The sequence below is a fragment of the Pseudonaja textilis genome, chromosome Z (genome assembly GCF_049901715.1).
Source record: "Pseudonaja textilis isolate UNSWEBS1 chromosome Z, rPseTex1.2, whole genome shotgun sequence".
In the NCBI taxonomy this organism is placed as follows: Eukaryota; Metazoa; Chordata; class Lepidosauria; order Squamata; family Elapidae; genus Pseudonaja; species Pseudonaja textilis.
The window spans coordinates 135,140,865-135,202,140 of NC_142008.1; the positions used below are offsets into that span (position 1 = coordinate 135,140,865).

The window sequence follows — 61,276 nt, forward strand, 5'->3', positions numbered from 1 at the left end:
CCCATCAAAGTGGTCCCTATTTTTCTACTTGCATTTTTACATGCTTTCGAACTGCTAGGTTGGCAGAAGCTGAGACAAGTAATGGGAGCTCACTCCATTACACGGTGCTAGGGATTCAAACCGCCAAACTGCCAACCTTTCTGATTGATAAGCTCAGCGTCTTAGCTACTGAGCCACCACCTCCCTGGCTCAGGCCTTAATGGCCAATGAACAAAGGTGGTAGGGCTGAGTTTCTGCCTCTGAGGTTCTATGTCTCTTTTAGGGGAAATATTCGGCCTTTTTAGTATATCCTAAAATATTTCATTTTCCTAAGAAAGGGATGGGTTCTAACCTCCAACAAAACAAAAGACAATCTTCTGTGGCATCTAAACAACTTATTCTACACAGAACAAAATCAGCATAGTTATGAGAGGGTTAGCACCTTGCTTACTGAAACAGATTTTGAATACAACAAATGTTTAATACTCCTCTGCACATTATACATTTCATAGAGACAATATATCCTCTGGGTTTCAGCATATTAATCCTATTAAACACATTATTTGCAAATATATATAGGAATCTTGTGTTGCAATTGGATTGCATTTAAAGCATGCTTTATTGGAGTTAACTGAATATTGCAATTTAATAACCAATTTATAATCTCATGTTTAATTGGCAAGGTTCTCTAGAATGCCAGCTAGCTAAGTCTGTACTAACCCACTACTGTACATGTAACTTTGGTTCTGGAACATTATACTCATTTATTTCTATGTATTATAAATAGTTGCAGCTGGAGCTCATTGTGCAATGTTTAATTTCCATCTTTGTACATTCAAATTAAAGACATTAAACATAACAGTATAGGCAGGGGTGGGATATGACTCCTCGGAATTTACAAGCTTCCCTGCCCTGTGAGCCACTTGCCTATCAATTGTCATTAGCACGTCATTAGCAAGCTGGCGCTGCTGCTGCGGAGAAGCAGCCTTTGAAACAGCTATCTGTTCTTGTTTTTTTAACTGCAGCTATGGCTCATTTGGCAGCTGAAGTTGAAAAATCTGGAAATAAAGATCAGGTAACAGCCCAGGTGGGTGGGTGGGCAAAAACATCAGCAGACATAGAACCGGTTCTATGTCTGCTGCTCTTCAGAGCTACCGGTTCTACAGAGCTGGACAGAACCGGTAGAAACCAACCCGAGTATAGGCCAAATCAATAGAAAAATGGAGGAGAGGGCAGGAATTCCAGATAGTAAACTGTAGCATCAGTTAATAAATGATTCTGAATGTCAGGTACTTCTGCTCATTACAGGTAGCCTTCAGTTATGACCACAATTAAGGCCATTTTTTTTGTTGCTAAGCAAGACAATTGTTAAATATGTTTAGCTCCATTTTGCAACCTTCCTTGCCATAGTTGTGAATCATTACAGTTGTTAAGTTAGTAACATGATTGTTAACTGAACTGTTTCCTGGAGCTTAAAAAGGGGGGGAGCACTACTATACAGTAAACAGACAACTGCAAATCATAACTAGTTCTGAGAATGGACAAAAGAATGGGGATGCTACTACCAAAGGAAATACATTTTCTGGAAACTAAATACTCATTTTGGAGAGCAAATGAAGGGTGGTTACCTTAGAAACTTCAATGTCAGTTTGAACACAGTGTCTTGCAGAAAGATTGGATTGTATCTGAGAATTCAGTCCTTCATATTAGAAAAATTTAGCCCAACTCTATCCTTATTAATCACAAGAATCCAGCAACCAGTTGGAGAACATTTATTTACCATTTAGCTGGCATAGTCTCTCTTGTAATTTCTGCCTGTAATTCCAATCTCTATTTCTAATTTTGGTCTCAGTCATTTCAAATAATCGCAGAAGTCCACAAATGTAAAGTTACCAACTTTTATCATACTATGACATAGGATAATCATTTAGCAAAATTAACAGTTTTCCAAGGCCTGGCTTACTGATTAATTTCAAGAAGAAATAGATCATACAATATTATCTTTTCCATGAGCATCTGATTTCTAACATGTTCACTTGTGAATAAAACATAGCATCTCTTTGTCCTCTCTCTTGAATCCACTTATGTAGAAAGGCATCTTCTGAACTGCTTCCATTTCACTTTGTTCTGCATTAGAAGTAATTATACCTCTGAGAGTTCTATAACATGATTCCATGTTATTCTACAGCAAGTGTGTTTTCTCCCTTTGCCAAATCCTATATAGAGGAAAAATCACAACCTCAGCTCGACTGGGTTAAAACGATCTAATTTCCTAAATCAGAATGTTCCGGAAATTAAGCCAAGAGGATAAATCCCTAGCAGCTTCTGGTGCTCCTTTTTTCTTGTGCTTGGAGTCAGCCAATACTAAAAACACGCAGGAGTTTCCCTTCCTTACAAATGGGTATCATCCCACTCAAGAACAAAGGTGTCGTATGCCAAAACAACTGTTGATCCTTCTGGAAAACAGACTTCAAGGAAGGTGACAGAAATAGTTGTGGACAGGAATGGCAATAGCCCCTGAGAGCGAGATGCCCAAAGTGTCAGCTATGCAAGCTACTCCCATGGCAAATTCTCGATGTTCTGGCTTGCTCTGCGTGGAAGAAAAGAGGGGTGGAGGGAAATAATATTTCTCTTAATGACACTGGATGTGGGTTTCTGGTCTCTCTACAAAATGCAATACACAGCTTCCTGCTGGCCCTTTTACACGTGGCACATTACTGTTCTTACATGGTGTTTGGCTAGGGATGTGAACCAGGCCATTGTAGCTTAAACTATTTTTAACAAGCCATGACTTAGTCTATATGAAGCCAACCCATAGATGCTAATATTTTGTACAAGAGATTGCTGGAAGAATTGGGTTCATTGAAAGTATGGAAACAGAAGTTGGATAAAGTCTCCAAAGAAAATAACTGCTCCTTCCAACTTGAAGATTGTCCCCTAGTTGAAATGTCCAGTTCTACCCTTTGCAAAACAAGTGATGAAAATACTTGTTTTATCCTGTAATAGTTAAAGAGGGCCATTGAATTTGATTGCAGAAAAGCCCTGCAAATTCTTATAATGATTCCATCTTTTATTCCAGGTGAGACACACAACTCCTGGTCAAGAGCCACAACTTATCATTCTTCAGCCAGTTGATGTAAAAACTAGATTTGGGAAGTTAGTTCGATGGGTGGTTAATTGTAAAAGGCTATATTTAGAGCCTATGCTACAATTTTGATGTGTTTCCTACTTAAAACGGGGTGGGGTGATGTGGGCACTCCCTGGCCAGTGTTAAGATATGGTCAGCAGGATGCCAAGGACTATGTCATAGGAAATTTATTTGTTTTACACAAGCTCTCCTCTATCCACCCAACATATGACTGATCTTCCATCCTTCCAGTCCCACCTCTTGCTTCTTCCCTCAAACTCACCTCTTCGCTGACACAGTGGAAAGTGTTCACATAACCAGCTCCTCCCAGCAATCCCTCATACAATATCAGCACAAAAACCACATAAATGTTCGGTAAAAACATGTAGCTCACAGCAAACAGGAGAAACACCATATTCAGGCACTAGAGGAAGAACGGAAGAAAATTAGCCTGGTAAAACAGTAGCGATTGTCTGGAAGCCAAATCATAGATAGCAAATAGTTTACGGTGGCAGGTCACAAATTACTCAAGTAGAGCAGGGGTGTCAAACTCGATGCTTTGATCTGGCCCGCGGGGTCACACTGGAAACAGCGAGGGACCAGCCCACAGTGCCTCTATCAGCAAAAATGGAGCTTGAGAGCCACGTGCGGCCCTCTCAAGCTATGTTTTTGCTGGCAGAGAGTTGCAGGAGGCCGTCACAGCCGGAAATGGAACCTGGGAGCCCGTTTTCACTGACACTCCTCTACTCGTTGCAAAATACCTTATGCCACCAGACTCAAAATTCTAGACCTAGAAAACCTAGAACTACACCGCCTTCAGTCCAATCTAAGTATAGTATATAAAATCATACATTGCAATGCCCTACCTGTCAATGAATATTTCAGCTTCAACCATAACAATACAAGAGCATACAATAGCACACAAACTCAAGATTAACAGCACCAAACTTGATTGCAGGAAATACTACTTCAGCAACAGAGTGGTCAATGTCTGGAATATTCTACCTGACTCTGTGGTTTCTTCCCCAAACCCCAAAAACTTTAACCTTAGACTGTCTACTATTGACCTCACCCCTTTCCTAAGAGGTCTGTAGGGGGCGTGCATAAGTGCACCAACGTGCCTACCGTCCCTGTCCTATTCTTTCTTTTATTTTTCTTATATGTATCCATGTATTCATAACTATGTTTTTACTTATACTTATTATCTTGTAAGCAATTGACAAAAATAAATAAATAAAAAATAAAAATAAAAGGTTGCCCCGATATGAGTGACATCCAGCTAGCCATGTCCACCCTGGCTTTCCGAGGTCAAACACAACCCTGATGCACCGCTCAATGAAATCAAGTTTGACACCCCTGAAATAAAGGCTCGCTGGTTCTTTTTTGTTTTTAATCAGTCCTTGCCATCTCAGGTTTTTAAAATCAAATATCTTTCACAGATATTAACAGCTTATGCCCTTGATGAATCCCTCTTGGCTGATTTTGATAGCTATTTATGATATTGATAGAATATTGAATTGCTTACAGTAGTCAGATTTTGTTATTTTTATTTTTTTGCCTGGTGCAAACCAGCTTGAGTCTATGAAAGTATAAATATAAATAATTCTAATACATAAATACAAAGCAAGCGGGAGGAGTGGAATAACAATCAAGAGAGGACCTGTTTTAAGTAGATGGGAAGGACGTATTAAATAGAGAAGAAGGGGAAACATTGGTGAGGGAAATTTTTTACCTGCAATATAGCCAGAAGCCATATCTTTCGGATCCGTATACAGCTGGCAGAAGAACGGGAAATAAAAACCCCTGCCTGATAAAGCATTTGATACCTGCAAAAAGACAGTAGGAATTTGGCTCAAGCCACAATATGGCTGGTTAAATTGTTACTTCTATATATGAACATACTAACTGTAAATATAAAAAAATTATCTAGACTTAACACAAGAAGTTTCACGTCTATGGGTAGTGCTCGACTTGTGACCACAGTTGGAACCAGAATTTCTGTTGCTAGGCAAAGCGATTGTTAAATTACACCGGATTTTACAAATGATTTTTGCCACAGTTGGTAAACGAAGAACTGCAGTTGTTAAGTGAGTCATGCAGTTGTTAAACAAACCCAGCTTCCCTGTTGAGTTTGCTTGTCAGAAGCTGGCTGGGAAGGTTGTAAATGGCAATCCCGTGACCCTGACTGATCATAAATATATGCTGGTTGTCAAGTGCCCAAATTTTGATCTGGTAACCATAGTGATGCTACAATGGTTGTTAGGTGCAATGACTGGCTGTAATTGACTTTTTTTCCACTGCCATTGTCACTTCAAACAGTTGTTAGACAATTGTTTGAAAGTCAAGGGCTACCTGTATCTTTTTTCTAGCCTACCAACCCTTCTCAGTCAGCTAGAAATTCATTTTTTCCCTACCAAGTAACATCCAGATATCAGTTAATCATTGTTGGGTGAGGCTAATCGGGGTTACAGTCTAACATTTGGAAAGCACCAAGCAAGAGGTAGTTACTTTATCACCTTCCCACTTACCAGCGATATTGTTCAGGGTGATTTAAAGTTGTGTTTCGAAAATACAACAATTCAAACTGGGAAAGAACAAGACAGAGAGTCAGTGTTAAAAAGAAAAGGGGCAGAAAATGACTCAGCGCCCACTGCCAATAAAGGAATGACTACCGATTCCACTGACCAGACCCTGGTTGATGAAGTATTCGGCAAAATACACTACAGACAAGGGGATGAGGTATTTCAAAAGACCCTGAAAGAGACAAAGTGAATGAGTTCATTGTGTGAACAGCCAAATTGTTTAAGAAACCACCAGGCCCTTCTTCCTACAAGTAACACCATCATCTACACAACTATAATTTGGGAATATCATATTACGTGTTAATGTCTGCATATAAATAACATGCAGATAACACAAGAACTGCTTCTGAAGATTCTTATACATTAAAGCATTACAAAATTAAAGCCAAAAAGTACAGATAGCCCTCAACTTACAACCACAACTGAGCCCAAAATTTCCACTGTTAAACAGGACAATTATCAAGTGAGTTTTGCCACATCTTTCTTGCCTCGGTTCTTAAGTGAATCACTGCAATTGTTAAGTTAGTGACATGGTTGTTAAGTGAATCTGTTCTCCCCATTGACATTTCTTGTCAGAAAAGGTGATTACCTTTTCACGTTATGACACTGCAACTGTCATAAGTATATGCTAGTTGCAAGTGGCTGAATTCTGATCACGTGACCAATGTAATGTTGCAACAATATGAAAATTGGGCATAAGTCAGTTTTTCAGTGCCATTTCAGTGCCAAATGAATGGTTGTAAGCCAAGGACTACCTCTATCTTAAAGTACCTAATTACGTGGATTATTTGAAGTTCCAGGGAGAATATACCCATGTGAAACAGACCATGGAGAAGGTTGAGGTGATGATGTATTATATTGGCATAGCACCCAATTTTGGGTTAATAGAAGCAGATGTACTTCAGCGTTATAATCTTAGTAAAGTACATTACAAGATTACAATGTGCATGATAAACATGCATAAAATGTTGCAGCCTGTGTTATCACAGAAGGTTGCAATACCGGTAATAAATAAAGGAATAATGGATGGAAACTGAACAAGGAGAGATTTAACCTGGAAATAACGAGAAACTTTCTGACAGTGAGAACAATCAACCAATGGAACAGCTTGCCCTCAGAAGTTGTGGGAGCACCATCACTTGAGACTTTCAAGAAGAGATTGGACTGCCATTTGTCAGAAATGGTGTAGGGTCTCCCGCTTTGGGGGTGTGTGTTGGACTAGATGACCTACAAGGTCCCTTCCAACTCTGATTATCTGTTATTTGTTAAATTATAAAAAAGCATCATAACTTAAGTATTTTTGATGATAGAAATATGGGAAATTGTATAAATATAATTATATAAATTAAAGGTATCAATGAAAAAACATGAGTTTGAAAGGCAAGAACTGTATTAATGGTTGATTTTCACTATAAGTTAATTATTTGTATATTGTCTGCCTACTGTTCCCAAAATGTGTTTTGACCTAGTCTCCATTTATTATTACATTTATATCTTTTTTTTTGTTCAGGGTTGAAGGGGAATACATTAGGACTCTCTCCTCATGTTTTTCCTCACAATATCATGCCTGTGAGTAAGTTGAGCTGAGAGAAAACAAGTGACCCAAATTCACTCAAGGAGTTTCCATGACAGAAAGTGAAGTAAAACCTGAGTCTTTCTACTCCAGCAGCAAGTAACATACCTGGGAAACACTTCTCTTTCAGGTTCACAGGCCTCCCTCTGTGTTTTTTTTTTAATCCTCTTTTTCAAAATTAAGAAACTTCTTGGCTTTGACAACTGCCCTACCTTATCCACTAATATTTACAAAATGTATTCAAATAATGTTCTTTCTTCTTCCCTTTTGCTACCACATTTTTAATCCACCTCTTTCCAGAGAAATCTATTAAGAGAAGATTAAATAGCTACACAATATTCTTGCAAGAGATCCTTCTAAAGCCAACACGGGTGCCAACTGTTCCCTAGGCATACTTACTGTTGATCCCCACTTAAAACCAACAGGAACATATTTACACTTGCACAGCCCAAAAGATTCTTCCCACCTTCTCTGAGCAGGCTTCTTACCTTGGCAACCTGTTCTTTTTCCTGCAAGGTGAGCTGAGGCTTTTGTATCACTGGAGGTGGAAGAGACCAATTGAAATTATAAAGATGGCATTGTGTTTTCCTCTGAGAAGTGTTACAGAAACACACAAAGCTGTGGGGAAGTACACAGCTTAAGAGTAACCTGATGTTAAATGAGTTAGCATTGACTTACAACCGATTGCTTAGCGACTGAACTTCTGATAGATCTACTTGGGGTGGTGGGGGAGGAATTATGATCTAGATTTGAAGTTCTGATGTTCAAGGCACCTCAATGATGTGACCACATTTTTGGCGCTTGGCAACCAAGTTGCATATATAGCTGTTTGCAGCATCCCAGTCACGACTGCATTTTATGATGTTTTTTTCAAAAACCACCATTTACTTCCAGTTTTCAGCACAACCATGCCCATCACAACCATTGAGTTGCTTAATGACCATGTTTGCTTAGCAACCAAACTGATTCACTTAATGACCGCTACAAAAAAGATTAGAAAATTGGGTTGGTCACGTAACTGACCCATTTTACAACCATTACAAGTTACAATTGTGATGGGTAGGCTCCAATATGGTCGCAATTTGCAGCATCTCTGTCAGTGGTGGGATTCAAAATTTTTTACTACCGGTTCTGTGGGCGTAGCTTTGTGGGTGTGGCAGGGGAAGGATACTGTAAAATCTCCAGTCAGAGGTAGTATTTGCCGCTTCTCTGAACTACTCAAAATTTCCGCTACCGGTTCTCCAGAACTGGTCAGAACCTGGTGAATACCACCTCTGGTCTCTGCATTTGGTTTGATTTGGAACATGGGGGCTTTAAGGAAAGAAATAGTTGCTCTAAGCAACAAAGGTTTAGTACCGCCCCCCATGCCCCCATCATGTGTCTTAAAACCTACAACTCCCTCTCCAAAAATTAGGGGCACAGAGCAGGCCCTTCAAAAGAGGCTTCATGGTATGGATGCATGCAGCCTGCCCATAATTAATTGAAAAGATGACAAGATTTGTAATAAAATCATTCCTGCCTTTGGCCTGAACAGAGGGCGTCACAGTGAAAGATGCAGAAAGAGCATTTTTCAGGGAGAAACGATTTAAAGAGAAGAACATGCATTAATTAACGCAGTGGTGGGGTTCAGCCAGTTCGCACCACTTCGGGAGAACCGGGTATTAACTTTCTGAGCAGTTTGGGGAACTGGTTGATGGAAGAAATCATTAGGGCAGAAAACCGGTTGTTAAATTATTTGAATCCCACCACTGGGAACATGCTTTCCTCTTCTGAAGTCAGGGGAGTCATTCACACCAAAGTCACTTACTTTGAGGGACTGTCAATCTGTCCCCGAGAAGAGGCTGCTGGATCACAGAAGGACCACGTGGCGATTTTGGCTTGCAGACCCCCCAGCCACAGCGAGGGGCTTGAGGAGGGGGAGCCAGCAGGAAGCAATAGCTATGGAGGTGGAGAAACAGGGAGATGGTCAAGGGACTTAACAAGATCCCGCCAGGTTGATGCTATAGTAATTATCCCCCAAATAAGCCATAGCTTGCTTCTGGCTAGCAAGAACATGTTACCTAAAATTTCATCCGATTGTTTGCTTATTGTTATTATTCTCACTAGCCAAAACAATGAGAAGGATCCTTTTTGTGACTAATGTCACATTTAAAAAACAAATGTTTAAAAACTAAACACTACCGAGTGCCTCTCCTCAAAGGTGATGGGCGGTCCAAAAACATGAAATATAAACAAACGAATAAATAAATAAATGCAAGGAAGCTTCAGTGTCAAACTCGCGGAGTCACGTTGCCATCACGTGATGTATCTCAACGTTTTTTCCCCTTCGCACAGCTGGGGTGGGCGTGACTCATCCAGCCTGCGGGCACCAGTTTGACACCACTGAGTTAAGGGAAGAATTTCTGGTTGATTCTTTGCTCCTAATTTTCTGGAGTAGGTGCAGGTAAGAATCTTTAATGTTAAGCCTCTCTCCCCTTATTTTTCCTTGAAAATGGATCCCACAATCTTGAAAGGAATGGCTGGGGAATTCTGGGAGTTGAAGTGCATGCATCTTCAAGTGGCCAAGATTGAAAAATATTGATCTAGGAACTGCAAACCTTGCGGGATGTCCAATCTTCAACTATGGTATGAAGTATTAATTAGAGAGACTACCAAGTTCTACAATCTTAGGAACAGTTAAAACACATGTAACTGAAAAGGATGCAGAAGGACTGAAGAATATTGAAATGTAAAACAAGAAAAGAAAATAGCATCTTCACAAAGATGATTGCTACTACCGGTACAAAGTGCTTTTCTGTTTCTTCTTAAAATAATTCTTATTTATAATAATTCAATTTTATGGCAGACCCCGACCAATACATTCAACAATATAAAATTCAAATAGAACTAGAGGACATAATCCAGATTAACATTGCAACTTTTGATCTTCCAGTTTTGGACTTCCCCAAAGATGGACCGCTGACCGCGATTGTCTGTGGCTTTGGTCCATGCTTCTTCATCTGAGAGCCCCAATCAGCTAGATCTGGGGCAGAAGCTGCCTCATAGGGGTGGCAGAGGAAGGGGAGACCATCAACTGGGTAGAGGGGGGTTGCAAATCCCCTCCCTGGCTTGGCAAAGCTCCCTCCCGAAGACGTCTGAAGTGGTGGTCTAAAATGGCCACCCTGAAGGGGAAGAGTAAGCTAGAATAAGATTGTGCAGGAGAGAGAAAGGAGTGGACAGCAGGAGAAACAGGATGTTATAATTAAATAAAAGGTACTTCAGGATTAATTTTAAAGAATTTTTTAAAAAAGGACTTTAAGAGGTGAAGAGAAAGGAGAGAAAAAAAAGGGTGTGAATTATTTTTGACAGCGGTGGAGCTTTGAACCGGAAAAGGTAGAAGCATGAAGAAGATATCATTTAACTAATTTGGATCAATTGAATTTGATTTTTTTGGAAAACTGTGGTTTAAAAAGCCCTGAACAGAGGGGAAAAGGGGGGGTGAAGATTTGTTATGATAAAGAGTGCCATCTAATCGTTAAAGTTAATTTGTTTTGTTGCTAAAAGATTCTGCTTCTAAAAAATCTTAAGGTTCATTGATACAATATAAAAGATCTTTGAAAAATTAAAACTTTGAAACGAAGAGAAAAGCAGGAAGATTCTGCCCTGGGATTAATTGTGGATTTTGGCTGGATTTGGATTTGGACTAGTTATGAACTTAAAATTTGAGAGGAATAAAACAAAAGCTGACTGTTGGAAACTAACATAGACACTGTTTGGATTAAATTACTAGACAAAAATGTGTAAAGTGGCAATATCTCTTCTGGACTTAAAAATGGAACTCAGAAACATGAAAGAAATATTACAAGAACGAGGTGAATCGCTGGGTTATACTTTAAAATTCTTGGAAAATGAGATATTAGAATATGAACAACAAAGACAACAAAGACAAAAGCTGAAAGCTGAAGTGGAGCTGACAACAGAAGAGGCCATTTTTAACAATCATCGGGAACAAAGAACTCTGAAAAGAAGGAGGAGAAGAGTGGGAAATAAAAATATGAGACGTAAGAAGTTAAAAAAGAGAATATCTGTAAATTCAAAAAGGTAAACAGCAGAAAATTGAAGGGTGGAAGGAAGCTATAAATAGGGAGGGGGATAAAACTGGAGTGGCAGAATAAAGGGGAGAATAAAAGGGAAAAGAAGGGATGAGAAGCAGGATTTGGAAACAAAGAAATATGGGAATTGTAAAAAAATAAAAAGGAATTGTTTATTTAGAATGCATAAAGACAATGGCTAATTAATATTTTAAAAGGGGATTCTGCAAGGTGAGGAGGGGTAGTTTAAATATACTTAAAGTTATGAATATTGAAATTGTAAATAATTTTTATGAATTTAAGAAGGGGAAAAACCATGTAGAATCTGATTTATATTTGCTATGTAGTTTTAAAAAGGATTATTAATTTCAATTTTCTAGGTAATAAAGGTTAAATATTCATTGAGATGAAAAGGGAAATAATTAGTGAATATGTAAATTTTAGAGGTGGCACAATTAAAATTGGTAATTTAAGGGAGAAACTAATTTTATAGAATGATTGTTTTAAATTCAATTTTATGAATGGATGTAATAAGAATATGTGATGAAATATGCAAATATGACAGTTAAAAGTATTAAAGTATAACAACTATGAAGATATGTGAAATATAGGTGAATTAAATAAAGAGGCAAGCATTTGGAATAATATAATATAGAAAACGTATAAAAAGTATTGTTAGGAAAAGAAGTTGAATATAAAAATTGAATATGTAATTATGGTCATATTTGTATATAAAGATGAACCTGTAATCACACTGCTCACTAAAAAGAGACATTTTTAAAATGTGGAAAACTGAAATAAAACTTGTTTTTTAAAAAACCCTGCAACTTTTGTTTCTATTTAATTACATCTCACTCTTCCCTATACTGAAGCATTGGATCTAATGAGCATCTAAATAAAACTTTGCATCTTGCTGTGAGATTCTAGAACCTTGGTTTGCAAACAACAGCTAGCAGAAAAATAATTTCATTGACTAGGGATTTTGTAAGCTATAGAATATAACTAAAAAAGAAGCGAGATGAGACAGTATTTTTATCACACTCTCCCCACAAGGAGAGAGATTTGCAAGATTGTTGAAAGCGCTTCAAGGCAGTCCAGACCAGAAAATCCAAATCATAAACACTAAAACTATTTTTATTATAAGATTATAGTAACAGAATATTGCTAGTCTGAATGTGCCTCTTCCGTTTCTGCCTCTATGTTCTACAAAACTAGGGAGGGTTAATTCTGAGATGCTTTCTCCAATTACATTCCTGCTTGGGATTTAGATTTATCAGATATTGTCTAGATTGTAGCTCTTCTTCCTGTCTCTCAAAGTTATTCTCACATCCCATTAAGCAGTTGCCAGGTGTGACATGGGTGCTCATCCCTGCTTCAAGGCATTTTTTTGGCTCTGAGTCCAAAGTATGGCACATTCATATATTTCATATGCAATCAATATCCTGCTTCTTGCTTCATTTTATGCTCTCCTAACCACCAACGTTCATTCATTCATTGCCCATGTTTATTATATCCATAAATACTCTTTCCTCTTCTTATTTTCCTCACAACAACAATTCTCTGAGGTGATTTGGGCTGAGTGGCTGGCCCAAAACCATCCAGTTGGCTTTTATGGCTAAGGTGAGACTAGAACTCATAGTCTCCTGGCTTCTAGCCTGGTGCCTTCACCATTATACCAAACTGGCTTTCAATTTGTCTTCTTAACCTGTGTTGCCTCTCCTTTTTTGCGTCTGCATGAGGCTCTCTTTCAGGCCCCATTTTTAGACCTCACCTGGCCAGCATGATAACAGGAACAATGGTCATAAAGAGGAGAGTATCCTGTGGAGTCAGGCCTGCCTGTGTCAGTCCGAGGTAGGAAAGGGCCCCAATCAAGCCAGCCCCACCTGTTCCAGATGACCATGCAGACACCACAGCACTTGTGGGAAGAGAAGCAAAGGAAACAACATGAGTCAGGGAGCTTTTGGTATACAGTTTCCACATAATCACCTCTAATCTAACCGCAGTCCTTGTAAGCAAGAGAAATACAGGATTTTAAAATGATGCATATATGAACTTTTGAGGTGCTCATGCTTCAATAAAGTAGTTTTTAAATCAAAAGCTGCTCAACATTTCTCATGAGCATATGTCAGTATTACCCAGGTGCTAGCCAATATGAACTCTGTCTAATTCAAATTTTTAACCACAACCTAACTAAGTTGGATCCATATAGCTTATTTCTTCCAGAGAGAAATAAACATGTTAAGACTATTTTCCAACCAGAATATTTAGTATAATACATCTATCTTATTTGAATCTTATTAAGAGAGCCAGTGTTAAGGCAAAGAAAATGTTACCCATTAACATTCAGAAATGTATTTAATAGTTTCAGCAGTTCAGTTTAACATCAAAGGACATATGGATCCAGTTACATTAATAAATAATTACTGAGTTTTGGTGGCTGCAAAGCTTATCTATAACTGTTCCTCCCACTTCCTTCCCACCATATGTTTCTGGGCCCAAGTTAAGCATAAAACTTCCTTCAAAGAGAAAAACTAAGATTGGGCAATGGGCTCTGAACTCTGTTACACAACCTGGCCAGACAGTTAGTAAGAATTATTTTGCTTGGTTCACTATATGTATGTATCCTGTCTACATAATTATGGTTTTGGAAGGGGAAATAGTTTTGATTATATACAGTCTGTTCTGGTGGTTTTTATAAGTTATCCAAATGGTACATATTTTGATGGCTACTAGATATCTCTTCCTGTAATTTTTGAGTGCCAAACCTGGATGCTCATAAAGTTAAAGTATCATTTACACAGGTGGCATTCAGCAGGTTCTGACCAGTCCTAGAGAACCGGTAGTGGAAATTTTGAGTAATTCAGAGAACCAGCAAACACCACCTCTGACTGGCCCTGCTCCTATCTATTCTTTGCCACCTGAATCCCAGCTGACCGGCTGGGTCTTCTTTTGTTGCCCTGCACAGGAGAACCGAGCTGGAAAGCAGGTTAGTGGGATGGGGAGGGAATGGAGATTTTGCAATAACCTTTCTTCGGGAGTGAGGAGGGAATGGGGATTTTGCAGTATCCTTCTCCTGGAGTGGGGTGGGAATGGAGATTTTACTGTATCCTTCCCTTGTCATGCCCACCAAGCCACATCACAGAACAGGTAGTAACAATTTTTGAATTTTGTTACTGATCATATATATAATCATATAAGCAAAGAGCCACGAGATCAATTCCTAGTAAAGAGTTTGAACCCCACAGAAGAAAATCTATTATCTAAGGAGTCTCAATACAGTAAGGCCAAAATTAGTCAGATGGTACCACCTGATGGTCAGCATAACCAAAAACACCACACAGGATATACCATGTTTATGTATGTAAAGAAAGTTTTCTCTATTTGCTGGGGGGATGGAGTGGGGGGCTGCAATTTGGAGGCCACCAACACTTTTCTTTTTCAGTTTTGTCAGTGAGAATATATAATTTGGCTTTCCAAATCCAGTTTCTGCCTTCATACTCATTTTTTTTTTAACGAAGTTACTTAGTCTTATACTGAGGCTGGATCCCACGGCCATCACTTTGTAGAGGTGGTGGCCATGACATTTTCTCAGATTTCCAGTTGGATCCACCGGCCCAGATAAACTGGACATCTCAACTCCAAAGACTAATTTGGTAAGCAAGCAGGAGCCACACCTAACCCTTTCATAAGGTATCATCCAAATCCTGCAATTGTCCTTCTCTATGTTTACCTGTTGAAAAATGATGTGAGTGCCAGGAACGTTATTTCACCAAGACCAGATGATATACTGGCAAGCACTACACCTATAGGGGTGAGGATGAAAAGGAGACATCACATATAAGCAATCTGTCTCTTGTTATCAAATCTCTGAACTGTGCAGAAGGCTGGGCCTGGCTTCTTCTGTCACAAATCTATCAGTTGTATACAGTATCATCATCTCTGTGCAAGTTTTACAACTTCAGAACTTTGGCAGAAATATTTAAATTAGAAATGTATTTTACTGAATATTTATTTTTGCCTTCCAGAAGGAATACTTCTACTTGGAATTCCAATCAGATTTCACCTTCTCTATTGTACTCTATTCCATATCTGCACTCTCTTTTTAACAGACATTTAGAATTCTTTTACCACTGAACATGCTCTATCTAGTTTGATATTTTGGCTCCTTTAAAAAATTATATAAACCTTATGATTTCTCCAACCATGTTAATAACTTCGATTTTATTTTTTACTTTGGATGAGTAGCAAGTAATGACATGATAAACCAATTATGATAAACCATAATTCTGGTATATTATGACCAGTAAATTAGGGTTATGAATGTCAGTTGCATTTGATTATGCAGTCAAAAGGACATCGGTGCTATAAAAAAATGGCTGGGTTGAATGGCAAACACACTTGTTTCCTCCAAAATAAGAATAATCATCTGTTTTAAGATTATACACACATGAAAATGATACTCACCCAGAAGGCTTTGTGTTGTGTTGGTGGAGAAGGCCACTAGTAAAAAGCTGCCCCAAGCTGAGGTGACACAAATGGCAACACGCAAGCTGTTGAAGGGAGGAGAGGAGAGGGAGGGAGGGAGGGAAGGAGGGTGGGAGAGCAGGAGGGAGGAAGGAAGGAAGGAAGGAAGGAAGGAAGGAAGGAAGGAAGGAAGGAAGGAAGGAAGGAAGGAAGGAAGGAAGGAGGGAGGGAGGGAGGGAGGGAAGGAAGGAGGATTAGAATTAACTACTAAGCAATAAACAGAGACTGTTTCTGGTGTGAATGCATGTTCCTTTCTCCTTAACTAAAATTTCCTAATTCCATTGATTTCTTACCTTGATATGAACATACAATAGGAAAAAAGCACTTACAAGCACATTTTCTTCAAAAGGCAAATGTAATCTCTTTACAAGCAAATCACACAACAGGTCAACATTCTCTAGAGCAGTGTTTCTCAGCCTTGGCAAATTTAAGATGTGTGCACTTCAGCTCCCATAATTCCTCAGCTAATCTCTGGCTGGGGAATTCCAGAAATTGAAATCCACACATCTAAAAAGTTGCCAAGGGTTGAGAAACACTGCTGTAGACATTAACTTGCAGGTATGCTGGAATACTTTTATTCTTACTGGATATGGCCAGGTTGGAAAAGAGAGCCCAAGGCACTGATTCTTTTGAATGCAAAGCATAACAAAATTGGACAACTTTTTCCATACATCATGGACATTTCTTTATGTAAAGAAAGTTTCCATGAGGAGTTCAGGTATAACCTACCTTTAAGGTAGTTGTTAAAATGCTAGCTAGGAACCAGGATATTATGAGTTCTAGTCCCACCTTAGATATTGAAAACCAGCTGGGTGACTTTGGGCCAGTGATTCTCTTTTAGCCCAATTCACTTCAGATGGTTGTTGTGGGGGAAAAAAAGGAGGAAGAAGCATTATATATGTTCACTGTCTTAAGTTACTTATAAAAGTAATAAGGCAGGATGAAAAAACTAATAATAAATAAAAATACCTTCTATTCTCTTACCTATAATGGTATGCTAATTATTTTGCACCAGTGTAAACTTACCCATATGGGAACAAGTGGATGCAAAAAGGAGCACTAAATTTGATGAAGAGAGTTGGCAAAATGTCTGCCAGCAGTACTGCCTATACAGGATGCAAAACAAAAAAACAAGTAGTTGGTATCCAAACCTCAAAGCATTTTGCTCCTTTGCCTGCCTGATCAGGCCTTTTCACTTACCCCAGTCGAAATGGTGTTGCAATCATACCGAGAAGTGTTGGTGGTGGTATTCTCTGGAGAAGCACTAGGAGGAATCTGAGTGGAAAGCAAAGGACAGGAAGCAAAACTCAGGTATGGGATCAACAACCTGTAAGGTGCTGCAGCTGCGGCTGCTTGTGTTTACTGAGCAAAGTTCCATGAAATCAGCAAATCTCTGGTCAACACTCTAAAATCTCATTAGATCTGACAATCTCAAAAGGTCAACGTGTTTTAACTATGTGTATGTAAATACAGGTAGTGCTCAACTTACAATAGTTCGTTCAGTGACCATTCAAAGTTACAATGGCCCTGAAAAAAGTGACTTACGACCATTTTTCACACTTACAACCATTGTAGCATCCTCAGGATCATGTGACCAGAACTCCAATGCTTGGCGACTGGTTCATACTGATGACCATTGCAGTGTCCCAAGGGCATGTTGTAATCATCTTTTATAACCTTTTGACAACCGGGTTACTAATTTATCCACTGCAGTGATTCATTTAACAACTGTGGTAAGAAAAGTCATAAAATGGGACAAATATCTCACTTAACCACAGAAATTTTAGGTTCAATTGCGGTCATAAGACGAAGACTACCTGTATGTACATGTACACATATACCACAGTATCTAGATACTACAGTACAAAAAAAGGAGGAGATTCTACGGATAATATCACTGGAAGCTCTGAATTATATTTTCCTGAATGTTGCATGAGTGAATTCTAAGAAGATACAAAAGATAAAAAATGCCAACAGTTTCTCATCACCATCTTCCGTATAGTGCAGGGGTGTTCAACCTTGGCAACTTTAAGACTTGTGGACTTCAACTGAAGTCCACAAGTCTTAAAGTTGCCAAGGTTGGACACCCCTGATATAGTGCCTTCACTCAGAGCTTTCTGGGTTTACTACAGGTAATCCTCATCTTATAACTACAATTAGGACCAGAATTTCTGTTGCTAAGCAGTTATTGTCATGCCCAGTTTTACAACCTTTTTGCCACAACTGTTAAGTAAATCTCTGCAGTTGTTATGGAAATCCAGTTTCCCCCAGTTTGCTTGTGGGAAACCAGCTGGGAAGATCGGAAATGACAATCACATGATCCTAGAATGCTGCAACCCTCATAAATATATGTTGGTTACCAAGTGCCTATCTTCTGATCATGTGAATGTGGGAATACTGTGAAGGTTTAAGTACAAGGACAGCTGTCAAGTTTTTCAGTGCCATTGTAACTTTGAATGGTCACTAAACAAATAGTTCTAAGTCAAGGACTTATTGACCCAGATGATCAATGTCAAATGGCTCTCTGCTAAAACATTCCTGCCAAATTCAACAAAAATGTATTTTATACCTCATAGATAATCTAATAAAATGAACAGCAGCCTTCTCAGTCTCTGGCTATTGGCTCAACTGGTTGAAACTAATGGGAAAATCCAGAGATAAGCAGTCCTGCTTCATTTCACATTCGTGTGCTTCCTTGTTCTTGCATACAAATTTTTCCTTGTATTTATTTTCTACATATTTATTTCTTCCAGTAACTGACATTTTCTCTTGACCTATTCCTTATTCTGCTTTTACGCAAACATCCACACAGTTGTCCTCCTTGCACACTCACCGGTCTAGTCCCATTATGTTCTGGCACCTTTTGATTGCTGAGAATGTCATGGGCTGCACTCAGCATCACTACATAAGCAAAATTGTTGCAGAGACCAAGCAGCCTGAGTGAGGAGGAGACAATTTAGGACACATGAAGGTTACCACATATGCATACATCAGTGTTTAGGTTCCTAAAATGTGTTAAACTATAGAATAGATACTTAGTTTTGGCTTACTGGACTGTACAAATTCAAATATTGTGGTTTACTGTGGTGTTTTTCAACCTCAGTGGCTTTAAGATGCTCCCAGAATTCCCCTGCCAGTATGTTGACTAGGGAATTCTGGGAGCTGAAGTCCACACATTTTAAAGTTGCTGAGATTGAGAAACACTGCTTTACTGTATAAACTTGGTTGCACTAGATCCAGCCAATAGTGGCTTTTTAAAGTATTTTAGTGAACTATGCTTTACCATAGTATGAACTATATCAATGCTATCTTTTTGTTCATTTTTTATTGTAATTATAGATTTTTTTATTGTAATTACAGACCCCTTTCCTTCACAACAGAGTTCAGATGCATGTAAGCAGGGTTCAAACACGGATTGGATCCAGATCAGTTTAGCTATGTTTGTTGCATCAATCATTTTTTCAGACTATATAAAACATTATCGCCACACTCAAAATTCCCCAAAGCTCTGATGCATGCAACATAATGCATGCAACTAGTTGTACAAAGTGTGCTGCAAATAAATAGAATGACCCAGCCTGATTGGAAGAGGATGCGTAAAAATATCAAGTTTGTAGAAAAGACACTCAGAAAATAAACATGGACACAAAGCAGAAGTGCATAAGCTTATGTTCTCCAACACGAAGAAGCTAGTTATCACACAGCAATATTGATGAAAGAGGAACTATGTGTAGTAGTAATTGAAGATGTGATATTGAACATCCTGCATCGCCTTGAATCAAAGAAGCAGCGTAAAGAAATTCACCAAAAGCCTGCATTGTTTCTCAGCTGGCTGCAAGCATCCAGGGTGACTTCAGACTCTGCAGAGAGCGCCACATCTTCATTTTCCTCTGTTTCTGGGGAGAGAACAAGCACAGCTCTATGAATTGAGGAGACATGGGGGCGGGGGGAGGGGATCTGAACATGATATCAGACTCACCCTCAGACTCGTCGTAGGCTTCTTGCCACCTACCCCCTGCGTGTCCCATGGAGGAGGCAGAGTCAGGGCACTAAGAGGGATCACCTACAATTAAAAGGAGGATAACAATGCACAATAATTTTTGGGGACTTTCAGGGATGCACTGAGATGCTCCCTCTGGCTTGCGCTCGCCCCCGTCCCATTCATCCCTCTGGCTAAAGCTCCGACGCTACCTTTAAGAAAACGTTTCGATTAGACTCTCCTGCAAATCTGGGGGCAGAAGATCGGAGAAACTGAAATCGAAGTCGTAGGCACAGCAACTCTCCTGCAGATCCTACTTCCTGGTTTTGATACCACTTCCTCCCTCCTGCCACGCAACGTCCTCAGCTGGGCTTTGGAGAAACCGAGAGCGCGTGCGGGGGACAAGGGAAAGCCGGTTGCGCGCTCCTGTTGGCGTTGGGCGGCTGCGTTGGAGCGACTCCGCGAAACCCCCGGTAGTGTTATTTAAAAGAGGGGATGTGCTATCCAGGAATTCCTGCAGATGTTAATGCTTTTAAACAAATTGAAGAGACTTACATGCCGCATGCCTGCTTATTCACCCTAAAAGACGCGTGGCGGTGAAAGGATGTGTTTCCTTAATGTAGGTTTTCACTATAGTTGTTTGGGCGGGGGGGCTTTAAAGTGGTGAGGGGCGGGGGAAGGTATAAAAATATGCAAACCTGATTTGCAATATAAATCATCATGAAATTTCTATAAAGCCTCAAATGCACACTGAAACAGTAGCTTCTCCCTGATGTTGTGAGTATAATATGTTATATTATAGAAGGTCTGAATTAAGTTCCACTCAACCTGAAACTTACTGGGAGATATAGGATTTTTAGATCAGAATCATACAAACTGCCAAGGTATTCCCTCTGACACTCTAGAAGTGAAAGTTGATCTTTGAAGAAGTAGGATAGGAAGATTGATACTTTTGAACTTGGCTGTTGGAGAAGACTCCTGAGAACGGAAAGCCAGACAACAAATGCGCCATCAAATAAAAACTCAGAATTCTCACTCCTGGCACAAATGATCAGGCTCAAGTTATCTTACTTTGCACACACCAAGCAAAGACTGATTTCTGGAAAAGGGTCTAATGCTGGGAAAGGTAGAAGGAAAGAGAAAAAGAGGACAACCAGCAAGGTAGATGGATTCAGTGATGGCACCCTTGGAAGATTGAAAGGTTGTCATGGATAAAATCTACATATGTGGTTGCTAGGAGTTGAAAATGACTTGATGGCACACAATCCGTTATATGCTTTTAGGAGAAACGCAGGATAAAAATGCAGTCCATAAGATCCAATCTAGGCTGAAGTAACCTGTTCAAGAAAAAGTCTTCTTGATGTTATTGTAAACAAAGTCTCACATCAGTTTAAGGTGAAACTAAGAGCTACCCCAGTTTTAATAAACAATGACTCAACTATAATATCCATAAACAATAGGATAATTAATAAACAGTGATGGCTGTGTGCTCATAAATAGGAGTAACATCTTTTGTAAAAGAGGATTTCCAGCCTTCCCAATACTGAAGTGGACACTATTCTATTTCCAGTTGGTCAGTAGACTTGCTTCTAAGTATCCTGGAATTAATTAGGAGTATCCAGATTCCCAGGGTGTTCATGTAGGTATGCGTCTACCATGTGTTTTTATAAATGGTTGTCGTGTTTGATGTTTTTAATCCTATCTTAGTTGTCCAGAGCCACGTGGCAAGTAGGAAGTTATATAAATTGAAAAATATAATACTGTGTCATTCTTTTCACAATATAGTTGGTATTACTTGGTGGTTTTTAAACTGAAATCAGCCTTATTGATCACCAACCACTCCTGGTATTTTTCCAGAGGTCAATTAAATAACATGCTTACATCAGAAAAAAATCCACTGCCTTGTCAATGAACTCAGAATAATAGATTCCACAAAAGTTCAGCCATTCTTCCTGTAACTTACTCAACTGTGAAACCCTTTCTTCTTTCTCAATAATATTGAGTACTTTTCCACCCAATAATACAACACCATTTTGGGATCAGCTCTGGATCTGAATTTATGATGTCATTGTCTCGAGGAACTGAGAAATCTATTTCTGTCTCTTAATTTAGAAGAAACCACAATTACAGTGGAATTTTATTATGAATCATTGCAGTTCTGAAAATCCAATATTTTAGCAGGAATTTGTATTTCTCTATGCCTGCCCACCCTTTGGAAATTCATTCTGTTCCTGGAGTTTGTATCTTCTGTATGCAATGTTCAGAATTTTTCCATCACTATCCCCAATCTACATCAAGGTCCTAATCCAGTGCCTAGAGGTGATTGGGTTCTGAATGGGAAGAAACAACTCAACCCTTGCAAGACTGAATGCTGATGAATGTAGAATTCTTTATTGGCCAAGTGTGATTAGACATACAAGGAATTTGTCTCCAGTGCTTAAGTTCTCAGTGTACACACAACAATAATGATAGATCATTATCATAGTCATCATAAAAATACATTCATCATAAAACATGAGATACAAACAGTGATAATCATAGATATTAAATAAGCAATCAACATAAATCATAAATCATACTAGGGTACTAAGTAAACAATATAAATCATAAGATACAAGCAACAAAGTTATAGTTATTTTTTGATGACATATTTGATGGTAGGTATCCATTTTAAGTCTTGAGACATTATAGAACCTAGAAATTTGTTGCTACTGTGTTGTCTAGCATTGTGAATGGTGGTAGTGTAGGAGGGCTTCTTCTAAAATCTACTATCATTTCTACAATTTTAAGTGTGTTCAGTTCAAGACTGTTCCGGCTGTAACACAAGGCTAGTTGTTCAACCTCCGGTCTGTATGCAGACTTGTCCTTGTCTCAAATGAAACGTTGTATCACTGTTGTATCTGCAAACTTTAGTACTTTCACAGAAGGAACCTTTGAGATGCAGTCATTGATATATAGAAAGATGAGAAGTGAAGAGAGAACACAGCCCGGGGGGGGGGGGGCTGTGCTAATTGTACAGGTATCTGATGTGATTCTGCCTGCCTTCACTTGCTTCTTCCTGTCTGTTAGAAAGCTTATGATCCACGTACAAGTGTGGTCATATTTGGGTTATCTGGATCTGGGGACTTTCCAGCCTTAGCACCAAATAAAGAAGTTGCATGTCACATTTGGGTTTGGGCTGGTGTGTAATATGGGGATTGTTGTGGACTGCCCACTCTGCTCCAAGAGCAGGTGGCATTTGCTATTTGGTCTTTGCACAGATTCATTTTGTAGACCAATTGTGTCCATTCTTGGACTGGGAGGAACATTCTTACAGTCACTCGGGCTTTAATCACCTCTTGTGTGGACCATTGCAGTAGAGTCCACATGACAAAATCACTTGGAAGTTGAAGTTTGTTTAGAATGCAGTAGTATAAGCAGCTAGAAGCATTTCACATTATACCCAGGTAGCATCTCTGCTTTTTAACTTCTGCTGGTTGCCATTAATTTTCAGATGCAATTCAAATGCTGATTCTCACCTATAAAACTGCTTGTGGGATAAGGCCTGGTTATTTGAGAGTCCATCCGTGGTATCTGCCAATCTTATACAATTGGATAGAGTTAGCATACTTTAGGTATCATTAGATTAGATTAGATTAGATTAGATTAGATTAGATTAGATTAGATTAGATTAGATTAGATTAACAGTTGGAAGGGACCTTGTAGGCCATCTAGTCCAAACCCCTGCCCAAGCGGGAGACCCTACACCATTTCTGACAAATGGCAGTCCAGTCTCTTCTTGAAAGTTTCAAGTGATGGCGCTTCCACAACTTCCGAGGGCAAGCTGTTCCATTGGTTGATTGTTCTTTCTCACTGTCAGAAAGTTTCTCCTTATTTCCAGGTTAAATCTCTCCTCGTTAAGTTTCCATCCATTATTCCTTGTCTGGCCTTCGGGTGCTTTAGAAAATAGCTTGACCCTTTCCTCTTTGTGGCAGACCCTCAAATATTGGAACACTGCCATCCTGTCTCCCTGACTATGTTTTTATTGATTAAACAACAACACCTGATGGGACTGAGGAAGGGGATTAAACAACAACACCTGAGGATTAAACAACAACACCTGATGGGACTCTATCATGGTGTCTGGAACATCTCCCGCAAAACTTGTGCAGCCTCTACCTTAATTTTGTTTAAGCAAACTTTGAAGACACAGCACTTCTCTCTGCCTCTGGAATAAGCAGTATGATGGGTCCCTTTTAGGGGAATATGGGGAAATGGAAGTTATGTATCTATTGCTCTCTGAGATGTCAACTTTTTTTTGTTAATGATGGTAGCAGGAGTGGGATTCATTTTTTTTAACAACCGGTTCTGTGGGCATGGCTAAGTTGGTGGGCATGGTTTGGTGGTCATGTGACTGGGTGGACGTGGCTTGGTGGTCATGTTATTGGCTGGGCGTGCCCAACTCAATGTCACTCACATTGAGGCACGCATCTCCTCGCCTGGCCTCTCATGACTGTGGGAATGCTGCAACAGTCATAAGTGTGAAAAAGTCAGTTTTTTCAGTGCCATTGTAACTTTGAATGTTCACTCCACACAAGCAAAGTACCAACAAAGGAGGGGAAAAAAACTCCAGAGATGTTCCTGAGAATGTAATAAGGGTTAATGGAGAGGCAGTTTCTGTAAGCAACACCAGAATGTTTCCTTCCTGCCTTCCGTACCAGGATTAGGCCAGTAATTTCTTCTAACAACCAGTTCTCTGAACTGCTTAGAATGTCAACAACCGGTTCTAACAAATAGGTGCGAACCTGTAGAATCCCACCCCTGGATGGTAGTGATGATAATGTTTTGTATTTAACAGTGTATTGCCACTGACACCATTATAGAATTGCGTGGCTTTACAAATTTGACAAATAAATCAAGAAAACTAGTGGTCGTAGTAAGAGGCAATGATAGAGATACTGGAAAAAGCAACAGGTTACACAATCACTAACACAATAGCTTTACTTACACAAATTATAGAGGTAATACTGTCTGTGGGGGTGAGGCAAGGAATAGCGTGACAAAAGCAGCATTGTTATGTTGTATAATGCAAGAGTCCCATTTCATTTCTAAGCACAGCATGACCATTCAACTGCCAAATGCATACAGGTAAAAATGTGTCTATGGGATTTATTTAATTTTCTTTTTGGAAAACTGGGAACAAGGAGATGTTTATTATTTCAAGACCAGTGATACTCGAGAACACTGATTTGAAATGTTCTTTGCATTCTCCACTATGTATGTACGTATGTATGTGTGTGTGTGTGTGTGTGTGTGTGTATATGTGTGTGTGTGTGTGTGTGTGTGTGTGGATCTTTGGTTGTTCGGGTTTTCTCCCGCGTAAGATTTGAAGTATCTAGGCAACGTTTCGATGACGTCTCATTCATCATCTTCAGGCTTCTGTCTTCGGCTCTGTGCTTCTCAGAGCGATGTGAGATTGCAGCTGCTTCTTCCTTTTAACTGCTAGTGGGGTGGGACTTGATTGGGTGGGGGCTTGGCTGTGTTCTGATTGGGTGGGGGGTGTTCTCATTGGTAGGGGTTTGGCTGTGTTCTGATTGGTTGGGGGTTGGCCGTGTTCTGATTGGCTGGAAGCGTGTTCTGTTCAGGTGGGGGCTTGGTTGTGCTCAGGTTAGTCTTAGTTGCTGGGGATTTGAGTTGGTGAGCTGTGATCTTGCTGTTTGGCTTCGAGTTCGTGGTCGTGCTGCATCTTCATGGTGGGTGTCGGTTTGCTTCATGTATGGCTCAGAGGGGTTTGAAGTGGGTAGTGATGCAGCTGCAGTGCGGCTTCTGGTCCGTGGTTGTGTCTCATCTTCTGAGTGGGTGTGAGTCTGTTTTCTACATGGAAGTGTTGTGGTGGCATCTTGTGTGGCTCTCATGGGTGTGGGTCTGGTGTCATTCTTCATGTTAGGTACTGTCTGTTCATGAGGGCGGGTTTCCAAATGGCTGGAAGGTGGGAGGTGTCATCTCGTTTGTTCATGCTGTGTGGGCGTTTTTCATCTCTATGGCTTCTCTGATTATTCTGCTGTTGAAGTGTTCGGTTTTGGGGATAGTTCTGGTATTTTTAAAGTCAATCTCATGTCCTGTGGCTTTGAGGTGTTGGACCAGGGAAGAGGTCGCTTTCTTCTTTTTGATTGAGTTCTTATGTTCTTCAATGCGTGCACTTATTCTTCTGTTGGTTTGTCCAATGTATGTGGTGGGGCAGGCAGTGCAGGGGATTTCGTATACTCCTTGGTTTTCTAATTTGATTTTGTCTTTGGGGTTTCTTAGGATGGTGGATATTTTTCTGTTTGTGCAGAATGCTGTTTTAATCTTGTGTTTTTGGAGGATCTTGCTGATTTTGTCTGTAGTGCCTTTTATATATGGGAGGAGGGCTTTGCCGTTTTCTTGTTCTCTGTCTTGGATTTTGGTTGGGGTTTCTTTTTGGATTAGGTGGGTAATCTTCTTTCTTTGGAATCCATTGGCTGTTAGTACGTTGGTGAGAGTGTGTAGTTCGGTTTTTTGGTGTTGTTCATCGGCTAAGCATTTTGTTCTGGAGATGAGTGTCTCGGCTACGGAATTGATCTGTGCTGGGTGGTGGTGTGAGAGTGCATGTAGATAGCGGTTTGTATGTGTTTTCTTCTGGTAGATGGTGTGTCCTAGGGAGCCATTGGATCTTTTGTATACCAAGACATCTAGGAAGGGAAGTTGATTGTTGGCTTCTGTTTCCATGGTGAATTGTATTTTGGGGTGTAGGCTGTTGAGGTGTGTGAGGAAGTTGTTCAGTTTTTCTTTCCCGTGTGACCAGATTATGAAGGTGTCATCTACGTATCTGAGCCAGAGTTTGGGTTTGTGGTCGTATTTTTCTAGAGCTTGTGTTTCAAAGTGTTCCATGTAGAGGTTTGTGATGACAGGTGAGAGGGTGATCCCATGGGTGCTCCTTCTATTTGTTTGTATTTTTGTCCATTGTAGGTGAAGTATGTATTGGATAGGCAGTGGTTGGTCAGATCTAGGATGTGCTTGGGGGGGTTGTATTTGTTTTGGATGGCTGTCAAGGCTTCTTTTATTGGCACTTGGGTGAAGAGGGATATGACATCGAAGCTTACTAGTAGGTCGCTGGGTTGTAAGTTTTGTTTCTTTATGATCTCGATGAACTGGAATGAGTTTCTTACGTGTGAGTTGATGGATTCTGCATAGGGTTGTAGTTGTTTGGCGAGAAATTTGGCCAGGTTTTGTAGAGGTGAGCCTATGGAGCTGACTATTGGTCTGAGTGGGGTTCCTTCTCTGTGTATCTTGGGGAGACCGTAAAGCTTAGGGCATCTGGATGATTTCTCTCTGGGTATGATTCTTTGCTGGATTTCTTCACTGATGGGGGAGGCTTTTATTTTGGATTTGGTAGTTTTTTCTAGGTAGGTGGTGGGGTCTGTCTTTAGGGGTTTGTATGTGGGGTCTTGGAGTAGGTTGGTTAACTTGGTTTGGTAGTCAGATGTGTTCATAACCACTGTCGCGTTGCCCTTGTCTGCTGGTAGGATTATTATGCTGGTGTCTTCTTTCAGGTTAAGTAGTGCCACTCCACCTCAGACTCAGCAACAAGATTCACCCCCTACTTTGGGACAAATCCAAACAACTCGCTGTCTGGAGATCCGAAACACAGACCACCCTCAAGACAAACACACACACCAACAAACTCAGAAAACTACAACAACGCCAGAAACCAACTCCTCCCCCTCCCCCACAGCCACACATGAAACAAACATTGCACAACATCTCAGACAAGATCCTCACCGAGGCTGAAACCAAGGTCCTTTCAAAAGGATTCAACTTTGCTGTCGCTCCCAAACACATCCCCACAGAAACCATCATATGCGGAGTTGAAACCAGCCTGACCAAAACCAACCCTGATGATGCTAACAAAATCAGACTCGAAATCACCAACATCCTCTGCACTAGCAAACCACCCAAAAGCAACTTATCCAAAGAAGAACAAACTGCACTATTTAACCTGAAAGAAGACATCTTTGTTTTACAGTCAAAAGTAAAGACAATTGTATGGACTTTGACTACTTTATATCAAACATATTTCATATACATTATTAAAACTAAAAATTAATTTATCATCAGGTTTAACTCTGATCACTGATAATTTGTTAGTACTCCTTTCTCTAGTTCAAAATAAACATGGTGTATTTATTTTTAGCCAGAGGATTATTACCAGGTTTACCCCAGCCAGTGTAAGGGATTGTTGTCATTAAGTTTCAGAGGGAAAAAAAGGGAGAAAGAAATCATTTCAACCATCTACTTGTGCAAGATTTTGAAGGAGGTTTAACTAATTTGAATAACATAGCTACAACTTTATGGAAAATTTATGGAAATTATTATACTTCCTCTAGTTTGAGGTTGATTTTGAAAGTGCTTGATAATGAGTGATTGTTCACATGCTTCTTGTTTCTGTAGGATACGGTGTGCTTTTGTTTCTCTCACAGTTGTGCAAAGCCAGAACAAACTATGGCAAACTACAAGGCAAAGGAAGAAAAGGATGTGGTCAAACACTTTAATGACGTTAACTTCCCTCTTTGAGGAGAAGGGGAAGCCACTCTGTACCTTCTCTCCAGCTACCCCAGCAGCATAATGGAGTATCTTCGATCACTCTTTGGGAGCCTGCAACAGGCTTTGGTTAGTGGCACCTATCATCTTTCAGGCTTGGGAGGAATCCAGAACCTCTGGCTTATCTTAATGGGGCTTTCTGGCTTCCTGTATTAAAAGTCCACATTTAGTGTTTTTTCCTCTTCACCCCATTTTCAGGATTTTGTTTCCTCGTTCACTACTTATCTTTTTGGAAATGAACCTCATCCAGGAGCAGAAGAGGTAGGAAGTGGAAGAGAGATGAAGAACTGCAGAAGCCACCATGATTCGGAAGTGGAGACAACATATTCTGGGTAACAAGAATCTGATATGGAATCATGATTTGTGTTGGAGTTTATCTGGTAGCCCTGAGGTGCTGTGACCTCTGGAGTAGAATTATCTCTGACCTGCAATAGAATTTACTTCTCCTTCTCCTCCTGCCTTCTTCTGCAGGGATGTTTCTCCAAGGGAGCAATTGAAGGTCACTGAAGGTCCTTTCACAGCGGAGGTAGGTATTGGTTAAGAGGAGGTGGAACAAAATCCATCTGTGCTCGACCTTTCCTTCAACAAAGTCCTTTCTTTTCAGATAACCCCACTCTGTCAGGAGATCCAAGGAACATCAGAAATTGCTGTTATTGGTGATCAGGCAATGGGGTCCTTTATCAGACCTTCCAAATTTCCCAAAAGATGTGAGGGACAGGAGGAATCTGAACAAAAGTTCTCAGGTGACTGAAACTTCTGGAATGTTGGTGATACTATATTGTGAGGAATGAAAGATTCCATCACAGGAAATCAACTGATTTTTTTTGACTAGTGGATTTTTATTATTCTTTCCCTATAGACTTTACAACAGCATAGATGGTAACATTAAATTAAATTAACATCTGTCTTTCTCCATTCAAAAAACTATGTCAGACAAAAACAAATTTCTGAAAGACACAAAATGTAGTAATTACATTTAAAGAAATTGGAAGGCTATACATTTAAAAGTATCTGAAAAATTAACATAACTAAATATAATGAAAAGTTGTACTAAAACACCTCTAATATTTTTAAATTATGAGGAGACACTGCCAAAGATATATATGGTATTAACAGAAATGACCAATGTTTTCCTATAATTTTTTATTGTTTACAAATGTGTTCAAAAGGCTCTTGAACTTGAAAGATTTTCCTACTAATGTGGATTGTAAAACAAGCTTGCACAATCCCTAGAGTTGTATACTCCTGTTTCCTGCCCTTGTATGTGTATATAGGAAGTCAATTTGTTTTTTAGTTGTGCCATTTGCACATGAACTGAAATATATCTGCTTTTACTGGCAAACCCCTCTGACTTGAATAAGGGGCCAAATGCTTTTAGACTTGTTTATTATTCTATTTTATCATTGCATAATTTAATAGGAGTGGAGGATCTAGATTTCATAGTTTTCACTCATTTTCTCATGTTGTTTTTCTCCCATCATTTTCTGAACACTCTCACATAAATCCATTAAAGAGGAAAGGATTAAACAGCATAATGGTGTTTCTTCACAGGTAACAATAGGATCTGGGAGTATCCTCTTTCTTTAGCATTACATTTATATTAATTTATATTTTTCTCAGAGCTCAGGACACTAGAAATGAAGGTTCCCTCTCATCATTACACAAACACTGGGAAATGAATTAGGTTAAGATTTAAAAAAATATATATCTAAGGGAGCCATATATTCTAGTAAGGGCTTGAATCTGAGCTTGCCCAGGTCCAAATTCTTCACCACTGTATCATTGATTCTCAAGCTATGTGATTCAGCTTACACTGAAGAATGCTGAAAATTATATATGCATAATTATATTGCCCAATGTATGTGTGTGCGTGTATGTGTGTGTGCATATATGCCTCTTTATGTGATAATAATTGTGTTGTTACTGTACTGACAAAGATTTGACTTTAAATGGTCCTCTGTAATTTCAGATTATCTTGTGATTTGTCAGGATGAGGTCCATTTTTCTCTCTCAGCTATGTACTTTTTTAAAATGAATGTATTAGCTTGCTTGAAAAGGGTAAAACAGTTTTTTTCCCTCCTGTATATTGCAAGAAAAACATGTGAGAGAGATTATTTCTATCCTTGGTTGTTCTTCTCTATGGTATGCTCTATGGTTCTTCTTGAATTGGCTTTTGACTTCCATAATTTCCAGCTAACATGGCTTTTCATTATGCTAGCAATGAACTATGTTAACACGCTTGGCTGCAAAATGCTGTAAAAGGCTAATATGAAGTAATTGTCCTGTTTTTTAAATGCCCAGAGATAGAAGAGCATTTATTCTATTTTATATTCTGCTTAATTAGGACAGTATTTATTGGTCATATTAAATCAGAATATTGAAACTACTGTATGGGTAAAAGGAGCAGAGCCCCAGTCACAGAAAGCTGTTTTAAATTCTTGAATGATCAGTCTTGGGGAGAAACCCAAGATCAATTTTATATTTTCTTATTTCTGCCCCACAGCATCTTCTATATGCCTCAGTGACACTGCTGAACTAGGATCAACAACACCTATGACTGACAGCATCCAACAGACACCCTTGAAGGCACCAACTATGACTGGCGGACTCTATCAAAGAAAATATGAAGAATCTGCTTTAATGGAAGTTGCACAGGAAGACATAATAGAAGAGTTGACAGATGCAGTTTGTAGTCAGTATTGTAGTCAGTTGAAGCCAGATGAACATTTGGCAGAAAGACGAGAACTTGAGCAAATGGAAAAGGCAGGAAAAACAGGGATGAGTCAGGAAGCAGAACAAGACAGAAATATATTAGCTGAGGGGATTGAGCAAGGAGCACCAAATTGGGCAGCATCTGTAGAACAGAAAAGAGGACCTGAAGGGGCAGAGTGGACTGGGGAAATTGTTCATGATAGTTTGGAAGAGAGAGCTGAGATTATGAATAATCAACAATTAGAGTTTGAGAAAGAACAGGAAGAAGGAAAGGTGGGTGAGAAAGAATGGAGAGAGATTAATATAGCAGCACTAAACCAGGCAGAGGATAAGATGCTTGAAGAGGAAAGAACAGTTGGAAAAAGTCAGCTGTGGGATGAAGAAGAAGAAGAAATCACAGAAGTTCAGGAAAAAGAGTTGGAAAATATGTTGTGGAATGAGGGAATTCAACAAAAGCTCCAAGACTTGACACAGAATAGAGAGGAAAATCAGAGAGGACAAGAAGAGGCAACATTGACTAGGGGAACTCGGCAAGATAGATTGGAGGACATGGCCAAGATGGCAAGAGACCAGCAGTTAAATGTTGAGAAGCAACAAGAAGATACAAAAGTGGATGGGAACGAACAGGTAAAAACAAGTATGACAGCAGAAATTGAAAGAGACCAGGTGACGATGCCAGAAGAGAAAGGAAAAGATGAAAGAAGCTGGAATTTGGAAGAATGGCTGGGAGGAATTGAAGAGGGGAAGGAAAAAAAGCTGGATGAAAAGGAAAGAGGACTAGAGGGAGTTACTTGGACAGATAAACTTCAGTATGATGCACTAAATGTTACAATAATGAAGAGCCAGTGTTTAGAATCTGGGGAGGAACAGGGAAAAGCCACAGAGCTGGACACAGACCACCTGATAATGAAGGAGATAGCAGCAAAGAAGGAAGAAGTTCAGCAACCACCCCTGGACAAAGAGATGGAAACAAGCCAAAAGAAGGCATTAGAACAGGAAGAAAAGGAGATATATCTGCACTGGGAGCCCAAAGAAACTGAGATTATGATAGAACATAAAAGGGAGACACCAGAATTGGAAAAGGGGGGAAACTGTAAGCAGGGAGATTTACCTGAGAAAGGAAAGACAGAAGAAAATCTGAAGCAGGAAGTAGAGGAATCTGTGAAAAATGAGATACATTTTATAGGGGAAAAACAGGAACAGCAAACAAGAGAAGAATGTCGGGAAAGTAACCAGGAAGAACAGCCTGAGATATTGGTAGATACTTGTGGTCTTAGTGTAGAAATGCTGGAAGTGCCTGAGACTACATCAGGTCAGTCAACTCAACTGGAAGAGACCACAAAGAGCCTGGTCTATCCAACCTCCCTTGATACAGACCTCCTGGCTAAACCCAGAGCTTTCCCACATGATGTAAGCATAATTACAAACAAAAGTGCAGCATGAAAATAGTCAGGAGATTGAAGTAATCGCATCCATCTCTATTCTGCAGGTCACAACACTGGATAACAGTGCCCAGAAGGAACGGGTGTTGCTACATCGTAAGAGCTCCATTCGACGAGCACCCAGCTTGAAGAAACCAAAGCCATCAGCAGAGGCTCCAACACAAGAGACAAATATGGCTGAAGATGCTCCATCTTTATTGGAAGTATCAAAGAGACAAAACCCAAGATTGTCTGGGTAAATCTCATCACTACATCCAATAATAATTGAATAGATATTAGTGTTGTCATCTTGAATTTTATCTTAATCTACCCATTTATTTTGCTTTCCCAGGTTTGGGTCTATGCACCCCAATATGATGGCTGAACTTCAGATGCGCCTGCAAAAGCCAAAGTGACTTGCGGTTCTGAGAGCTTTATCAAGTAATGAGCTTGCATGTTTTTGGCTCTATCCTGGATCAAGGCACCCTAAACCAATAATTTTGAAAGCAATGGAAGCACCATCTCTGCTGTCTAAAAACTGAGTAAATTAGATGTCCATTCTAAATTAAATGGTTAGTGAGGAAACATTGTGTACCATATGAATAGAAAATCTGAGAAGTGTTGCTAGACTATCTTGGCAGATCTGATATTTTTAACTCTTCACCTGAAATGGGGAACTCCAGCATAGCCTTCATTCTATTCATATCATACTTTGGAAAAACAAAGTAATTAGGTGGAAACTACCTAACAATTTTGAGAGGTTATCTTTAGATTCCATTATATGGTATGGAGTCTATCCTCACCATGCCATCAATTTAAACTCATCCTTTATTTTACAAGAATTCAGTGAAACTGAAACATGTCCGAAGAAATTACTCTATACATTGAATCCAAGAAGTGTGTGCTGATTAATGATAAGGACTGGGAAAGAGCTTGGAAGACTAGACCAAGAGATGCTGCCAAGGGAACAGTCAGATAAAAGTTAGCAGAGCCCTCATCTGGATAGTGGGCAGAGCAAGAGGCTCCCTAGTTTCTTGGGCTGTAAAGGAGAGGTGTATTTTCAAACACACAAGAGTCTGCCAATGTAGCTTTACAATGAAGTACAATTAGCTCACCTGGTTGTGATTCCTATCTGGTTTACCCTGCAAGGCTACAGTTACAGAGGAGAATTGGCAGCCGATGGCCTGTACTGTATTTAATCTTTATCCCATTTGTCAGAGTTTTCCCAAATTGTCCTCCCACCGCAGTCTTTCTCCCTACCTAGTTTAGGATTTAGACAGAAGATTGAAAAGATAACAAATATTTGATTGATCTATTTTTACTTCCAGGAGAAGATAGAGATGCTTGTAGGATTTTCTCCCTGCAAGTTTTAACCGAAATAACTTGACCTAAGCTTGAATGTAATGCACTTTTGTGAAAAAGGCTTCAGTTGATATAAATACTGTATTTTTTGCTCCATAGGACACCCACAAGTGGGTGGAAATGTCTGTGTGTCTTATGGAAAGATAGATATGTGCCGCGGCAGTGGGGTCCTTTAAAGTGCTGAACCCTGCCTCTTCTGTCTTTGTCACTGCCTTTGTCACTCTCTATTCCGCAGTGCAGGAGTCAATAGGCAGAGCTGGCACATGAGAGGACACCTATCTGTGGTCCTCTCATGCACTGCCTGGTTTTTTTTCCCTTGTTTTCCTCCTCTAAACTTAGGTGCGTCTTATGGTCAGGTGCATCTTATAATGCAAAAAATACGATACTATTTTGGTTGATCTCGGAATCATTTATTTCTCAAGTATGAAAATACTGTTCTTAGACCAATGGCTACAGGACCATTTTCCTGTACCCGGTTGAAGACATTTTTACCTTTTCAGGCTTGGGAGTGATGGTTTTTTTTTTACTGTACTTATTTTATTCAGCTTTAATTGCTACTTTTAATTTTGTTTTCAGGTTTTTTTAAAAAACTTTTAATTGGTTTAAGAATAAGGTGCAACTATTAGTATTTAAGCTTAGTTGTTTTGTTATCTTTTGTTGTATTATTACAACACAGTAAATGTAAATACAGTAATGTATTATTGCAATAAAATAAAAGGTTGCTAGCTTTGGCAGCCCTTGAACTCTCAAATAAATGAGTAAAATGCAGTTATCAAACCATTTTCATTAAATCCTACCAATAATTCCTCACAAGGAAATAATTAATGAGTTGTTCGTCACTTGCATTTAAGCATAGGATAAATGAACCCTGGCATTTTTTTTTTCCTGTTGCATCCCTATGACATCATCAAATTTTCCAACATATACCTGATGGAGCCTAAAGCAATATTGTACTTCACTGTTCCAATGTTAGAGTTGGTTTTCCCACTTAAGTGGGCAATAGCCCATGATAGTTTTCAGATAAGTGCTGTCAGGTGGTCCAATTCATTCATCCATTCTGGTGGTGGTGGTGATTTTGCAGGTGGGGTCAGCTTGGCATTTATCACCCACTTCAGGCTGGTGAAGGCAGTCCCAATATCCTTTTTTGTAAAATTGGTTTTTAAAACAAACAAAAACAAACAAAACATAAAAACCTCAAGCAATCTTCCATATATGTACATACAGTGTGCTGGTTGGTTTACAAATTGTTTTGTGCTTCCATTTCGTAGTCTTCAATTACAATTACATTATATATATTCTCATATTTTCAATCAAGTATTAAATACATTAATATCATTATTAATCAATCATTTGACTATACTTTTATTCATTCATGTTTTACGAAGTCATCATATTTTATTTAATTTGTTTTATGACAGTTCATATTATCATCTCAAATCTATCCTACAATCATTTTGTAGATATAATAGGAAATGAGTACATCTTTATATATTTATTATTTTCTAAGAATCTACATATTTCATTACTATGTTTTATTGTTTAATTATTGATAAAATAGGTCCCAAATTTTATAAAATTGTTTATCATCTTGTTCTCTGATTTCAAATGTCAATCTACTCATTTCAGCACATTCCAATATTTTCTTAATGATTTCCTCCTGTGATGGTATTTTCTCATTTTTCCAGTTTTTAGCAAATACAATCCTAGCCGCTGTTAATACAGTTACAATCAAGTATTTCAAGTCTTTACTATATATTGCAGGTAAAATTCCCAATAAAAATATCTCTGGTTTCAAATCTATATGCTTTTTTGTCATTTTTTCCAACCACGTGTGCATTTTAGTCCAATATTTTTAAGCATCTGCACATGTCCACTGTTGTAGAGCGGCGGAGATACGAGGCTGAGCCAGAGCGTTCGTTTAAAGAGGCTTTATTCGGGTGAATAAAGGGTTGCCGCGTCTGCCAGGCTAACTTGGCAGATCAGCTGGCGGCAACAGCTGATGCCGTTTGACAGCTCCTTTTATAGCCGGCTGTCAAACGGCATCAGCCAATGGGAGCGGTCGGCGCTCCCGCTCAAACTGCGGACCTGGTTGGGAACTCCAGCCAGTTCTATAGACACAACATCCACCACATATGGTAATATGAGCCAGGTGTCTGATGACATTTCCAACATTTTTCAGATTTGTTCTTGAACATTCTTGCTATTATTGTCGGGGGGAAATGCCACCTGTAAAACATCTTATACAAATTTTCTTTATATGCTGTTAACATTGTCATTTTATAATTTTGAGACCACAATTTTTGCCATTTCTCTAGATCAATCCCATATCCAAAATTCTTCCCCCAAGCAATCATTGTTTCTTTAACTTGTTCTTCTTCTAGTTTAATTTCTAATAGATATCCATACAATTTTCATCACCTTTTCATCAGTACCTGTCAAAATCTTATCTAAATCAGTCAATTTATCATAGGAACCTTCTGTTTTAAAGTCTTTATCATACCTTGAATGTATTTGTGCATATGAAAACCAATTCATCTTTATGCCTTGTTCCTCTAATTTTTGTATAAATTTAAGTTCACCCTTTTCATTCAATATTTCACCATATCTGTTCCTTTTTATATATTATAGGATAAGAAAATGCTTCAATAGTCGATAGTCAGACTGGAATTTTCAAATAACATTGTCTTTTAATCTTCTCCCAGTTTAGCTACAGAGACTCCCGTATATAATGTCTTCTAAAATACCCCTGCGTTTTGGTTCCTTTATACCATAAAAAAGCATGCCACCCCAACAACAGATCATGTCCTTCTAATGTCAACAATCTAGTATTTCTTAATGTTATCCATTCCTTAACCCACATCAAATTTGTAGCTTGGTAATACAACTCCCAATTAGGCAAACCAAATCCTCCTCTTATTCTAGCATCTTGCAAAAGTTTTAACTTTATTCTCGCTTTCTTATCTTGCCATATATATTTCTACACAATTTTATTTAAATCTTCAAAGTAATCTTTTCCAAGCCTAATTGGAATTGTTTGGAACAAATATAAAATTCTGGGTAATATATTCATCTTGATTGTTGATATTCTCCCTATTAATGACAGTTGTAAATTTTCCCATTTTGCCAAATCTAGCGCTATCTGCTGCTTAAGTTTGATATAGTTATTATCTTTTAGTGTACTGCATCTAGCTGTCAAATATATCCCCAAGTACTTAATCTTATTCATGACCTGAATTTTCAATAGGTCTGCCAGTTCTTCCTTTTGTCTTGATAGCATATTCTTTGTCAAGATCTTTGTCTTATCTTTATTTATTTTCAGACCAGCCACCTTTCCATACGCCTCTATCTTTTCTATCAATTTTGATGCTGTTTCTAGTGGGTCTTCTAAAATGAAAACCAGATCATCTGCGAATGCTTGCAACTTAAATTCTTTCTTTTTAATTTTCATCCCTTTAATATTCTTTTCTTCTCTAATATTTCTGTTTAGCACTTCCAAGGTTAATACAAACAACAGAGGTGATAGTGGGCACCCTTGTCTTGTTCCTTTTCTTATCTCAATAGAGTCTGTCAGTTCTCCCTCTATCATTACCTTTGCCGTTTGCTTATGATATATGGCTTCTATTGCTTGAATAAATTTTTTAGCAAAGCCCATCTGTTTCAGCTGTAATAACATAAATCGCCAATTCACATTATCAAATGCCTTCTGTGCATCTAGAAATATCAAAGCCATTTGTTTTTCAGGATGTGCCTCATAGTATTCCAAGGTATCCAAGATTACTCTCATATTGTCTTTAATTTGTCTCTTTGGCAGAAATCCATTTTGATCAGGATAAATAAAATTGTTTAAGTATTTTTTAAGTCTTTCTGCTAATATTGAAGCAAAAATTTTATAATCTGCGTTTAGTAAGGAAATAGGTCTGTAGTTCTTAATTTGTAATGGATCTGCCTCCTCTTTTAGGACAAGTGTAATATAAGCTTCTGACCATGATTTAGGTATCTTCTTCTTTAGCATAACTTCATTCATAACTTCTAGCAATGGAAGGTTCAACAATTCTTGTAATGTTTTATAAAATTCTGCCGGAAGTCCATCTGGGCCTGGTGCTTTTCCATTATTTTGGCAGTCCCTATATCCTATGACCCTGTCAAGTGTCTTCCAGAATTGTTCTGGTTTGGGCAATAGGAAAGTCCAGCTGTTTCAAACTGTACTTTTCCTCTTTGACATCTATCTCTTTAATCCAGATATTGATGAATCTCCAGATTGGGAGAGGTGTTGGCTCCTTCCCAGGATCTGGGAAGACACTCATGTCCTTTTTAACCTGAGAATTTATTTGAAATTTTTCAACTGAGGTTTACAAATTAGAGAGTTGTTATTTAAATTTTCTTCCCAAAATTGAATCTAGCATCTTATTTTGAACATTTCTATAAGGTCAGAGGTAACAAACCTTATAAATATAGATCTCAGCACTAGTCTACTGATTATGGATAAGAACTAATCATAATTTCTTGACCATAGAAGGGAGTTCTGAGAGGGGAAAGGTAAAATCTGAAGAAAGAAGCCAAGATAAAGATCTTGGGAAAGAGAGTAGGGTTTTTCATAATGGAATTGGGGCCAAACAGGAAACCTCGACCAGGTGAATTCAGCCAGCAACAGGAAATTTCCTTTTGCTGATGAATATATAACTCATATTCATAGATCTAATAGATGTAATACAATGTTAGATACTCCTTAAATATATTGGCATTGGATTTTAGGTTTAAACTAATTGATTAATCAATTAATTATATGAAATGACAAACTCTCTTTTGATCATTTAAAGATACCACAAATAAATCAGGCAATCAAATTTAACTAAAATAATATTTTTATTAACCAAAATTTAAAATCATGAAATGATCAATTCAAGCTTTGAAAAGGCAGTATCACTCAAAACATTTTCTCAGATCTGTTTTAGAAAATTTAAGAATAGTTTCTCCATAATCCATTGGGATTATACATTTATACTGTATATCTTTCTGTAGATACCTTCAAAATTCTCTGGCCCATTTGAGTAACTAGCCATTTTAAAAAAATAGATAAAATAGTAGCCATCCATATTTTTATGGATAAACACAATATTTAAAATTCCCTGCAAACTAGCTGGCAATTTTTTCTGACCTTTAAAAAACAATAACTTTTACATTGAAAGTGCATTCACTGAACAGTTGTATATGTGAACTGGCCAAAACACTGCTTTAACAAATAAGTTAAAATAATAAAATATTTAGAAAAAATAAATAGATATATAAATTAGATATTTTATATAATTTAAAGAACAGCATGAACACCGAGATATCAGGATGTCAGTATTCCTTAGTTGTTTGGAATCAGGTGATGGAGTTTAAAAGAGGAAATGTTAAGATTAGAAAATCTTGGAAGGTGAAACCACTTTAGACATCCTCATCCTGAGCATCCAAAAATCTCGTGCAACCCGAAGCAGGAAGCTTTCAAGAGAACGAAGGACAATATATACTTCTTGGCGGTTCGTCCACTGCCTGTGGTGTTGAAGGATCTGAGGAGTTGATATAGGCTGGATATCAGATGATAGGCCCCCAGATTTAATCTGTAGGAAAAATGAAAACTGAATAATACAGCCAAAACCAAAGGACATCTTCCCCTCATCTGTGCTCCCCCAAAAAGAGTGGTAAGCTACCTGGTAGTCCACTTGATAACCAAGATCTCGGAGGTCAATATCGATACCTTCAAACTGAGAGGAGAATTTGGAATTTTCTTTGATTGCTTCAAAGTTTGTCAGTTGTTGTACTAACTTGTGATAAAATGAAATGGTCTTGGCTATCTGCGACAATCGTTTGGCATCCTGGAGAGAACGAAAACAAAACAAAGTCAACCACTGAGGTATTCAGGCATTATTGTCAAAAATAACAGTTCTGAAAAATATTAGGGAAATGATTCTGCTCCTTATCGTCTATCTCAATAAACACATTAAGAATTGGAGACAGGAGTAACTTCACTCTAGGGAGAAAATGTTACTTGTGGTTGTTTACCATATTCTGGCTGAAAATGGCTTACTTAGCTCCATATCTATATTGCCTGGTGAAACTTATCAGACAATTTAATAAGCATTTTTGATCCAAAAATTTTCATTCCAAGCAAAACTAATCAAAATAACAGACTACAGAATAATAGTTGGAAGGAACCTTGGAGGCAGAGGTGGTATTCAGCAGGTTCTGACCAGTTCTAAAGAACCAGTAGCGGAAATTTTGAATAGTTTGGAGAACCGGCAAATGTCACCTCTGACTAAAGATTTTATAGTATCCTTCCCCTGCCACTCCCACCAAGCCATGCCCATCAAACCGGTAATAAAAAAATTTGAATCCCACTACTGCTTGGAAGTCTTCTAGTCCAAGGGTCTCCAACCTTGGCCACTTTAAGCCTGGTGGACTTCAACTTTGCTGGTTGGGGGATTCTGGGAGTTGAAGTCCACCAGGCTTAAAGTGGCCAAGGTTAGAGACCACTGTTCTAGTCCAATCCCTTCTCAAGCAGGAAACTCTACCATTTCAGCCACCTAGTTGCTCAATCTCTTCTTAAAACCTTTTAGTTTTTAAAGTTCTCTCTGAGGATTACTTGGCATTCTTTGCACTATAATGAAATTACAATTGTTAGCATTCTTTGTGGAGACAGTGGGTTTGATAGAAAAACAGGTTAAATTATATAAGTCGGTGAATAGGTACTGCCTTCTTTCCAGCTGTTAAGTATCTTGTTTTCCTAGCGAACTGGATCCATTATTTCTGGCTTTCAACCATCAAGTTGCTCTGACATTAGCTTGTTGTTCCTTTTCCTGTAGGCATTGATCACCAACAAGAGAGGAACTTTGCAGTGATACTTCAGTTGCCTTCATTCAAATGCCTTATACCAAATTTGGCACTTGGGGAGCACATTAAAAACTGATGTGTTCTGACTTTTGAAAGATGAGATCATATCTACAGTTCAAAAATCCACAGGGGTATTATATGGTGACAGAGGTATTGAAAGCTAATTCATTGCTGGACATTCCGCATGTTTTGTAGCCCAAATTACACAAAGCTTAGTCCGGGCTCAACCTGATGTATTTTGTGATTGGTGCTTGTAATAAATGCCACTGTTTCTTTTATTGGCCTTTAGAAGAACTTCGAGAATTTTATTGCATAGTACAAAGTGCAAAGGTAAAAAATATATGTATGTATTCTTACTGAAAGAGAGCTCCATGTCTGAAAATCAAGGCTGTTTGAGGGAAGATGCCTCAAGTGGGAAATAAGAGGGACCTCAACTCCAGGTAAACGGACCAAAAGCTGGAAAAAGAGAGAGTATGATTGTAAATAGATTTTCAACCAATCTTGTAGTAGAGCATTAAGAAGCATATGTTACTTGAATAGAGAACGGTATGATTATTGAATAACTCAGAGCTATCATTCCAAGAATGCTGAACCAGAATATTTCCCTTTTACTGCTGGATTCCTGAGGGAAGTGGGATAAAATGCAGAAGGCCAAGGTTCCAAGAGATCTCTAACAGTTAACCCAGTGGTGGAATTCAAAATACTTTACTACCGGTTCTGTGGGCATGGCTTGATGGGCATGGCATGGCTTGGTGGGTGTGGCAGGGGAAGGATACTGCAAAATTCCCATTCCCTCCCCACCCCACTAACCTGCTTTCCAGGTCCATTCTCCTGTGCAGGGCAACAAAAGAAGACCCAGGTGATCAGCTGGGACTCAGGAGGCAGAGAGTAATGGGGGTGGGGCCAATCAGAGGTGGTATTCCGATCTATTCAAAATCTCTGCTACCAGTTCTCCGAACTACTCAAAATTTCTGCTACCGGTTCTCCAGAACCGGTCAGAACCTGCTGAATACCACCTCTGAGTTAACCTTCCAAGAGGTTTTGAGTGATAAGGACATGTAATACTAAAGCTCTTTGTGAAGTCAAGTATATTTTCCAAGACTCAGTATCTCTAGTTATAACCCTAATGGAGCCTGCCCGTTATAGTTGCAAGCTATAAGGATCATAAAAGGTGGCTCTTAAGGTAACACTGGGGTGATTAAGGAAACGCATTATTCCCTCTGGGTGCATTTTTGTCAAAAACCAGATACAGATTCTGATTTTCAACAGAAACATCATACAATGCAGGCACATGATTTCAGGATGCTGCAAATGGCCATAAATGCAGGCTGGTTAGTGAACATCCAAAATGTAGTCACATGGAGTCTGGATAGGTGATCTTTTAATCTGGGTCATAAGCAATTTTTTTCAGATCTGTCATAATCACAAATAATTGCTAAGTGACCAGTCATAAGTGAAAATCTACCGGCTACAAATGTGGTGGCTACAAATATTTATAGTAACTCCTGAACAGAAGCAGAGCTGTTTTATGAACAGCAAGCTTTCTTTGTAATTCAGTGCCAAAAAAAGCACATCTGAGCCAGTAGTGGGATTTAATTTTTTTTACTACCAGTTCTGTAGGTGTGGCTTGGTGGACGTGGCAGGGGAAGGATACTGTAAAATCTCCAAAATTTCTACTCAAAATTTCTGCTACTGGTTCTCCAGAACTGGTTAGAACCTGCTGAATACCACCTCTGATCTGAGCAGTTCTTTTCAAGGCAAGCAATATACATTGGCTTCTCAGTCTCATTTATTGAGGCTGTCTGTATTATTCTACATTCCACATTACTAATTCCCAGTTCCTAATTTCACATTACAAAACAGAAAAGTTCCAGATTTGGAGAAAGATTTGATGGAACCAACTCAAAACTTCAGTTTCTCTGCCATTCCTTTAAGATGCTGATATACCTTATGGATTTGTTCTGTCTGATTTTAACAAAATCTTATGTGGTAAGATTACTTGGGAGATACCTTGTGAAGATTTGAGTCCAAAATGGAATATACAGAGAGTCCTTAAGTTGTGACCACAATTGGGCCCAAAATTTCCATTGCTGAGCAAGACAAGTGTTAAGTGAGTTTTGCCCCATTTTGCAACCTTTCTTCTCACAGTTGTTAAGTAAATCATTGCAGTTTTAAAATTTTAAATTAGCACGTGAATCTGGTTTTTCCATTGACTTTGCAATGCCCTACCTGTCAATGAATACTTCAGCTTCAACCATAACAATACAAGAGCACACAGTAGCACACAAACTCAAGATTAACAGCACCAAACTTGATTGCAGGAAATACGACTTCAGCAACAGAGTGGTCAATGGCTGGAATACTCTCCCTGACTCTGTGGTTTCTTCCCCAAACCCCCAAAACTTTAACCTTAGACTGTCTACTATTGACCTCACCCCTTTCCTAAGAGGTCTGTAGGGGGCGTGCATAAGCACACCAATGTGCCTATCGTCCCTGTCCTATTGTTTCTTTTTCTTCTTCTTATATGTATGTATCTATGTATTCATAACTATGTTTTTACTTATATCTATTATCTTGTAAATAAATATGGGGAAAAGAGATACAGGTTAGGTAAGGAGACTCTCAAGAAAGTAACTCCTTAGGAATAATTATGTTCATGGCATAACTGCTCTTCTGTTGTTTCAAACCTTCATTGTCATTTTGCTCTAGTAGAGCATTTCTCAGTTATCATGTCTTTAAGTTGTGTGGACTTTGATTCCCAGAATTCCCCAGTCATTCCCTGGGGACAGCTCTGGAAATGATGAATGCCTTGAAAAAACTAATCTAACAGAGAAGGGATGTTAATGCATAAATAAGAAAGTGAAGAAATCTTGTGCGAGAAAAAGAAGCACAAGTGTTGTGTTCTTTCACAAAATGTTACATCAGTGGCCTCTAGGGGCCAAATGATAATAAACTACTGAAAACAAATTGACCCAAATGTTGAATTTTCCAATAGAAAACAGTTTTCCACAGCAAAACTCTGAAACAGTCTTCAATAGCACCTTTTAAATTGACTTTTGGGTGCATCATAGCACTTTTCTCAATCAAATCTTATAAGAAAAAGAACAGCCATAAAATTACTGTGAATTTATTTCCCGCACCCAAATCTAATTTTTGACTGAAATTTTAAACTCACTTTTTATTCAACTTTCATTTAGAAGACAGGATGATAACCACATTTTTTTAAAAAATCTATTGTTTAGATTTTATCAATTAGTTGCTCAGTTTTATTGATTTGGCCAATTTATTAGCCAATATATGAAATAATATATTTAAAACATCTGCTTAGTTCAGTGAGAGTGGAAATTTTGTAAGTTTCTCCACTTCTTCTCCACATGTCCATGTATGCTTTATGTATGTATGGCCAGTTCTTTGGTCTCCCCTTATCATTGAGTAAACCTGGGGCAGTCATTCAATCTCAGCCCACCTCATAAGGTTATTGTGGGGAAAAGAAGAGGAAGGAGTGTGGAATATAACACCTTGAAACCCTTTACAAAGTGTAGAATATAAATCAAATAAGCCAGAAGTTGCACATTGTGCATGAGAGTGAACAATGAGAGAACTAAGATTCTATTCTATCCTCTGATTAAAACTTTCAGGAGGAAGAATTTTCCAGAATCTGATTTCTAGAGAATGGTAAAAATTTTTTTTAAAAAGCTATGCAAATTCTTTCTATCTTTTCTTTTCTTTCAAAATTTGTATTTTCCTATTTATATTTTTACTGCTCCTGTATTTTTTCTCTTGGCAGTTCATCTATCTCTGAGTTAAATCACCCTATATTTTATTCTTTCCAACCACTGAATATTTCTTTGTATAACTGTGACTGCCATTTTCCCTTTAAAAAAAAAATCCACCTCTCTCTCTGTTTATTAAGAGACTGGCCTATCTCCCCACTGAAAAATATGGTCTGATTTTCTTAGTAATGTACTGTATCTCAACATAACTGAGCTAGGTGATGGCACAAATTTTATTTCCTTTTTACAGGTAATCCTCGACTTGCTACCAATTCCTTAGAGACCATTTGAAGTTACCACAGATTTGAAGTTCTGACAGCCTCCCTCTATTTCCCATAATCACATGGCTGCCCTTGCGCTTTGCAACTGGCTAGCATTTACAACCGTTTGGCATTTTACAACAGTTTTAACAAAAGCCAGCATTTACTTCTGGTTTTTGCCAAAACCAACCCACAGGAATTATTGCCTTGCTTAATAACCATGATATTTGCATAACAGCCACCACAATTAAACTAGTGGTGTGTGCAGGACTGAATGCAATACTCCTAGTAAGGCCTGACCAAGGCGGAGCAGAGCAGAATAATGATATATTGGTGGCAGCAATTGTTCCTAAACTGCATACTAAGGCAGAAGGCAGAGTTAGAGCATTTACTTTTGGCATTGGGGGTGGGGGGTGGGTGGGTGGGCTCTCAGAGAAGGGATTTGAGAGCTCTGCAGCCTTTCTTCTGACCAAATCATCAACTTCTGTCTGCCATTCAAGGGATGGAAACAACTATTATTCCATTCTTACTGACATTTATTAATTTATATTTATATATGTTTACCTATTTTTCACATTTCTATTTCGCTAGACAATAAAAACCAGCTAAGTAAAATATCTTTGATACAACCACTCTAAAACAGTAAAATACCAGCATTCAAACATGTTTCTAGGAACTATCAAAAGAAAGTAAAGATGGCATGATAAAATCAGAGAAAGTCTGTTCAAAACAATCCCCTCTTTAAGGGGCTTCCAACACAAATGACAAGGATGGGATCTAATTTCTAACTGAAGCTTGTTCCATGGAATAGATGTTGCCACAAAAAAGCAGAAATATCTTGCTTCAGTTTCCCCATGTGACATCACTAACGTATTCTCTAATTTAATTCACCGACCCTATATTCATCGGAGTAGGCAGTCCTACAAGACACACAGATGTCAAACCATAAAATAGTTTATAGGTTAAAAACAATATCTTCAAGTATACTCAGAAACTGATAGTAACCAATGCAGGTCCACAAAATCAATGTTATATACACCCAGCAACAGGAGTAAGCATACAGGATCAATTGTAGTTTGCAAATAGTTTTTAAGGGCAGCCCCAAATAGAATACTGTAGCCATAGAAAGAATGATGCTTGGTTAATAAATTGACAGAAAAAAGAGAAATAATTCAAAAGTAGGAGCTGCCTTCTCCTTGGGGTATCTTCTAATTCGTATCTACGAACTTACGGTCTTTGAGAAGATAGAGTAGTAGACTTACGTAAGATCTTGTAAGAGCCTTTGTTTTGCGAAGAAGTTGCCGTGAGAGTTTTAGGCTCATGCTAAATTCTTTCTGCAAATCTAGCTTCTTTTCAGAGATGGTCTCAAGCCCAGATCCCTTCTCCTCTTGGAGTCCAACTGAAGGGGCAGCAAGAAGGATGTCAAACTTGAGAAGAACTTGGAGGAGGAGGAGAACTGCACCTAGAAAGAAGATTGAGATAGTTAGAGAAAAAGTTAGAGAGAAACTGGGAAAGTCAGAAAATTGGATGCTACTGTATTTAAGCCAGGATAATATACTTATAAAACACTGGTGTCATCAGAGAAAAATAGGTACACATCCACATCAAAACCTTTGAAGACCCTTCTTTTTCTGCAGATATAAACCTCAGTGTTTACATGTTAACCATACCTGTATATTGAAGCAATGGGGGACAAAAATATAAAAATGGTAGGACATCCTCCCATAAATAATTAAATTCGCAATCTAAAATTAGCTGGTTCATCTTCTGTTGGGAAGTGAGTTTTTCCCATAAAATTTCTGCTATAGTGTCTCAGGATTAATATGTTTATCCTAGATTCTTTTTTATTTATTTGATTTGTCAATTGCTTACAAAATAATAGTTATAAGTATAAACATGAGTAGGAATACAGAAAATAGGTATGATTAAATGGGACAATAGGACAGGGACAGGAGGCACAATGGTGCACTTATGCACGCCCCTTACAGATCTCTTAGGAATGGGGTGAGGTCAGTAGTGGATAATTTGAGGTTAAAAGAGTGGGGGGTTGAGGATATAACTACAGAGTCAGGTAGTGCATTCCAGGCATTGACCACTCTGTTGCTGAAGCAGTACTTTCTGCAATCAAGTTTGGAGCGGTTAACATTGAGTTTGTATCAGTTGTGTCTTCTTGTATTGTTGTAGTTGAAGCTGAAGCTGAAGTAGTCATTGACTGGTAAGACATTGTAGCAGATAATTTTGTGTACTAAGCTTAAGTCCAACCATAGGCGATGTAGTTCAAGATTGTCCAAGCCCAAATTTCAAGTCTGGTGATATAGGGTATTCTGTTGTGAGCAGAGGAGTGTAGTACTCTTCTCGTGAAATACTTCTGGACTTGCTCAATTATATTAATGTCTGATATACAGTGCGGATTCCAGATCTCATTTATGGATTTGTTACATGATCACCTCACCATTCATACTGGGGAAATCCATTTGAGGGGAATTTCATTTTACATAGATGCTACCTACAGAGAGCTTTTTGGTGATGTTGAAGTTTCAGTTAATTTCTTAAAAACTGCATATACCTCAAAGCAAAGCTGAGAATCTACTAGGAAAATCGATGGAACTAGGAAAGAAAGGTGTAATCCAAAGCTGAAATGGTAGCAATAATAGCCACAATGAAAACATTCGTTTAGCCTTTCCCAATCTGATGATCAAAACATATGCCTGACTAAACGTCTTTTTAGCCTCAGCCAGAATAAGTGTGTTGGGAATTTTAATCTGAGGCAGTTTAAGAAAGTCTTGGATTATAGCAGTGATACAAGTTGAAGATCCTTGATCAAATATTTGATCCTCTCTGAATCTGATGCTCGTGCATTATTGTTTTCAAAAGGAAATGGGAAGGCTACATCTTAATCATTCAATCAGTTACAGTACTCAGATGATTATTTTGTAGAATTCTCTGTTGCCTATGATAGAAAATCCAAATATTCTTTCCTTCTCTGAAGGTAAACGATAGTACAGTATTAAAGCTGACAACAGCCAGAGCGTAGAAAAACTCAAAGAAAAGTCAAAAGATATGGAGAGACCTGACCCATCAACAAGAATGAAACTCAGCTAAAGGGATATCATCATCATCATCATCATCATCATCGTAATAAACTAAATATTCTTGAACAAATATCTATTTTTACAGTATATCCTCACTTTCCTCCACCAAAACTCAACTGTGCACATAAAGACTGTTGATAACCTCTGATCCAGACCTGTAATGTCATCAGAACTGGTTTTTAATAAGGACATCTGATTCATATTTTGAAGTAGGTGGAGTAGTACACATTATCAACTAAACAGACATCTCCTGTAAAAGCATTATGTCCAAAAGCTGAGATAATCTACCTATTCAGCTTTGATATTGGAGAAGACTCCTGAGAATTACTGTAGACAGCTAAGAAAACAAATCAATGGATCATCAAACAAATCTACCCAGAGTTTCTCTCAGGATTCAAATGAGAAAGTTCAATTTATCCTAGTTCAAATACATTATGGGAAAACCCAGCTCTTTTGGAGAAGATTTAAAAACTGGGAATGATAGAAGAAAAGAGATGATTATATTCTTATTCTATCTATAAGAATATAATTATGCACAAATTAATATCTGTAAATATTGCACAAATGATTGTTATACGAAAAGCACCACAAATAGACGTTATTGAGTGATATATTTTTTATGTTTTAATATAATAAAAATTCAATAAAGTTTATTTTAAATAAAAGAAGAAAAGAGATGACCAGAACAACCGGATGACCAAGGATGACAGCAGCAAGGTGGATGAACTCCAGTATTGAGTACACCATTGAAGGACAAAGTTAGGAATGGATCATGACGGAAAAATCTATTTTTGTGGTTGTTAAGAGTAAAGAATAACACATAATCAATTAATCAACCAATTGATCCAGGATGTTTCTGAACTGAAATCTATGTCCTGTTAAGCTTGAAATGCATATTAAAGTTTATACTTCAGATTATGCCAAACTACATCATTTAAAACTGCTATCTCAGGTGCCTTATGCTCCTTTTAGCTAATACGATCCTCGTGATAATTCTTCTAGTCATTGACTCAGCCAGGCCGGCTTCCATGGCAAGAAACACAAATAAGCATCTTTTCACATAAGAACAACAGGTAAAAGCATTTTTTTTTCTTATCTTACCGCTTGGACACATCCTGATGCTTTCCACTTCGTGGGGGGATCTCTATTCACCTCTTTGAGAAGTCTAATCCTGCAGCCCATTCTGGGGGCCTTTTGAAGAACACCAGCTTTCATTTTCGTGGGACACAAAATGTCCAAGATTACACTGCAGTTTGGAGTTTTGATTATCTGGTTTCAGGGGCAAAAAAACCCTCTACCCCCAGTTATTCTTACTAGAGTTTCAGGGCGGAAGAGTAATGTATTGGAACAGCAAATATTTTTTTAAAGTTCCTCTTTTTTTTCTCTGAGGAAAAAGGAAATACGGCCTTGGTCATGTGAATAAGGTCCTCCTTATACTTCAGATTCTTCTCTCTCTCTCTCTCAACACGGACTTTTCTGAAACTGCCTACTGACTAAAATGACTCTATAGATAAGCAACCACATTCTTCAATCTACTGATTGCCAATAACCAAAGTCCTTTCTTTTAGTTTCTCCTAATCATGGACATTTTAGCTCAATCCCATGTTCCATGAAGTATCCTAGTTTAAAGCAAACAGAATCTGCCTTCTTGCAGGTTAGACTTTGTGTCCTGTACAATTTGATTTTGTGATCTGTACAGTAGAGAACAAGTCTTTTTCAGATGGATAGATGGATGGATGAAAAGTACAAAATAGATGAATAGTGCAAAAAGTAGGGAGGTGACCAACTCCCTACTTCCAACTTGTAGGAAACAGAAGTACTAGAATGCTACAGTATCATAATTTCCCAAAGTTTAGGAACTGTGTATTGTACTTATTCATAAACACAACTTATATTTCACTATATTGTTTGCCATGTGCCCTCTGAACAGCAAATGAATTTGAAATTATCTTGAATGTAATATCTTATCTATACAAGAAAACCTATTATACCAAGAATGTGTAGATCTGCTCCCATATGACTCTATTTGGAGGAAGGATAGGATTAAACTGTTTATTAATAGACTTGTCTTAGATATGCAAAACATTAGAGATGGTTATCTCAGTAGAATTATCTTTGTGTTTCATGATGATTCAGCACAGAGATGAAACTGGAAGCCGGGTTTCCCACTTACAACCCAAAACCTCTAGTAGTTGCCACTGTAGGAGATGAATAAATGATCACTACAAACCTACCATGAAAGTTAGAAGTGGAATGCTGACTTAGATAAATTTCTATAGATCATTTCAGGAAGTTGTTACTAAAAATAATGTTTACAAGAATTATGACCTGAAACTATGAGTTAAATCAGTCCAGTACCAAAAGGCTCCCACAGAGGAAACTTCCTATTGCATCTCTTCATGGTTTAGTTAATAATCACTTTTGTTCATACACGAAAGTAAATGAGTTGGGAACGTGGATTTAGTTGATAGAGGTCTGCAGCAAGAATTTTCCAGGAGGTGAGAAAAGGTGTTAACTTTTTTTTCCTTTTGGGCTAAAGTCTTAATAAAAGCTGCCCTTCTGAAGACATTTACAACAGAAATACTAATAGCAATTGAAGGTCTAGTTTTGATTAGGATCATATCCCAGCCAGCATAATCAATGATTCAATATAATACACCTAATCTGGTTAGGAAAGGCTGTCCTAAACACAGCAGGACAGCTAACTGCTATTAATGTTAAATAAATCTTGATTTGACCTTTAATAAAGCAAAAAAGTCCTGCTTATAAAAATCTTTCCTGAATCTATGATTCAGGAGATTCATGTGGTCATGAAACTCCCTTATGTTTATGTCATCAAGGAAGATTTCAATCTAATTTTCAGTTTCTCTTCAGACTCAAACTGGCAGTTTAGTCATGATTTCAAATGACTCATTCCATCAAAACATTTCACTGGGCTGCAACTATTACTTACCAAAGGAGAGTCGTATTACTATTGTATAGATATGAAATTGTTCGTTTTCAATTATATCTTGGTTCAAATGTTTTAATTGGGCATCATCCAAAATCTTTGGCATGGGAAATATAAAAATATTGTAAATAAAGAAACAATACCCCTCCTAGCTTCACCTATTTTGACTCCCATTTTTAAAAACAAAAATCATTCCAGAAAAACCTGGAATAATTCCAGAAGAATAGACCACTGGTGCAAAGCCCTGGAGCTGAAGTATAGTATGAATCAGATAATAATCTACCATATCAATTAATTTATCAAAAAGTTTAAATCAATCTGCACCTGAGAGATCAATCAATATCTATACCAGTGTTGTTTTTGAGTTCATTTCTTTGAAAATACTTTCCCCAATAAATACAAATGTCTGGAATCTGCTAACTAAACTCAAGGCTTTTTTGGATGCTAGTGTAATTGATTTACCTAAGCCTTAGTCTTTTTCCAAGATTGACCCTTCTTTTCTGTCTAGCATGATTTCCACTTGTTGTTCCTTGCCTATCTTCAACTTATTGTCCACATAATCCTTTCATTTTATAATCCAAGACTAATATTTAAAAGAAGATATTGCAACATATCAAATATAAAACATATAAATTATGTATACAGAAAATCATGAAGCAATTAATAGTGTAAGGAAAAGTAGTGGGTGATCTCTGAAAGCCATGTCTATTCGTAAAAAATTAGTAGCCTTATTGGAGATGTAGCCTAATTACAGCTGAGTAAGAAAATTAAGGGTGAAATAAGGAATCTAAGTTATGTCCTTTAAAAATTTGGATTGGATAGCTTCTGATCTAAAAGTATCTTTATATCACGGGCATAAATAACTGACATCAGAAATTTATCTTGAAAAATGTGATAGCTGTTCTTACATAGTTATTACTGTGTTGACACACATATGCAATAATGGCAAAAGATGCTTTTTGTATTCTTATGTGATTCTTTGCTTAATTGATCCAGTGATGATTTAAAGTATATGCCTAGATACTTAAAGGTGATGACTTGCTCAATAGGTCTATTGTTAATTTAGGTAATCAGGGATGTGAAAAGTTTCCCGGAAAATAGTAAGGTTGTTATTTTAGAGCGCAGTGTCCGAACTTTCTGGTTTTGCATACTGGCGGGGTTGGGGGAGGGAGGGGATAGTTCTGAATGTACATGTGCTAGCCCGCCACTTCCGCAGTATGGTTCTGAATGCGCTGCGGCCTGGTGGTAGGCCACAGCCTGAGGGTCGGGGACCCCTGTTTTAGGGTAATTGATCTTACAACATTCTCTAGGGCAATAGGAAGATAATACTTTAAAGTGTCTAGATAACTTGGTGCAGCCATCTCAGCACAGCCAGCTCACCGCTGCCAGCTCACCATTGCCAAATTGCCTCTGCCAACTTACTACCACCAAATCATCAGTGCACAACTCAACACAGCCAATTCGCTGTGGGGACAACTTACCACAGGCAGCCAGAGGGAGAGCAGAGTGGGCAGGTGGGCCTGCGCGTGGGCGGGCAGAGCACAGAGCAGCGGCAGCGGCCAGGGGCCTCCCGCTGAAGGGAGAGCCGAGTGAATGGGTGAATGAGTAAGTGGGTAGAGCTCCAAGAAGTGACAGAAGGGTGTGTGAAAATGGGATGCCACAGCTTCCCCAGCCTCCCCCACTGCCTACCTTATATACTGCTGCTACCACCACTCTGAGCTCTGCCTGCTGCTTGCTTGCCTGCTTGCTCTCCCTCTGGTTGCCTGTGGAAGTTATCTCCACAGTGAATTGGCTATGTGGAGTTGTCTTGCCGCTACTTGGTGGCAGTGAATTGGCAGAGGTGAGTTGGTGGTGGCAGGTTGGTTTCAGTGAGCTGGCTGCGCTGAACTAGCCATGCCAAGTTGTCCCATTCTGTCTACCCAAGTGCATCTGTGTTATGGAGAGAATAGCTGCACCATCAACATAGAGAAGAATGGGAACCATGAGCAATGAACAAGAATGGGAAATGAAAGTGTGATTTAGCAAAAATTGCAACCTTATTATTAATATATAAATCAAACCATTATTTGCTAGACTGCAGTCTTTTTTTTTTTTTTACACGTTTTGGGATAGAGATAGGTTAAGTAAGGTTTCCTTTACAATGTATTTATTTTTTCTTATTCTGAAAAAAACTCACTGTAACTCATTCTATATTAATGGGGGAGTATGTGGAATATGCATGGACCACTACATATTTCACTAGCCAACTTCATCCTTCCCTTTTACAGTACTGACATCCGCTTCCTCCAAATATACAGATAATGAACAATTGTACAGGTGTTTACCACAGCTGTGAATGTCCCAAAGGTGCTTTTTCAAGAGGCAGCTAGACTGTCTGAATTTTCTTTAAAGATGTTTCACTTCTCTTCCAAGAAGCTTCTTCAGCTCTGACTGGAAGGTGGGGATTTATACTCCTTACAGACAGTTGGTTATTTACATTCTTTTAGAGAGTCATTGAGGCCAGCTGGAGGTTTATCTGTGTCATCAGGGTCACCCAAATAGTTGGATGAGAAGTGAAATGTCTTCAAAGAAAAATCAGAAAGTCTAGTTGCCTCTTGAAAAAGGGACAACGATGATCTGAATGACTGAGAATCTCTATAGACACAGCTGTGAATCACATTTAAAAATTTCAGCACCATAATAATAGAATCAGAAAAGATTTCTCATGACTATGCTGTGGTAAGTTGTAAAAGCATAATATCAGGAATTCCTTGTTTTCCAACAGGGATATAAGTCATTCACAATTCATAAGAACAGTTAAGGAACATTAATGTATAATGGAATTATCCCAAGAGAATAATGATTTAGATATGAATTGCTTGGCATTCCCTCACAACTCAATCTGTAACACCCATGCGTTCAAAGATTTATGCTTTTGTTCTTTCTCTATAAGAGATTCTTCCAGCTGAGAGAAAAACAAGTTATTTAAAACCAGAACGATTACTCTGCACATTTCAAAGAAGATTATTCTGAAAGCAGTCTAAACTTAATTAAAACAATTTAGACAAAAGATACAGGAACAGTTTCATAAAATGCAAAGTCTTCATCCAATTATTTATTTTATTTACAGATCAATCTGCATATTATAAGAATATTCAGTTTAACTGAAGGAGAAGCTTGGGAAAATACTGGGGTGTGTGGGGAGAGAGAGAGAGAGAGAAAGAGAGAGATCCAGTTACTCCTGATACCAATATCTCACATCAGTGTCTTAGTTCATCACATCAGTGTCTTGGTTCAAGGCTGTAAACTTTTCTTTCCCTTTTTCTACTAATTACATAAAATGGATAAGTAACATTTAGAATGAGATCTAAGAGTGAGATGGGTATACCTAAATTTGACAAATAAAATAGTAATAAATAATAACTTATTACTTACTATACTGCATGCACAGCAGTACAGACACCTTCATATTTTTAATGATGCTTTTTTTGGCACCGATGGCCAAGGCATTTTCCAGCATACAGAAGAAAATATAAAAAGTATAATCCATCCATAATACAATTAATTGAGGGTTCAGATCCAGAACATTCCTGTATTCTCAGAACAACCAGCACCTCAAATACTAAGAAATTCAACAATCTTACCGTGGACCTTGGCACAATCTCCAAAACACCTATTTTAGTTTCTCTTTCTTTCTCTCTCTATATGCTTGGACCTCTGACTTCTTGTTTGTCAGAAAGTTCCAATTTCCAGAAGTCTTCATGTATCTTTTGCTGATGGATGCTCGTTGGTGAAATGTTGTATCATGTTTTTTATGTGATTTTCATTCCAAGCAAGTGCATTTCTCTTCCAATTGCAATAATGGGAGTTCTCTTTGATCATTTTCTGTCCTCAGATTTCCAATGAAGGTAGAGACAAAGTGCATGTTTACACAACTCCTTCTAATTAGCTTTTATTCAAATGGTCCAACCTGGCTATGGTAACCTATGCCCTGATTACTCATATTTGCACTCTTATAATGAGAGTCCATAGGAACTTTCAATTGTTGTTAAGACAAGTAAGCAAACTGCTCATTGCATCCATATCACGGTGGTCTACAGGAATCCTTGTTTAGTAACTCCCTTGGACAGTGACCATTTGCAGTTGGAACAATGATGAAAAGTAATCTAATGACTGATGCCTTCAATTACGACCTTCTCAAATCTATAAAGCAAAGGAAAGTTGAAGTAATGTCATAAGAACAGTTGCAATCATGTGATATTTCACTTAGCAACAGGGATGGGATTCTACCTGGTCGGACCAGTTCTATAGAACCGGTTGTTATGATTCTGCCCAGTTCAGAGAACTGGCAAATCACACCACTGGCTGGCCCCTCCCCTTCCCTCCCCTCCCCGTCCACTCCTCCTTACCTGGCATGCGCACCATCAAACTTGCCTGTGTTTGGTAAGTTGTTGTTTTTCCTTTTTTCCCCCTCTGAGCTTCAGCTGTTCTGCTGTGTCAGGAGATTTAGGATAGCTAGAAACTAGGAAACAGTTGGATTTCTTGCTTTCTAGCTAATATAAAAGCAGAGCTGAACCTTCCTTAGGACTGAAGCTTCTATTTTTCAGTGCAGACTTGGGCAGCAGATTGCAGAAAGGTAGATCTCTGGATGAATCTGTGATTCTGCGATCAACTCAATCTGCCTGTCTGCTTTGCCTGGTTTTGGGTAAAAGTTGCTCTTTTTAAATAAAAAATTCAATATTTACATAAATATTTATAATATTTACATGCAAGCCACGCCCAGCCAGTCACATGGCCACCAAGCCACACCCATAAATTAGGCCATGCCCACAGAACAGGTTGTTAAGAAATTTCAATCCTGCCCCTGCTGAGCAACCACTTTGCTTAATGAATTGCCAGTGCCAATTGTGGTCACTAAACGAGTATTACTTATATTATGGAACCTCTTGCCCTGCAAATACATCCCCCCCCCTTTATTGCTGAGTGCAATTCAGTAATTTATTTTTGACATTTAAAACCACTTAATTTTTAAAGTTTAGGACCCGGCTATCAAAGGGACTACTTGTGTCGATAAAAATACGAGAAGTTATTAAGTTCTACAGGAAAGCTTTTCAAGGAAACTGCCCAGGAGAACGTTTTTCTACCTGGATAGTTTCCAGAAGTGGGGACTTCAACTCCCAGAATGCTCAACAATAGGAAATTCTAGGAGCTGGAGATCACATATCAGGTGGTGTGCCCAGTAGAGAAACTCTATCCTTGGGCTAGGTACCACAACTGGAAAATCTGGATAACCTATATGTGACCATAAATTGTTAAAAATTCTGATATCCCTTTGCTACCATCCATTGGTATTCCAGAATTTTGGAAACCAAATATAGTAGCCCTAATATTAGCACTAGCAGAATTTACCGAGGAAAGAACTTTTTCCCGCAAAATGTATCTCCTTCAGAGTTGTAATTGCCTTCCAACCTATGTGCTCAGAATTCATATCACAAGTTTTCATATAACTTGGACTTTTAAATTATCTTGAGTGTTTTATTGCTGCTTTTATGAATTTATGATGGCCATGAATTTATAAATCACCATGTTTATAATGCATTTGTTATTTTATTTTTAGGTCTACATGCTGCCCTCCAACAAAGATATTATTAGATGGTGCACATAATGTTCCTTCTTTGGCATTTTCCCCATAAAGCTTGTAATATTCACTGGATTGAGAATGAATGGCTGGTCCAAAATTATGCAGTTCAATCACTAACTTGGTTCTCCTCTTAGTTAGGAAGATTAAACATAGTTGGCAATGATGAAGGGCAGATGAACAATATAGAATACATGGGGAAACCACAGATTATCACAGTTTCAGAAGACAGGTTGTTGCATTGACTGTGAATTTTCCCTCCTTTTTCATTTAATGAAAAATAAATGCATTCACAAAATTTCAGACATCAGCCTGGTTGCCTACAAATGCTGGCAGCTTTGTAATCAAAAATGCAAAATACAAAGACAGTTCGGGTGCTTCAGTGCCCCTCCAAATATTTCTCTCATAACTTTTAACCAACATGGTCTCAGTTCTCACACTATTGAGTTGAGTTGGTTGAGTTTCCATCCAACAGACCTCAAGGGCTTCATGCTGGGAAGCAAGGATATCAAATTCATTCTTTAAAAGAAATCTGACAGCTGATTTTCACATCAAATGTGTCTGCCCCATTTCTGGAATTTTACAGAAAGTCTAGTTGATGCCATTTTTTTCTCTGTTCCTAACCACAATGATGCCAAAATGACAGAACTTGCTTTGTGACATCACAGTGCAAATTCTAATCTTTCATAATTCATTGCAATGTATGCAAGCACAACACAGTGGGTGCGATGTTGTGCATGTTTCATCACTCCCTACCCCACTAGCACCTATGCTATTTGACATGTTCATCAATAGACCTGTAAAATTGCTACAAAGCAGATGACTGTAAATAATGTTGTGTATACATGGTTCATTCACAAAATACTCAAAAGGTCATATAAAGCTCCATTATTAATTATACTGACTGTGGACTATGCCAAACAGGCCTTTTGCATAAGCCTCTTACCCATGGTTAATTTAAACGTGTTTAGAAAATTACATAATTTTCGGGGTTTGTAAGGCACATTGAATCATAAGCTAACTACGTGGATTAGATTTGCATAATACACTAATCTAATGTGATTCAGCATGTTAAGCAACAGAATCTCAGAGTTACAATAAAGCTTTAAAACCAAATAAAATAAAAATTACACCACTGGTTGAGGATAGGATTTAATGCTGGTTGCAACGAAGTAGAAAAAAATAGTATATTTTCTATCACTTTGTCAAAATTTAATCAAATCAATGGGCTGATAGAAATGATATTTTATACATACATACATACATACATACATACATACATACATACGACTTAGCTGCATTTTTACAATTAGCCCCTCCACACCTGATGTTTTTGACAAATACTCAAGATAAATAGACAATACTATTTCATGCATGTTCTACCAATGGAGGGATTGGTACCAGTGATTTCCTGGAAATTCTAGCATCATAGTCTCTGGAGAAAGTCCAGATGCAAAAAAAATAATAATTATACCTACTGAAAGTGGACTTTGATACTGTGGTACAGAGACCAAAAATAAGATCTTTCTCAGTGAAAAAATCATGCAAGGTATGAAGGACCGGGAGAATTAAGGGGATTTTAGTTAAGTAATCCAATGGAAAATCCCAAAAACAGACAGCAGAAACCAAAGGCAACTTCTGTTGGTGTTTTAAGTATTACTGATTCATGGGTAAGATTTGCTCAGCTCATTCTTAAGTGATTCTCTGCTCTGGTCTATCATACTGTATGTTGTTCCCACCCATTCAACTTTCAGCATCCAGGAAGTAGCTGCCCTAATATTATTTTAAATAGCTTTGCAACATCTTATAGCAGTCATTCCCTTTCCTGACTCTAGTTATGGCTGCCTTTGGGGAAACAAGTACATTAAGCTGAAAGACACTCAGGCCGCTATGCATAAAAACAGTTTCCCTGACATTGTTTTATTGTTGTTTTACAATCAAAGAGAAAGTAAAACCTGCAGCAATCATTAACCCATTTCCTAGAGTAGCCTCAGCTTCTCAGCAGGAGTGGGAAGAGTCCCTACCACTCCACCCACAGAGCTTACTGTCAACTGAGCCTGGAGTGGGAATTGAATGGTTTGGGTTCTCCCTGGTAGTTCTAACAGTGTTGTGGTGGGCGCAAATCGGGGATTTTTTTTTTCTAAAGGAATTCAAGTTTTTAAAAATTGCACAATACAGGAGCGCATTTGGAAGAGGGGTGCAATCAGCTGGCAGGCTTCCAGTTCTGCAAATCTACTGGAACGATTTAATCAGTAGGCTACCAGGGGTGGGGGTGGGAGAGAGAATATTGTGGTTGAACTTGGTTCCAGTCAGTGGAACAGGAACAAAATCTATCAATTTGGCTAACGTTTTGCACCTTTTGGCTGAATGGATGATGGGTATTTAAAAACCAGGCAGCCTAAGTACCATTTAAATACAAGCCAACATAATTAAACTGCAGGCATTACATAGAAGAAACCATCTCTGTAATGCAGGTCACTGGAAAAGTTATATTTAGGGCAATGCAGATTTGGTGGAAAACAATAATTCACCAGGATAAAGCAGGGAAAAGATTTGTGTATGTATATATCCATCAGGCTATTTCCTTCAAACTATATTACAGTGCAGAAAAGTTCATAGTAATAAGTAATAAGCCAAAGAAATTAAAGGTGTGAGATAAGGTAACAAAAATGGTTAAATTTAATGTATACTATACCATCCCATTTCGTTCTCAAATCATCCTTGTTTATTTGTGTATACCTTGACTTTTCTTCTTTAAACTTACCTCATTTTGAAAATCTAACAAATACTGCTAAACTTAGCTTCTTTTCCAAGAGAATCCATTCTCTTCAGCTTAAAATGGCAGACTATGTTCTCCTTCCTCTGCTGAAGCCACGCAATGCTTTTATGAGGGTTACATTGTAGTGTGTTTATTATTATAAACCATTGCATTTCACTTGTTTTTTAAAATGTAATAGGCTTTATGGCAGCCCATTCATAAGTACAGGTTGCAAGTCAGATGTTCTTAACCCAGGCATTGTCTATACTCCTCTACCAACTTTCATGCATTTATACATTTCATAATAACCTGCTGAACAGCAAAAAATTTGTTCTTCATTCCAAGGAATGCTGTTAAAATAGACTGTGTGTAGAACAAAATAAACCCGGCATATCTAGTATTTAAGATCTGGATTTGTGGAGAGTTATTGCCTGCTTGATGGCTAATTAATGTACTTCCATGCTCACATGCGCAAAGCCTTTGCACGTCCTCATCTTCTCTCCACAACCACTCAGGTTTCCCATATGCAAAATACAGCCTACAGGCAGGATAATGCAATGGTCAGAATGCAGCATTACAGGAAAAATCTGCCCACAAATTTCTATCTGGAGTTCAATCCTGACCGGGCTCAAGGTTGACTCAGACTTCCATTCTTCTGAGGTCAGTAAAATGAGGACCCAGATTGTTGGCAGCAATATGCTGATTCTGTAAACTGCTTAGAGAGTGCTGTAAAGCACTATGAAGTGGTATATAAGTCTAAGTTTTATTGCTATAGCTGTGCTCTCTCATACATAATCCATGTAGACATTATTGTATCCAAAGTTTGGCCCCATAGAAATGTATTATATAAATCACATTAAATGTTCAAATTGGTTGCCATTTTCTTATAATCATTTATGTGATGCATGACTTTTTAACATTCTTATTAGTAACATTTTCTCCGGTGGGGCGGGGACGGGACATATTGCAACTAGCCTATGGGTTCTGACTTTTAGTAAACCCTGTGAACCACATTTATCCAAGTTAGTCTATAATACCAGGACCCTTTCCCCAAGAATTGCTAGTAGGAACTATCTTTATTTTCATCCATTTCCAGCATCAACTTAAATTCCTTTTTCTATTTACTGCAACAGAATAGCAACTCAATGGCTCTGAGAAATTAGTAAAGCAACATTGTATGGTTTGCAACTGAAGAGAAGGGGGCTTTAACAGTTAACCATGCCCAATTTAACTCACTCTTTAATAAGTTAATCTTCTTCACATGACTCTCTGTTTCTCAGCCTTGGAGGCTTAAGATGTGTAGATTTCCACTCACAGAATTTCCAGCCAGCAGGTTGAGAAACACTATTGTAACTTCTAGGATAGACCATGAAAAAAGAATAAGTCCATTTGGCATTCAAATGATTTGGGCCCACCGAACCTGAATGCCAAGAATTAACATGGGAGAAAAATGCCTATAATATTAATTAGGGATGGCTCCAATAAATGAAAATACCTGTAGCTCAGGGCTGAACTGGGGAGTTCTTGGTGTTCTCTGAGCTTGGGTGTTTGCTTGCAGATGTTTCATTACCCAAATAAGCATCAACATGAGGTAGGCTAGCGTGGGGTAGCTCCATTTATACAGAATGGCTTGCTTTGCCAAGGTGTGATTTTCTCAATAGTTCTCATTCCCAGAGCCTGGCTTACCTACCACCAGCAAAAAATCAAGCAGAAAGTAATAACCTAATCAATACAAACAAGGAACAAGCTCCACACTGATTCGCATTGTTAGTGTTACCTAATTGGGTGGTGAAATATCTGTAAGCAAACAACTAAGCTCAGAGAGCACCAAGGACTCCATCATTGGGGATAGTTTTGAGCACACGTGAGCAATTGTAGAGAAAGTGTCAGAAAGGATAGAAAAGCAAAATATAGCAGCTGATGAGCATTTAAACATTCTTACTTCTGCAGGATAAGGATCCTGGTCAGCCTTGCCTATCTGCAAATATTATTTTAGCAGTATGACAATATTTGTAATTGTAAAGTTACT

At 38.3% G+C, this 61,276-nt stretch overlaps 3 protein-coding genes across 4 annotated transcripts; 1 reads left to right on the forward strand and 2 right to left on the reverse strand.

Moving 5' to 3' along the window:
- Positions 1–1,863: 1,863 nt before the first annotated feature.
- CLN3 (CLN3 lysosomal/endosomal transmembrane protein, battenin) lies at positions 1,864–20,168 on the reverse strand. Of its 2 annotated transcripts, none has more exons than XM_087917524.1 (16): positions 20,047–20,168; positions 19,835–19,918; positions 19,661–19,745; positions 18,689–18,791; positions 17,056–17,130; positions 16,882–16,961; positions 15,796–15,881; positions 15,062–15,134; positions 13,103–13,246; positions 9,069–9,199; positions 7,750–7,799; positions 5,792–5,860; positions 5,635–5,690; positions 4,839–4,932; positions 3,390–3,530; positions 1,864–2,569 (listed from the first exon to the last, which is right to left on the reverse strand). In XM_087917524.1, the coding sequence occupies exons 2-16, from the start codon at positions 19,881–19,883 to the stop codon at positions 2,450–2,452; spliced, it is 1,356 nt and encodes a 451-aa protein (XP_087773650.1). In that variant the 5' UTR covers positions 19,884–19,918; positions 20,047–20,168; the 3' UTR covers positions 1,864–2,449. The 2 variants fall into 2 exon arrangements, with proteins under 2 accessions (XP_087773650.1, XP_026567896.1); XM_026712111.2 differs by having other exon boundaries at positions 19,661–19,751.
- Positions 20,169–20,192: 24 nt separating this feature from the next.
- On the forward strand, positions 20,193–35,727 carry APOBR (apolipoprotein B receptor). The gene is made up of 8 exons (XM_026712107.2): positions 20,193–20,453; positions 28,283–28,501; positions 28,631–28,764; positions 28,904–28,958; positions 29,037–29,175; positions 30,936–32,554; positions 32,634–32,821; positions 32,918–35,727. The coding sequence occupies exons 2-8, from the start codon at positions 28,457–28,459 to the stop codon at positions 32,979–32,981; spliced, it is 2,244 nt and encodes a 747-aa protein (XP_026567892.1). The 5' UTR covers positions 20,193–20,453; positions 28,283–28,456; the 3' UTR covers positions 32,982–35,727.
- A 3,135-nt stretch (positions 35,728–38,862) lies between these two features.
- IL27 (interleukin 27) lies at positions 38,863–49,241 on the reverse strand. Its single transcript, XM_087917525.1, has 5 exons — positions 49,024–49,241; positions 46,093–46,292; positions 41,155–41,253; positions 39,618–39,782; positions 38,863–39,527 (listed from the first exon to the last, which is right to left on the reverse strand). The coding sequence occupies exons 1-5, from the start codon at positions 49,034–49,036 to the stop codon at positions 39,327–39,329; spliced, it is 678 nt and encodes a 225-aa protein (XP_087773651.1). The 5' UTR covers positions 49,037–49,241; the 3' UTR covers positions 38,863–39,326.
- Positions 49,242–61,276: the final 12,035 nt, after the last annotated feature.

Coding starts and splice junctions, on each gene's coding strand:
- CLN3 (XM_026712111.2), bottom strand. CDS start 19,883: ATGGGACACGCAGGGGGTAGGTGGCAAGAAGCCTACGACGAGTCTGAG. Junction 5,861..7,749: donor AAAAAGAACAGGTTGCCAAG/GTAAGAAGCCTG, acceptor TGTCTCTTTCAG/GGTCTTTTGAAATACCTCAT. Junction 2,570..3,389: donor TCCACTGTGTCAGCGAAGAG/GTGAGTTTGAGG, acceptor TCTTCCACGCAG/AGCAAGCCAGAACATCGAGA.
- APOBR (XM_026712107.2), top strand. CDS start 28,457: ATGGAGTATCTTCGATCACTCTTTGGGAGCCTGCAACAGGCTTTG. Junction 28,765..28,903: donor GTGGAGACAACATATTCTGG/GTAACAAGAATC, acceptor CTTCTTCTGCAG/GGATGTTTCTCCAAGGGAGC. Junction 32,555..32,633: donor CCAGAGCTTTCCCACATGAT/GTAAGCATAATT, acceptor TCTATTCTGCAG/GTCACAACACTGGATAACAG.
- IL27 (XM_087917525.1), bottom strand. Junction 41,254..46,092: donor AGGCTCTTACAAGATCTTAC/GTAAGTCTACTA, acceptor CTCTTTTTCCAG/CTTTTGGTCCGTTTACCTGG. Junction 39,783..41,154: donor AGACATGGAGCTCTCTTTCA/GTAAGAATACAT, acceptor CGTTCTCTCCAG/GATGCCAAACGATTGTCGCA.